This window comes from Peromyscus eremicus, chromosome 12, assembly GCF_949786415.1.
Source record: "Peromyscus eremicus chromosome 12, PerEre_H2_v1, whole genome shotgun sequence".
NCBI lineage: Eukaryota > Metazoa > Chordata > Mammalia > Rodentia > Cricetidae > Peromyscus > Peromyscus eremicus.
Window position 1 is genome coordinate 77,401,567 of NC_081428.1, and position 71,245 is coordinate 77,472,811.

The 71,245-nt window shown below is 43.4% G+C and overlaps 4 protein-coding genes across 10 annotated transcripts in view; 1 reads left to right on the forward strand and 3 right to left on the reverse strand.

The window, feature by feature from the left end:
- The window catches only part of LOC131922917 (sperm-associated antigen 6), a 142,348-nt gene extending 141,147 nt beyond the window's left edge, over nucleotides 1-1,201 (reverse strand). For 2 of the 4 annotated variants that reach the window (XM_059277759.1, XM_059277758.1), the window contains exons 1-2: nucleotides 1,044-1,191; nucleotides 869-964 (exon numbers count right to left, since the gene is read on the reverse strand). In XM_059277759.1, coding sequence (XP_059133742.1) covers nucleotides 869-964; nucleotides 1,044-1,068 — 121 coding nt within the window. In that variant the 5' untranslated portion in view covers nucleotides 1,069-1,191. Of the gene's footprint in view, nucleotides 1-868; nucleotides 965-1,043 lie in introns of all 4 variants that reach the window. The other 2 variants (XM_059277757.1, XM_059277756.1) reach the window with 2 other exon arrangements.
- A 26,950-nt stretch (nucleotides 1,202-28,151) lies between these two features.
- On the reverse strand, nucleotides 28,152-41,430 carry Igll5 (immunoglobulin lambda like polypeptide 5). Its single transcript, XM_059277760.1, has 3 exons — nucleotides 41,237-41,430; nucleotides 32,663-32,778; nucleotides 28,152-28,471 (listed from the first exon to the last, which is right to left on the reverse strand). Exons 1-3 carry the CDS (start codon nucleotides 41,428-41,430, stop codon nucleotides 28,152-28,154), a joined length of 630 nt encoding a protein of 209 aa, XP_059133743.1.
- A 21,746-nt stretch (nucleotides 41,431-63,176) lies between these two features.
- On the reverse strand, nucleotides 63,177-64,229 carry Vpreb1 (V-set pre-B cell surrogate light chain 1). 2 transcript variants are annotated; one of them, XM_059277720.1, is made up of 3 exons: nucleotides 64,046-64,229; nucleotides 63,842-63,964; nucleotides 63,177-63,755 (listed from the first exon to the last, which is right to left on the reverse strand). In XM_059277720.1, the coding sequence occupies exons 2-3, from the start codon at nucleotides 63,885-63,887 to the stop codon at nucleotides 63,391-63,393; spliced, it is 411 nt and encodes a 136-aa protein (XP_059133703.1). In that variant the 5' UTR covers nucleotides 63,888-63,964; nucleotides 64,046-64,229; the 3' UTR covers nucleotides 63,177-63,390. The 2 variants fall into 2 exon arrangements, with proteins under 2 accessions (XP_059133703.1, XP_059133704.1); XM_059277721.1 differs by having other exon boundaries at nucleotides 63,842-63,967.
- A 200-nt stretch (nucleotides 64,230-64,429) lies between these two features.
- The window catches only part of Top3b (DNA topoisomerase III beta), a 24,081-nt gene continuing 17,265 nt past the window's right edge, over nucleotides 64,430-71,245 (forward strand). The window contains exons 1-2 of one of the 3 annotated variants that reach the window (XM_059277722.1): nucleotides 64,430-64,572; nucleotides 66,287-66,517. The gene's annotated coding sequence lies outside the window, so the exon portion shown is untranslated. The other 2 variants (XM_059277723.1, XM_059277724.1) reach the window with 2 other exon arrangements.

The window sequence follows — 71,245 nt, forward strand, 5'->3', positions numbered from 1 at the left end:
GAACTAGAACTTCATAAGGATTTTATAAAACCAGGTCTTTACCTACTTCAGATCTAGGAACATAACATTCCTTTTTCCCTAAATAAGACCAAAAGCACTACTGAATCTGTTTGGAATTTCTCTATTTTAAGGAAGCCTAAGAAGGTCAAAAGATGGCAAGAGGGAGCGAGGAAATGGCTTACTGAGTTACTTACTGAGCTAACTTAAAGACCTGGTTTGGGTCCCCAGCACCCACAAAAAGACAGCGTGGTGGCAGGTGCCTGTGATCCCCATGCTATGGGGTTGCTAACAGCCAGTCTTGCAGAAATGACAGGGTTCACATTCCTGTGTGAGGAAGACGTACCTCTATCAACCACAGGAGTGCCTGGCAGGGACTAGGACAGGGCTCATGGGTAAAGTGGGTCTGATTAGGGTAGATTAACATCTATGCAAAATGACTTCCAGGCAGTTTATACTGCTTTGAAACATCCTAACAACCTGCCTGATTTCAGTGAAAATGGAAATAAAAACACCAAGCCCTTTCACCCTCTTGGCCTCAATCACTAAGACCCCCTAAGGGGACTGAGATTGTACAGGAGGAACTTGGAGATGTCTCCTCTGGTTCCCCAGGCACAAAATAAAACAAAAAACACCTCATCAAGCAAGGGACCCAGCTGAGGGGCAGAGGTATAGCAGATAGGAGTCAGGGACTGACTGGGAGGGCCAGGGCTCAAGGGATAAGAGATCAAGGATGAATTAAGGGTGAGGTGGCAGGTCGGAGGGCGTGAGAAATTAAGGACAGCTCAAGTTAGGCCAGGCCAATGTGGCCGTAAGAGCCAACAGGGCATGAGCTGAGGAGGGCGGGCAACACTCGGGGGTGCAGGCTCACCTGCATTCTGCAGCGTCTCGATGTTTTGGGGTCTGGTCGCCAGCTCCGCCACCATCTGCACGAATTGCGTCCGGGCTTTCTGGTACTGTTCGAACACTGAGGAGAGAGACCCGGTGGAGCCGTCCGGTGGCCCGCGGCGCCAACCCTCCCGAGTGCCCGCCCGCCCTGACCATACCTTGCAGCACCTGCCGCTGGCTCATGGTGTAGCTGGTCCGCCAGGCGCAGCTGGTCTGCAGATAACAGGACCTCCGCCACCTCCCGGCCTGCACTAGGATCCGTTCCTCTGTGTATCGGTCTCCAGGGCAACCGACCCAAACCGGATGCAACCGCCATCGAAGGTCGTGACGTCACGGCCAGTGTGACGGAGGCAGGCACCCAGTAGGGTTACCTCGCTTACAACGTAGCACCTATGAGCTTGGTTTTTGGGTTTGGTTTGGTTTGGTTTTTGTTTGTTTTTCCATGCCGGCGACTGTCAGGACGACATGGTCCTCTACACACCGACCCAGAGTGGTTGCTGTGGCACCTATAGGTACGAGCGCTGGAGTGTTGGGAGCAAACTGTAGCCGGGCTGTCAAGAACAACCAAGCACGTAAACCACGTATAATATGATCGATACGGTATTGTCAAAGCACCCTTAACCCAATGTTTTATTTTTAGTGTATCCCTAGTACATATGACATTTTTTTATTTCCTCTGAAGGTTCACAACAACCGAATACTTAATTACACTCCAGATAGCAAGCAAGCAAGCAGTCCGAGAGAGTCATTGGGGAACGCAGAAAAGCAAATGATGTAATTAATATCCTACGGTCCAGGATTACTCTTAATTAATAACAATTTTGTTATCTGCATTTCTTTGGACATTTTATTTTAAAGTCGAGCTTCATTTTGTGGCTGAGTGGCGTGGTGGGGGGTATATCTTGAGTTCAAAGAAACCCAGTTTCTTTTTCTTACTTATTAAAAAAAAAAAGTATTCTTTGAAAGGTTTACACAGATATAAAATGTAATGATTTTTAAACCATACACAGTAATGCCTCACACAGTGTCTTAAACTAGCCCTGTAGGAATGAAATCAATTTTAGACATATTTCAGGTTAAATGTCCTTTTAAGCAAAAGGCGTGTTTGCATTCTCACACAGAACAACTTTGTGTGTGTGTGTGTGTGTGTGTGTGTGTGTGTGTGTGCGCGCGCGCGTGCATTCATTTGTTCCTTCGTTCGTTTGTTTGTTTGTTTGTTTGAGACAGGGTCTCTCTCTCTCTACATAGCCCTAATTGCTCTGGAATTCACTATGTAGGCCAGGCTGGCCTTGAACTCACAGAGATCTGCCTGCCTCTGCCTCCTGAGTGCCACTATGCCCAGCTAAGCAGAACAACTCTTAACTGAGAAAGTCTCCAGTTTCTTTTAACAGTGTGTATGTACTACACTTAGTCTATCTACCACTGGTTTCTAGCTTCTCTTTGAAAACTGTGTATCAGATATTCAGTAATGTGTGTCTGAATATCTCTCCACCTGAAACCCCAGCCTCACCAGACGTCGGAAAGGCAGAACCAGTGCTGTGGAAGGGTGGCCGGACAGGAAGCCCGCCATCCTGTCCAGTGCGGGAGCATGCCTGTTTGTCTGGTTCTCGTCTTTGGAGTCCTCTACAATAACTGTTGAGATCTCACCCTTATATGAGCTTTCTTGATGAAGTGTTAGTATTTGACGGTGCTCTCCAGGTAGTTGAGGACTAGTGTAAGCTCTGAGGGGAAAGGCTTTACCAAAGGGAGTGTTACAGCTCCGTGGGGGGCGGGGCAAGTGTTACAAGACTGAAGGGAAAGGTATCCTGGCAGGTGGGAGCCAAGGAACGCCACAAAGTCACACAGCACAACAGACTCAAACAAACAATTTATTGGGAGGGAAAAACCCAGGAGGGTGGCTGCCTCTGCTCAGGTGAGAAACAGCAGAGAACTGAGGAGAACACAGGGTTTCATGTAGAATTTCTTGGAGGTGGAGCTTTTCAGGGTGGGGATTGGTGGGATTTCAAATCCTGAGCTTGGGGCAAGGCCAGGGATTGGTGGGTTTTCACGTCTTTTTTTTTTTTTTTTTTTTTTTTTTTTTTACTCTGTAGGATGTAGCTTGGTCACCTGCTTCTGAAGGGGCTGGGTCCAGCCCTTATGACGGTTAGAATGTTCTGTGGGTGGAACCTGGCAGTTGGAGGTCCTCAGGAGCAGAGCCTGGCCAATCACAAGCCTCCAGGGGCTTACATTCACCCCTTTTTTGTTTGCTATTGATAAATAATCAGGGATTGGGAAAGGAGGCGATGTTATCTCTAGATTACTCCCTGTTGATTGGTGGTATCGAAGTCCTTGAGGTGAACTTGACCTTCACCATCAGGATATAATCTGGCCTCTGGCTCCATAGCTGGGGGCCAGTAACCCTGTAATGGCAACTGATTAAAAGTCTGGTTAGACATCTTTTGGATCTGTTGTTGAAGAAATCTAGACAAATTTATAAGGCAGTGTAAGCCTTGCAGCTCAGATGGAAAGATATCCTGGCAGTCGGGAGCCAAGGAGTACCACAAAGTCACTGTAAGCATGGCAGCTTACAGCCCTGCTCCAGGGAAAGGTTTCCCCAATGTAACAACTCTGCCCTGGCAGGGAGGGGTTTCCCCAGTGAAGTTGTTACAGCTCTGTTCAGGTCCCCTAGAGTGTAACAACTCTGCTCGCTAAGGGAAGGTTTCCCCAGCAAGAAAGTATTTCAGTTCCGCTGTACTCTGCTGTGGCTCCAGCAAAAGTTGTTATATAGAGCTGGGCTTCACTCTGGTGAAAATGTCACACCACACAATAAACCTCACGCAAGAGATTTATTGGGAAGGAAGAACCCAGAAGGGTGGCTGCCTCCAGTGAGAAACAGCAGCAAACTGAACAGGGTACAGACCTTATATAGGTTTCTTGGGGGAAATGGAGGAGAGTTTTCCAGGGTGGCCTGGGATTAGTTGATTTTGGTGGTCTGATTCTGGGGCAAGCTCAGATATTGGTGACATTTCATGCTCAGGGATTGGTGGGATTCTGTGCTCAGAGACATCAGGGATTGGTGGGATTCTGTGCTCAGGGACATCAGGGATTGGTGGGATTCTGTGCTCAGGGACCTCAGGGATTGGTGGGATTCTGTGCTCAGAGACATCAGGGATTGGTGGGATTCTATGCTCAGGGACCTCAGGGATTGATGGGATTCTGTGCTCAGGGACCTCAGGGATTGGTGGGATTCTGTGCTCAGTGACCTCAGGGATTGGTGGGATTCTGTGCTCAGAGACATCAGGGATTGGTGGGATTCTGTGCTCAGGGACCTCAGGGATTGGTGGGATTCTGTGCTCAGGGACATCAGGGTTTCTAAGTCAGGGTCAGGTTGTTTTTCCTTGACCCTTTCCACCCTGCAGGCAGGGTATGACTAGTAGGATTAAGAGAAGGATGCAAAGGTGGAGGGAAGGGGTAGCTGAAAAAGCAGACTCTAGAATTTGGAACCAAGTAAGATTGATGGCAGAAGCCAGCAGAAACAAAAATGAACCATACATGCCTTAAGAGAGTCAATCAGCAACTTTAGTCAGTTTGAAATATTGAGACCTGAGCATGGCTGAAACATAAGTGTGGCATCCTCTGCCAATTCTACCTGAAGAGAGAGAACTCAGGAAGGGAGGGGTGTCTGGAGAGCCTTGTATGTTAGAAGGTGGGACAGGTGGTGAGGAGAGAAGACAGTAATAGGTGACCCAAAAGTTAACTTCTTTGATTTGTATGTAAGACATTTGGCTGCAGCCAGAGGTACATTCTTATATACAAAAGCATGGAGGTATAGCTTTAATACCTTATTAAACAAGCATTATTTTTATTTATTTTTTAATACTTTTTTTTATTTTGCAATACAATTCAGTTCTACATATCAGCCACGGATTCCCTTGTTCTCCCCCCTTCCGCCCCCCTTACCTTCCCCCAGCCCAACCCCCATTCCCACCTCCTCCAGGGCAAAGCCTCCCCCGAGGACTGAGATCAACCTGGTAGATTCAGTCCAGGCAGGTCCAGTCCCCTCCTCCCAGGCCGAGCCAAGCGACCCTGTATAGGCCCCAGGTTTCAAACAGCCAACTCAACAAGCATTATTTTTAAATCCTTTCTTTCATAAACTGAATCCAGTGACCAGAAAGCACAGAGATGAATTTTGAGCTCTGGCCATCAAAGCAGCCTTAGCAAGCAGCCTTTGTAAGGATTCTGTCCTTAATTACATCACCAGCCTGTGATGGCGTCCCAGCCTAAAAAGCGAGCAGGCCCTCTGTGCGTCCCTTTTCCCCTTCTCTTTCCGCTCTCTCTCCTTCCATCTGTTCTCTCTCTCTCTCTCTCTCTCTCTCTCTCTCCCTCTCTCTCCCTCTCTCTCCCTCTCTCCCCCCCCAATAAAGCTCTAAAAAGGTAACCATGGCTTGCAGTTCTTCGGATCAGCACTCTCCTCTGCCAGCATGGCCGCCACGGGCGGCGGCCAGCCACAAGTAGTGCTGTTTAACCAACAGCCTTAGCAGTGGTGACTGGCGGTTGGCAGCAGCAAAGAAAGCAAAAACAAAACCAATAAACACAGAACACAGAAAGCTCACACACTCAAAGAAGACCAGTCAGAAATAAAACATGAGGTGGCCACCATCATTCATACATCCACCTGAGCCTGACCGATTTCTGTCTTGGTTCCATGCTTACAACAAAACTTATGGATACACCAGAAAACAGACCCATCTGCACACAGAAAACAGACAGACAAAACTTCCCAAATGTCCAGAATCAGGCCGGTGGGCTATGTCTTGTGTTTTCCCTGGATGAGAGTGAAAGGGTTTTATAATTGAACAAGAGGGGGGTGATGTTTGTCTGTCGGGGTGTTGGGTGTCCCATACCCATGGATACACCTGGGAAGCTGGTAAGGGAAAAGGTGTGTGGTTCAGAAGACAAGGAGAAGGGGGATGGCTGACAACCCTAGGGTCAAGCAGATAGGGGGAGCAAAAGAAATAGGGGGTCCTACTTTATCAAGAGATCCCTTCCACGAAAGGGAATGGGACAAGTTGGTACTGTGAGACCAAAATGAGCCATCTTAGAAATAAGACCAAAATGCTTTCACCCTAAAATTAAGGCCTAAGATTTTTCCTTTTGGGAATAGGCCAATAGTAACTGAAACAAGTCAGTTCAGATTCCAGAAACCTGGACGTGTAAAAGTACAGAGTCACAAGATAGTCACAAGGTAATGCCTGCTAGACTATGGAATGTCCTATCCCTGGTTTCCAGGGTAACTGACCATAAAAATGCCCCCACCTGAGGGCAGCCAATGAGAAATGGTGGCGGGCAACCACTCTCTTAGAAGTAATTTCTAGAAGCCCCTAGAAGCGAGCCAATCAGAATTGTACCCGTACTAGCACCCCTAAATGATGTAACCTTGTGACTTTTCCCTTTAAAAGCTGAGCTTGCAGATAGGTGGGCGCTTCCTCCAGCCTCCACTGCGTTGGATGTATTGGACGAAGTCCCTGCCTAGGCTTGTATTGCTTTTGGATATCCAGAATTCCAGCACTCGGGAGGCAGAGCCAGGCGGATCTCTGTGAGTTCGAGGCCAGCCTGGGCTACCAAGTGAGTCCCAGGAAAGGCGCAAAGCTACACAGAGAAACCCTGTCTCAAAAAAACCAAAAAAAAAAAACAGAATTAAACCTTGTTTTTGCATTCCGGCATGCTCGTCTTTGGTGGTCTCTCTGGGGGTCATAATCTGGGCAAAACAGGTACCACTAGGATGGGATGGATGAGGAGAATATTCCTAAAAATACAGCTAAGTGATGGGGTTTGGTGAGGCTGGGAAAGCTGTCTCCCTTCTCCAACAATAGTGGAATGAGAAGGAGAGGTAGGTACCCAAAAATCTCTCAGGTCCAAAAAGGTGGCCCCAGAGTCGAGAAGAAGAGAAACGGATCATCGTGGTACTGTGATGATTGCACTACAGGGTCCCTGTCTGAGACGGTGATGGTTGGGCCAAGGCAGCCCGGGCCCCTCAGTCATCCACAGCCAGACCTAGGAGGTTGACTGGAAGGTGATCTGGGCTTGATGTCCTCATGCCACAAAGGACATGAGGACAGTCAGAGCTCCAATGTCCCTCTTGATGGCACTGTGGGCATGATCAGAATGGTTCTCAAGGTTTTGGACAGACCCAGGCCCAGTGATCCCCCGACCACATCTGAAACAGGGACCTTGCAGGTTCTTGGGCTTTGGGAGCCTGGGCAGATGCTATCTTATTCCTATATTCCTATCTTATTCCTGTATTTCTGGACCCTACAACTCTTACACAGATCTATAATGAAAAGGAGCAAGCTGGACAAAGAGAAATAGAAAATGTATTGTTTAAGGCTAAAAAGAACCAGGAAGTGTAATGGAGCTAAATCCACTGCTTAAAGGAGATTTAAAAGTTTTTTAAAATGCCTGAAGCTAAATGGAATAAAGAGAATGACCTTGGGGCAAGACCCAACCCAGATAAACTTCCAACTTGTAAAAAGGAATTAAAAGGAAAGCTTAAACAATGAAGGAAACCATCAACAGAAAGCTGATGTAAATGTAACTGAAAAAGGAGGGAAGGGCAAGTTTCAGCCCCACCAAACAACAGAACTTGGCAGCTTCATCTACAGGGTTCTGGCTTTAGAGTCAAAGATACAAGAAAAGGGTTGTGGAATCTCTTTTCATGGCTAAGGAAAGCTGCTGAGGCCAAGCATGTGTCAGAGGTGTCTCTGCACGGAGCCCCAGGGAGGCCATTGTGTGAAGCTGTGAAGATGAAGCCTGGATTTCATTGGAGACTCCAAGATGTTGGAGAAGCCGGATCAGTGGTATACCTGCCAAGGAGGGCTGAAGACCAAGTGTGGAACCAGCCCAAGAGAGAGAAAGTATGTTGCAGTAAACAAATCTCAAAAGATTGGAGATCTGAAGAGCATTCTGATGTCAGACATAGAGATCCAGAATTTCAAGTTTGCTCTGCTGGTTTTCAGTCCTGCTTTGGTCCAGTATTTCCTCACTATGCTCCCTTTCCTCCTATTTGGAATGATTATGTACTGTGCCATTATATGTTGGAAGTATATGATCTGTTTTTATTTTGATTTTATAGGGAGTTACAGTTAAGAGATTTTAAACTTTGAACTTATAAACACTGTTGAGACCGAAAGACTATGGGCACTTTTGAAGTTGGACTAAATGCATTTTGCGTTATTATGTGACTATAAGCCAGGAATGTGGTGGTTTGAATAAAATGGGCCCCTAGACTCATATTTGAATGCTTAGTCACCAGGGAGTAAAACTGTTTGAAAGGATTACAAGGATTAGGGGGATGTCACTTTACTAGAGTAGAAGTGGCCTTGTTAGAGGAAGTATGTCACTGAGAGTGAGCTCTGAGGTTTTCAAAAAAACTGTGCAAGGCCCAGTCCCCCCACCCTCTCTCTCCTCTGTTGGCCTGTGGATCAGGATGTAGTTCTCAGCTACTGCTCCAGCACCATGCATACTACCATCATGATAAGGAACTAAACCTCTGAAACTATAAGCAAGGCCTGAATTAACTGCTTTCTTTTGTAAGAGTTACCTTGGTCATGGTGTCTCTTCACAGCAATAGAACATCAACTAACACACCAGGTTTTTTGTTAGATAGTCTATGGCTCTTGGGAAAAACATTGTCAGCTCAAGTGGCATAACTTCATTTAAACTATATATTCACATATACACATACAGTTTTAAGTATTATATGTAAATTTAGATATATATAAAATTCCCTATGTCTTTTTCAAGCATCCTTCATATTATTTACCCTTCCTCTCCTGTACTGATCTCTCTTCTTTCCCTTTTCTCCCTTTTCCCCTGCCCAATTAAAGCCTTCCCTATTTTTCCTATTTCCCCCTTCATATAGCCTGTATTCTGCTATTTGCTTCTCTAGAGCTCCCCCTAACCATGGTCCCTTTTTACTCCAGGGTATAGACTCACATCTGAAGATATGAAGCTAGATACCACAGATGAAAAAGAGCATAGACAATGTCTTTATGAGTCTGGCCTATCTCACTGTCTCAATATAATATTTTCTAGTTCAATACATTTGCCAGAATTTTTCATGATTTTATTTTTCTTTCCTGCTGAGTAATATTCCATTGTGTATGTGTACCACAACCTAATGTCTATTTATCAATTTAAGGACATTCAGGTGATTTCCATTTTCTAGCTATTGTGACTAGTGTGGCAATGAAATGTCTAGGCAGATAGCCACAAACTATGGTGTCAGGTACTTTGGGCATATACCAAAGAGTGGCAGAGTTGGGTCATATGGTAGATAAATTTTTTACTTTTCAAGAACTCTCCATGCTGATTTTCACAGTGGCTGTACCAGTTTATAATTCCATTAACAGTGAATTAGGATTCCCCATTTCATCTATCTACGCCAGCATTTGTTGTCAGTTGTCTTTTTGATCTTGGCCACTTTGACTGGGGTAAGATGAAATCTCACAATTGTTTTAATTTGCATTTTCCTGATTGCTAAGGACGTGAAAAGATTTTTTTAATGTTTATTCAAGATTTTTTATTTCTTCTTTCATGAACTCTCTCTTCGGATCTGTAACCCATTTTAATTGATTGCTTGTTTTCCTGAGTCTTTGTTTCTTGAGTTCTTGGTATATCCTTAATATAAATCCTTTATCAGACGTACAGTTGTCAAAGGTTCTGCCCCATACTGTAAAACCATTCTATACTCAAGTGAGTCTTTACTATATAGAAGCTTTCAAGTTTTACAAGATCTCATTTGTCATTATTGACCTTAATTTCTGAACAAATGGAGTCTGATTCAGAATATACTTAATTATATCTATAGCTTATAGGATACTGCCTGTTTTCTTTCAGCAATTTTAGCATTTCAGGTTTCACATTGAAGTATTTCATCCTTTTGGAGTTGATCTTCGTGCAGGGTGATAGATATGGGTCTATTTTATTCTTCTACATTTGGCACTCACTTTTCCCAGCACACTTTGTTAAAGATTCTATCTTTTCTCCATTGTGCATTTTTTTGTATCTTTGTTCAATATGCATATTTCTGTAGTCATTTGCACTCGTGTTTGGTTCTTCTAACTTGTTCCATAGGTCTACATGTCTGCTTTTATGCCAGTACTATGCTATTTTTATTACTGTAGCTCTGTACTGTAGCATGACATCTGATATGGTAATTCTTCCACATTATTCTTTTTGCTAAGGATTGCCTGGCCATCCCAGGTCCTTTTGTGGTTCCCTATGAATTTCAGGATAGTTTTTCTATTCTTACGAGAATGTTGTGAGTATTTTGGTTGGAGTTATATTGAATGTGTAAATTGCTTTGGGTAGAATGATCATTTTTATATTAATTTTACCAATCCATGAGCATAGAGATCTTTCCATCTTCTGGTGTCTTCCTCAATTTTTTCTTCAGAGATTTAAAGTCATCATTGTAGAGATCTTTGATTTCCCTATTCAAGTTAATTCTTAGATATTTTGTTGTTGCTATTGCAAATGCAAGTGTTCCCATGATGGATTTCCCAGAGTTTGTTGTTGGTATAACAAATCAGTAGAAAAGCTACTGATTTCTGTAAATTGATCTTGTGTCAAGCCATTTTGCTGAACTTTTTGGCCATTTCTAAAAGTTTTCTGGTGGAATTTTTTGCATCTGTTTACATATCCTCTGTAAATAGAGATGCTCTGATAGGTTCATTTCCTATTTGTAGCCCTTTAGTTTCCTTCTCTTGCATTATTGCTCTAGATAGTAGTACTTCAAGCACCATATTGAAAAGGAGTTCAGATAGTGGACGGCCATGTCTTGGTCTTGATTTCAATGGAATTTCATCAGGTTTTTCTCTATTTAGGATGATGTTAGCTGTGGTTTTGTCATATATAATATTTATTGTGTTGAGGCATTGTACTGGCTGGTTTTTATGTTAACTTGACACACATCTGAGAGGAGGAAACCTCAATCAAGGAAATTCTTCCATAAAATTTTCCTGTAGGCAAGCCTGCAGGGCATTTTCTTAATTAGCAATTGATGGGGGAGGTCCCAGGCCCTTGTGGGTGGTGCCATACCTAGGCAGGTGGTCATGGGTTCTATAAGAAAGCAGGCTGGCCGGGCACTCGGGAGGCAGAGCCAGGTGGATCTCTGTGAGTTTGAGGCCAGCCTGGGCTACCAAGTGAGTTCCAGGAAAAGGCGCAAAGCTACACAGAGAAACCCTGTCTCGGAAAAAAAAAAAAAGAAAGAAAGAAAGCAGGCTGACCAAACCATGAGGAGCAAGCCAGGAGGCAGTTAGACCTCTTTGGCCTCTGCATCAGCTGCTGCCTCCAAGTTCTTGCCCTGTATGAGCTCCTGTCCTAACTTCCTTTGATGATGAACAGAGTAACATGGAAGTACAATCCAAATGAACCCTTTCCTCCCCAACTTGCATTTGGTCATGGTGTTTCATCACAGCAATAGAAACCCTAAGACAGACATTTTCCTTCCACTCCTACTCTCTTGGGGATTTTTATCATGAAAATATGTTGGATTTTGTCAAAGGCCTTTTCTGCATCTACTAAAATAGTCATGAGAGTTTTGTCCTTAAGTGCATTTATATAATGTATTATATTTATTGATTTGCATATATTGAACAATCCATGTATCTTCCAGATAAAGTCAGCTGGTCATGGTGGATGACCTTTTTTATATGTGCTGGTATTTAGTTTGTGAGTATTTTGTTGAGAACTTTCACATCTATGTTCATTGTGGATACTGACCTATAATTTTCAATTTCTGGTGTTTTTAACCTTGTTTTGCTATTAGAATAATACTGACTTTATAAAAGGCATTTTTTACAGTGCCTTGTTTCTACTTTTTTTGAACAATTTAAAAAGTGTTGGTGAAGATGTTTATGGTGGTTTGAATAAGAATGACTCCCATAGGCTCATATGTTTGATTGCTTAGAATTATTTGAGAAGGATTAGGAGGTCTGGTCTTGTTGGAGGAAGTGTGTTACTGGGGATGGGCTTTGGGGTTTCAATGACTCATGCCATTCCCCCTATCTTTCTCCCCACCCCTTCTCTGCCTCCAACTTGAAGATCAAGATGTGAGCTCTCAGCTATTCCTACCACCATGTCTTTATTCCACCATCCTGGACTCTTTCCATGAGCACCAAATTAAATAATTTGTTTTATAAGTTGCTTTGATCATGGGATCTCAGCACACCAGTAGAAAATTAAATAAGATAGAAGTTGGTACCAGGAGTGGGGCAATTGCTGTGACAAGCTTCATGGGATGGAGCCTGGCCACTTTGAATCACATTTGCAGAAGTTTTACTTTGTTACTCATTTTTAGGAATAGACAATTCCCTGGGCTTTTCTTTTTTACAGGTTATAAGCTTAGCTGGATAGTGTCTTGTCCTGAGGGCACCACTCTTTTTACTCAATTTTTGAATCAGGTCTTTTTTCAATTTTTTTCATCTCTTTCAGCACAATCCTTGGCCTTAACACTAAATTTTCTTACATCTGTTAGAACTTGATTTGTGTTCAAGTATGTGGTCAAGTTTGGAGAAAGTTCCATGGGCTGCAAAGAAAAAAGGTGTGTTCTTCAGTATATGGGAGAAATGATATATAAATATCTACTAGGTCCACATGATTTATGATGTTTTTTAACTCCAGCATTTCTCTGTTTAGTTTTTGTCTGCAGATCTGTCTATTGGAGAAAGTGGAGTGTTAAAGTCACCCATTATCACTATATGAGAATCCATATGCAATTTCAACTATAGTAGTATTTCTTTTATACACTTGCGTGTCCTAGTGTTTGGTGAATAAATGTTTATAATTGCAATATCCTCTTGGTGGATTTTTCCTATGATGAGTATGTAGTGTCCTTCCCTATCTCTTTTGATTAGTTTAGAATTGAAGTCTACTTTTTTAGATATTAAAATGGGTACACTGCCCTGCTTCTTACATCCATTTACTCGGAATACCTTTTTACATCCTTTTACCCTACGTGGATATATAGAAGAATGCAAATAGATACATATTTATCACTGTGCACAAAACTCAGCTCCAAATAGATCAATGACCACAACAAAAGAACCTGATAGCCTAAATCTGATAGAAAAGAAAGTAGGAAATAAGCCTGAAGTGATTAGCACAGGAAAGGACTTGCTGAACAGAACACTAATAGCATAGGCACTAAGACAAACAATAAATGGGACCCCATAAAGCTGAAAAGCTTCTGTACAGCTGAAGATACCATCATTGAGTAAAGCCACAGCCTACAGAATGGGGAAAAATCTTTACCAATTGTACATCTGATAGAGGGTTAGTGACTAGAATATACAAAGTACTCAATAAAAGTGAAAATCAGGAAAACAAATAACCCAATTTTAAAATGGGGTATAAAACTAACCAGAGAGTTCTCAAAAGATGAAACACAAATGGCTGGAAAACACTTTTAAAATGTTCTACATCTTTAGTCATCAGGGAAATGCAAATCAAAACTCCTTTGAGATTTCATATTATACAAGTCAGAATGGCCATGATAAATAAATGAATGATAGCTCATGCTGGTGTAAATGTGTGTGAAGGAAAACATTTATTCATTGTTGGTGGGAGTGCAAACTGATACAGGCCCTGTGGAAATCAGCATGGCAAATCAATAGTTCTCAAAAATCTGAAAATAGATCTACCACAAATCCAATTATACCACTCTTGGGCAAATACTCACAGAACTCCACATCTTATTCCAGAGATACTTGCTCATCTCTGTTCATTGCTAATCTATTCACAATAGCCAGAAATTGTAAAATGCCAAGATGTCCATCAACTGATGAACGGGTAATAAAAATGGCATACATTTGCATAATAAAATACTATTCAGCTGTTTAAAAAATGAAATTTTCGCCGGGCGGTGGTGGCACATGCCTTTAATCCCAGCACTCGGGAGGCAGAGCCAGGTGGATCTCTGTGAGTTCGAGGCCAGCCTGGGCTACCAAGTGAGTCCCAGGAAAGGCGCAAAGCTACACAGAGAAACCCTGTCTCAAAAAACCAAAAAAAAAAAAAAAAAAAAAAGAAAAGAAATTTTCAGGTAAACAGGTGGAGCTATAAACAATCATCCTGAGTGAGATTTTAAAAAAGACAAATACTGCATATTTTTCTTACATGTGGATGTAAGCTTTTAAACTTTAGATGTGTGTGTTTCATCTAAAATATACACAAAGGTCATGCAGCTAGTAAGGACTCAAAGAGGAGGAAGGGATCTTCCCAGGAATGGGAAATAGAGTATGGCATTATAAAGAGAGAAAGGTGAAACTAGACCAGGAGAATTCAATGGGGAAAGTGATGGGAGGGCAGAGTGAAGGACGGAATGTGGGGGGAGACGACTAACACTAATGCCTTTTGAAATGTCATAGTACTGTAGAAGTTTTTAAGATTTATACATATTTGAAATGAATTTAAAGGGAGTCACCATATACTGGGAGAGACAATGCCCTAACTAGACATCTTATGCCACTAAGTAAAACCTTTAGTACCAGGCTGGAGAGATGGCTCAGCAGTTAAATTCAATTCCCAGCAACCACATGGTGGCTCACAACCATCTGTAATGAGATCTGGTGCCCTCTTCTGGCACGCAGGCAGAACACTGTATACAAAATAAATAAATAAATAAATAAATCTTTTTTAAAAAATTAAAATTAAAATTAAAAAAAAACTCCAGTACCAAGTGTGGGTTACATCTTTTTGAGTCATTGGCTAAAGATGTCCCATAGAGTCTCTCAAACATCACAGGCTATTACCAAGACTATTGGTTACCCTCCATAACATGATAGCCAGGCCCTATTGCTGAAAATACATCTTATACCCTTGAACATGGAGAAATTGAGCTTGTGTCCAACTAGAAGCTTCACCCTCCCCTGACCAGTTTATCGGGCTGGAAGGTACTTTGCACACTACCAGTGGAGAAAAGTAATTATTGGTTTCACCCAGCTATAATCCATGGCATACAACAGAGACTTACATACAAGATATACTGGTGAAATAGTGGCACAAATGTTATTGGTGTAACCAAACACTTTCTGGTTGAATTTAAGGCCCACTCCATGAGACAGAAACCATATAGGACACTTCTATAGTGGCCAAGAACCTGAAATTAGATAGGTCATGGGCCTAGAGCAAAATCTACTACTACTATTCTGCTAAAAGAACATAGCAATAAAATGACTCCTAATAACATACCATTATACCCATAGAGCAGAGCATCACTCAGCTCTCAGAGAAGCTTCTTCTTGCAGTAGATAGTAATTAACAAAAGATCCACAACTGAACAATGTGTAGAGAGTGAGACACCTTGGAGCACTCACCCCGAATGGGATGCCTTTATTAATTAAACTTCTCAAGGCTCAGGGATCTATGTAGAAAAGGAGGCAGATGACTCCAAAGAAATGGTATCTTCCAGACACAACAGGACTCATAGTAACTCACAGAGATTGCAACAGCATGCACAAGGCCCTAAACTGGTTCTATCCAGACAAAATCCCAGCACTGAGAAGAGGAAGTGGGCACAAAGCCCCATCCTTAACCAAGAAGGCTATTTTCAATTGATACCTGCTATGGAGAGAAAAAAAAAATCAACTTTCTCCATGAAATGACAATGAGCATATCAACCACAGGCCAGGGAAGGGTTTATGTTCAGGAGTAGTTAGTTGATTCACACAAAATGTGTTTTTTTTTGTGTGTGTACATTTTGGTCTTTTTTGCTTTTTTTGTTCATTTTTGTTGGTGATTTTTTTTTTTTTGAGGCATCCCATTTAGTGGTGAGTGCTCCAATGAGATGTTCTGTGGAAGCTTGGAAGATAAGAATCTTGACAGCATGCAGAAAATGGAAGCTTGTGAACTTGAAGAGGGAAATTTTGAAAGTCCCTTAAGGAGTCTCTCAGGGCCATTTATGTGATATTTTGAATTAATAACCAGTAAAGTGAAGCCATTGCTTTACTGGGACAATCAATACTGGTCAGTTAGTGCTGAAAAATCAGAGATCAGCAACATGTGGGGCAGTAGTGGCATGAGGCCAGTCTGATCTACAAATTGAGTTCTAGGATAGCCAGGGCTACACAATGAGAGCCTGTCTCAAAAAACAAAAAAAGAAGAGAAGGAGGAGAAGGAGGAGAAGGAGGAGAAAGAGGAAGAGACCAGCAACTCTCTCAGTTCCTTTGGGCAGATACTTCCTGCCCAGCCACAGGTCATGCCTTTCAGAAGACCAGGTAGGCTACCACTACAGATACTTCCCACTCTCTAGCTTCCAGAAGACTCAATCCTCAATTCTCCCTCCACCTCATCACAGTGTATAAGCCCCCAATTCCAGCAGATACCCCTGCCCAAACACAGGCCACTTCTGCCAGAAGACCAGGTAGGCAGCCCACTCATGGACCTCCTCTACTTTATTGGTGCCCCTACTCTAACACTATCCTCAATCTCCCTACCCTCCTCATCACCATATCCCAGTCCCCAACTCAGGCAGACTCCCTACTAGACCAGAGGCCATACCAGCCACCAGAACTCCAGGTAGACCACCCACCTGCAGTCATTCTCCACTCTCTCAGTTCCCCCTACACTATCCCCAATCCCCTCTCCCCTCTTCATCAACATGTTCTGGCCCCTTACTTGGATGGAGACAACCCTGCTCTACAAGAGGCCATGCCAGACCCCAACTCAGGTAGAGACCCTGTGGTCAACCACAGGCCACATAGACCAAAATACCAGAAAGGAAACAGAAACCAAGGAAGAAAAATCCATTCAACAAAGACAAACCCAGACATTGGCACCTAGACCTGTGATTATCCCAATCCCAGATGCCTAGACACAAATATAAGAACACAAACAATAGCCAGGGCAATACATCACTACCATAATCCAGCTATCCCACTACAGCAAGTCCTGACTATTCCAACACAGCTGAAGCATAAGAAAAAGACCTTAAAACCAACTTCATGAAGATGATAGAGGTCCATAAAGAAGTTAATAAACCCCTTAAAGAAATTGAGAAAAAGTCAAACAAGAAATTGGAGGAAATGAGTAAATCCCATAAAGAAGGCCAAGAAAAAACAAACAGTTGAAGTATTTGAATAAAGATATTCAAGACCTGAAAATGGAAATAGAAGCAATAAAGAAAACACAAATTGAGGTAATTCTGGAAATGGAAAATCTAGGTAAGTGAATAAGAATATGCAAGCATCACCAACAGAACACAAGACATGGAAGATAGAATCTCAGACATTAAAAGTACAAGAGAAGAAATAGATCATCAAAGAAAATGTTAAATCTAAAAAATTTCTGACACATCCAGGAGATCCAAAACACTACAAAAAGACCAAACCTAAGAATAATAGGAATAGAAGAAGGAGAAGAATCCCAGGTCAAACGCCCAGAAAATGTTTTCAACAAAATTATAAAAGAAAATTTTTCTAACCTAAAGAAGGAGATGCCTATAAAGATACAAGAAGCTTGCCAAACACCAAATAGACTGGACTAGAAAAGAAAGTCCACTCACCACCTAAAAATTAAAACACTAAAGACAAGTACAGAGAATATTAAAAGCTGCAAAGGAAAACAGTTAAGTAACACATAAAGGCAGACGTATTAGAATTACACCCAACTTCTCAGTGGAGACCCTAAAAGCCAGAAGACCTGGACTGATGTCCTGAAGACTCAGAGACTACAGATGTCAGCCCAGAATACTATACCCAGCAAAACTTTCAATTACCAAAGATGGAGAAAATATCTTATATGTTTCTATGATATTCTATGATAAAGTCAAATTTAAACAATATCTATCTGCAAATCCAGCCCTACAGAAGATATGAGAAGGAAAACTCCAACCCAAGGAAATATATAATCTCATACCAGCAAAACCAAATGAAACCACACATACACACACACACCACCACCACCACCACCACCACCACCATCACCACCATCACCACCACCACCACCATCACCATCAACAACAATAACAGGAATTAGCAATCGTTAGTCTTTATTGTCTCTCAATAACAAAAAAGATATGAAAAAAAGATCTATCCTTCTGCTGCATACAAGAAACACACCTCACAATCAAAGACAGACATTACCTCAGAGTAAAGGGTTGGAAAAAGATTTTCTAAGCAAATGGACCTAAGAATCAAGCTGGTGTAGCTATTCTAATCTCTAACAAAATAGACTTCAAACCAAAATTAAACAAAAGAGATGGGGAAGGATACTTCATAATCATCAAAGGAAAAAATCCACAAAGATGACATTTCAATTCTGAAAATCCATGCCTCAAATGCAAGGTCACCTACATTTGTAAAAGAAACATTATGAAAGCTTAAAACTCACATTGACCCTCACACATTGATAGTGGGAGACTTCCACACCCCACTCTCACCAATGGACAGGCCATCCAGACAAAAACTAAACAGAGAAACACTGGAGCTAACAGACATTATAAACCAAATGGACCTAACAGATAGCTACAAAACATTTCACCCAAACACAAAAGAATATACCTTCTTCTCGGCATCTCACAGAACTTTCTTCAAAACTGACCACATACTTGGTGACAAAGTGAGTTTCAACAGATATAAGAAAACTGAAATAACTCCCTTCATCCTATCAAAGCACCAAGATTAAGGCTGGATTTCAGCAACAACAGAAAGCCTGAAAACTCATGGAAACTGCACAACTCTACACTGAATAAAAAAAAATTGGTCAAGACAGAAATAAAGAAATTAGAGACTTCCTAGAATTCAATGAAAATGAATCCACAACATACCCAAACTTACGAGACACAATGAAAGTGGTGCTAAGAGGAAAGTTCATAAGTGCCTATATATATATATAAAAAGAGAGAGAAATCTTAAACTACCAACTTAACAGCACACCTGAAAGCTCTAGAATATAGGAAGCAAGCACACTCAAGTGTAGACAGCAGAAAACAATCAAACTGAGGGCTGAAATCAATAAAATAGAAACAGAATAATACAAAGAATCAATGAAACAAAGAGCTGGTTCTTTGAGAAAAATCAAGATAAACAAACCCTTATCCAAACTAACTAAAAGATGAAGAGATAAAATTCAAATTAACAAAATCAGAAAAGAAGGACATAACAAGAGACACCAAGTGTCTTTGTTAGGATTTCTATTGCTGTGAAAAGACACCATGACTATGGCAACTCTATAAAGAAAGCACTTTATTGGGGCTGAATTACAGTTCATTATCATCATGACAGGAAGCGTGGCAGCACGCAGGCAGATGTGGTGCTGGAGAGGTGGCTGAGAATTCTACATCTGGATCAGCAGGCAGCAGGAAAAGAGTGAGACACTGAACCTGGCTTGAGCATCTAAGACCCCAAAATCCACCCCCAGTGACACTCTTCCTCCAACAAAGCCACACCTACTCCAACAAGGCAACACTTCTTAATAGTGTTACTTCCTATGGGTCTATGAGGGCCATTTTCATTCAAACCACTAAACCAAGGAAATCCAAAGAATCATTAGGTCATCTTTAAAAACCTGTACTCCACAAAATTTTCTCAACAGATACCACTTACCAGTTAAATCAAGATAGATAAACAACTTAAATAGACCTATAACCACTAAAGATATAGAAGTGCTGTGGAATAATCTTTTTGTAAGAAGCAATCATTAAAATCTCCCAACCAATAAAAGCCCAGAGACAGATGGTTTTAGCTTAGAATTCTACCAGACTTACAAAGAAGAGTTAACACCAACATTCCTCAAATTAGTCCACAAAATAGAAGGAGCAGGAACATTTCCAAATTGCTTTTATGAAGCCACAGCCACCTTGATACCCAAACCATACAAAGATTCAACAAAGAGAATTATAGACCAATTTCCCTCATGAACATTGATACAAAAATGCTCAACAAAATACAGATTGTTTTGATCACACCAAAAAGGTCATCCACCATGATCAAGTAGGCTTTATCCCAGAGGTGCAGGGATAGTTCAACATATGAAAATCTGTCAATGTAATCCACCATATAAACAAACTGAAAGATAAGACCCACATGATCATCTCATTTGATGCCCAAAAAAAAGCCTTTGACAAAAATCAAACAACCTTTTATGATAAAAATCTTAGAGAGACCAGGGATACAAAAGATATATATGAACATAATAAAGGTAATATATACTAACCCACTACTAACATCAACCTAAATTGAGAGAAATTAAAAGCATTTCTACTAAAATCAGGAACAAGACAAGGCTGTCCACTCTCTCCATACCTATTCAATATAGTTCTTATTTGAAGTTCTAACTAGAGCAATAAAACAACTACAGGACATCAAAAGGATACAAACTGGAAAAGAAGAAGTCAAAGTATCATGAATTGCAGATGATATAATAGTACATATAAGTGACTCAAAAATTCAACCAGGAAACTCCTACAGCTGATAAACACCTTCAATGAAGTCACTGGATACCAGATTAACTCAAAAAATCATTAGCTCTCCTATATACAAATGACCACAGACCAAGAAAGAAATCAGGGAAATAACACCCTTCACAGTTGCCACAAATAATATAAAATAGCCGGGCGGTGGTGGCGCACGCCTTTAATCCCAGCACTCGGGAGGCAGAGCCGGGTGGATCTCTGTGAGTTCGAGGCCAGCCTGGTCTCCAAAGCGAGTTCCAGGAAAGGCGCAAAGCTACACAGAGAAACCCTGTCTCGAAAAACAAAACAAAACAAAACAAATAATATAAAATATCTTGGTGTAACTCTAACCAAGCAAGTGAAGACTTGTGTGACAAAAACTTTAAATCTTTGAAGAAAGAAATTGAAGAAGACATCAGAAGATGGAAAGGTCTCCCATGCTCATGGATCACTAGATTAACATAGTGAAAATGGACACTCTACCAAAAGCAGTCTACAGTTTCAATGCAGTCTCCATCAAAATTCCAATACAATTCTTACAGACCTTGAAAGGACAATTCTCAACTTCATATGGAGAAACAAAAAAACCCAGGATAGCTAAAACAATCCTGATCAATAAAAGGATTTTCAGAGATATCACCATCTCTCATTTTAAGCTGTAACAGAGCTGTAGCAATAAAAACAACATGATATTGACATAAAAACAGACACATTGATCAATGGAATCAAATCAAAGAGCCAGACATAAATCCACATACCTAAGGATAAAGAAACCAAAAATATACAGTGGAAAAAAGAAAGCATCTTCAATAAATGATGCTGGTAAAGCTGGATGTCTGCATGTAGAAGAATGCAAATAGATCCATATTTATCACCTTGTACAAAACTCAAGTCCAGATGGGCAGTGGTAGTGCACACCTTTAATCCCAGCCCTGAAAGGCAGAGGCAGGCAGATCTCTGTGAGTTTGAGGCCATCCTGGTCTACAAAGAGAGTTCCAAAATAGCCAGGACTATTACACAGAGAAATCCTGTCTAAAAAATTAGCCACAAAAAAAACCAAAAAAACAAAAACAAAAAAACTCAAAGTGGATCAAAGATCTTAACATAAAACTAGACACACTGAACCTGATAGAAGAGAAAGTAGGGAATAGCCTTGGACACATTGACACAGGAGAAAACTTTCTGAACAGAACACCTATAGTGCAGACATTGAGACCAACAATTAATAAATGGGACCTCATGAAACTGAAAAGCTTCTGTAAGGCAAATGGTATACCACTAGGTCAAAATGGCAGCCTACAGAATGGGAAAAGATTTTCATCAACTTCACATCTGATAGAGGGTTAATTTCTAAAATATATAAATAACTCAAAAAACTAAACATCAACAAACCAAATAATTCAATTAAAAGTGAGGTACAGATCTAAATAGAGAATTATCAACAGAGGATAGCAAATGGCTGAGAAACTCTTAAAGAAATGTTCAACATCCTTAGCCACTGGGGAAATGTAAATCAAAATGACTCTGAGATACCATTTTACACCTGTCAGAATGGCTAAAATCAAAAACACAAGTAACGGCTCATGCTGGAGAGGATGTGGAGCAAGGAGAACCCTCCTCCATTGCTGGTAGGAGTGCAAACTTGTACAGTCACTTTGGAAATCAGTGTGGTGGTTCCTCTGAAAACTGGAAATCAATCTACCTCAAGACCCCAAAAGAAGCTCTATCCTACCACAAGAGCATTTGCTCAACTATGTTCAAAATGCCTTTATTCATAATAGCCAGAAACTGAAAACAACTAGATATCCCTTAGCTAAAAAATGGGTAAAGAAAATGTGGTACATTTACACAATGGAGTATTACTAAGCTGTTAAATAAAATTACCACATGAAATTTGCAAGGAAATGGATGGAGCTAGAAAAAATAATTCTGAGTGAGGTAACTCAGACTCAGAAAGACAAACATGATGTGTACTCACTTAAAAGTGCATATGTGCTACTAAGTAAAGGATAATCACACTACAATCCACAGACCTAGATAGGCTCAGTAACAAGGAGTTCTGGGGTGGGGGTGTGCATAAATCTCCCTGAGAAGGGGAGATAGAATAGATTTTGCAGGTGGACTGGGAGAGGGTAGGGATGGGAACAAGAGGGAGAAAGTGGGGGAGGGAGGGAGGGAGGGAGGGAGGGAGGGAGGGAGGGAGGGAGGGAGGAAGGGAGGGAGAGGGAAAGGGAGGGAGGGAGAGAGTACAGGGAGAGATGATTAGAATTAGAGGGCATTTTGGGGCCAGTGTGGAAACATAGTGCAATAGAAACTCCCAGGATTCTATGAGGGTGACCCTAGAAAGAACTCCTGGTAATGGAGGATATAGGGCCTGAACTGCCCATCTTCTGTAACCAGGCAACTTTCAGTGGTGGGGCTGGGATACCAACCTAGCCACAAAAACTTCAATCTATAATCTGTCCTGCTTGCAAGATGTGCTGGGCACATGGTGGCTCAGAGCTTGTGGGAGTGGCCAACCAATGACTGATCCAACTTGCAGCCCATGCCATGAGAGGGAGCCCATGCCCAACACTGCCTGGGCAGAACCAGAAGCTGGATGGCTCAGAGACCCAGGGTAGAACCAAAAAAAGGGCAATGAAATGATTCCTTGTGATATTCTGCTATAATTATAGGTCCATGCCTAGCCTAGTTGTAATCAGAAAGGCTTCTTCTGGCATCTGAGGGGGCCAGATGCAAAAACCCACAGCCAAACATAAGGCAGAGCTTGGGGAACCTTGCAAAAGAGGGATAGGAAGAATTGTAGGAGCCAGAGGGGACAAGGACACCAGAACAGACCACAGAATCAACTAAGCATGGCTCAAAGGGGCTCAGAGAGACTAAAGCAGCAATCACAGGGCCTGCATGGATCTCTGCTAGATCCTCTACATATATATTGTAGTTATTTAGCTTGGGGTTTTAGTGGGACTCCTAACAATGGGAGTGGGGTGTCTATGACTCTTTGGTCTGTTCTTGGGACCCTTTTTTTCCTACTGAGTTGCCTTGTCCAGTCTTGATATAAGGGCTTGCGCCTTGTCTTATTGCATCTTGTTATGCCATGTTTGGTTGATATCCCTGGGGAGCCTGCTCTTTTCTGAGGGGAAACAGAAAAGAAGTGGACCTGGGAGTGAGAGGAAGGAAGGGAGGCTGCAGATTAGATGTATTTTATGACAGAAGAGTAAATAAAAAGAAAAGACCAGCAGTGATGAGGCAGACTCTTCTGGGAAGTGTTTCCTCGGGGTCAGCACACGGAAGCTGTGATCTAGATGGGCCAATGCTGATTCTTGTGCTAGCAGCCAGACTTGGTAACATGTAAGAGTTTTCCAGGTAGTACTGGTTGTTGAGGCATGAAGGAGTCATGGAGAATTGCTGAGTCTTGGCACCAGGAGAAATGGGAAGGGCCCTTGGTAAATGTGTAGCCTAAAGGAGAAGCACCAGAATTGAAGGGTGCTGGGGAGAAGTTTACACATGACATCATGTAGCAGGATCAGAGTCCCTGAAGAAGGCCCAGAAGAGACTATTGGTGAAAGTGCAACCCAATCACAGCAGGAGAATGCAGCATTTTGGAGGTGCCAATACCTTGAGATAACCACTGAGAAGAGCAGGAGCTGGCCAGAGCCTCTAAGATGTGCTGTATGTGCTTTTCAATCCCTTTGGAACTTAATAGTCCCAAAGGCCTGCCGTTGAGTTTCACTTGGCTTGACTTTGGTTTTGCTTTAATCTGATTGTGACAGTGCCTGGTTCTTTCCTCTTAGAGTAAGAAAATATTTAACTTTTTTTTTATTATTTTACAGGAGCCCACAGTAAGAGGCTTTGGAATTTTACAGATATTTGGAATTTCAGAGAGACTTTGAATATTTTAAGGAAACTGAACTTTTAAATTGTTGAATTTTTTTTTTTGGGGGGGAGGGTTTCAAGACAAGGTTTCTCTGTGTAGCTTTGTGCCTTTCCTGGAACTCACTTGGTAGCCCAGGCTGGCCTCGAACTCACAGAGATCCACCTGGCTTGGCCTCCCAAGTGCTGGGATTAAAGGCGTGCGCCACCACCGCCCGGCAATTGTTGAAATTTTTAAGGGCTGTGGGACCTTTAAAAGTTGGAATATTTTATATTGTGATGTTGATATTTATCATAAGCCTTTAAGGTCCAGCCTCAAAGACTTTCTCCCATAGTTCAGAGGAGACTCTACAAACAGTGAAGGAACTAATCTGAGGAAAGAGGAATAAATCCACTCACACCATATTCTTTCTATCAATGTCTCTTTACTGTTCTGCCTCAGCTCTCTCTGTTCTCTTTGTTCTACCCTGAGTCTCTGAAGTTTCTAGGGTTTTTTGTTGTTTTTTTTAATTAATTTATTTATTTATTATGTATACAGTGTTCTGCCTGCAGGCCCGAAGAGGGCATCAGATCTCATTACAGATGGTTGTGAGCCACCATGTGGTTGCTGGGAATTGAACTCAGGACCTCTGGAAGAACAGCCAGTACTCTTAACCACTGAGCCATCTCTCCAGCCCATTTCTAGTTTTTATACACATACAATTAGCAATTCTGTGGCCAAAGCAAGGTCATAAGGCTTGAATTCTTTCAGGGTCATAAAAAGCCAATAAGAGTCTACACCAGGCAGTGACTGTCAGGCTTTGTTTATGACTTGAGGAGGAGGTGACTAGGAAAAGCCTCAGTGAACTCTTGAAGGGAACAGGATCAAATGAGAGGAAGAGAGACCTTAAATCAAGTAGGGAAATCTAAGAAGGGAAAAGGGGGAAATCTGTGTGTAATACACATTCCTAAGTGTGGTAGATAATAAACTAAACAATAAACCAAAGTGAAAGTAAGTACAAGGAGTTAAGAATTTGTTAGTGTGAGGTTAGCTTGGAGCAGTACTTTCCTATCTGCTGGCAGGGTGAGTCCAGGGCATGCTTGTTTCCTGTCTCTCTAAGGCTGTGAATCAACAATTTTAGACATGTCATAATTCTATGTCGTTGGGTGTCTGAGAATGTCTCAAATGAGATACTTTTGCCTGTACACTTAACACTGACCAAATGCCTGCCAATGAAGATAATTGCAAGAAGGCAGATCTCTGCATTTACATTGGAGAAAGAAACAAAAGACCTGTTTGTGGGAAACAGGTTTTGACTGTGTGACTGTTTTCACACATAGCTAGGGGATATGATCATTACATCCTAAATGCATAGGGAGATTGTGCCCAAAGATGATCAAACATTTCTAAACTGTGGAAAATAAATCCCAAATTTGTAACAGATGGGAAAAGGCTACAGCAAGAATCTACAGCAAGAAAACAGCCAATTCATTCAAAAGGCAATAATTGCAAAATGCCTTGTGTGATGGTTTCTTCCAGTAGAATTATTAATTCTAATGGGTTGACCTTATCAAATGATGGCTGTATAATTACTGTATAATCCTGCGGCCTGTAATAGCTCATGATAATGGCTCCTGACAGATATTAATATGAAATCTTGGGGACAACAAAAAAGGAAGGGTTATGATTTGACAGTGGTGTGTTTGTGTGTCAAGTTGACAAAGGGTCTATCATACTTACTAGTTTCATGTCAACTTGACACAAGCTAGAGTCATTTGGAAATGAGGAACCTTAACTGAAAAAATGGCCTCACCAGACTGACCTGTGGAAAAGCCTATGTTGCATTTTCTTCATTGATAATTGAAGTAGAATGGATGGTGCCACCACTGGGCAAGTGGTCCTGGGTGCTATAAGAGAGAGTAGGCTGACAAGACCTGCATTCAAGGAGATAAACAGATTAAGAAATGGAATAAAGGGAGTAGGGACCTCAGGGAAAGATCCTACCCAGCTAAGTTTCCAACTTGTGAAAAAGAATTAAAGAAAGGCTTAGAGTCAGGTGTGGTGGCACACACCTTTAATCCCAGCACTCCAGAGGCAGAGGCAGGCAGATCTCTGAGTTTGAGGCCAGCCTGGTCTACAGAGAAATTTCCAGGCTATCCAAACTTAATCAGTGAAGGTAACCATGGAAAACAGAAAGCTGGTGAAAATGTAATTATATAAAGGGGTCATGTTCCAGCCCCAGCAAGCAGCAGCACTTGGCAGCTTCAGCCATGTGGTTCTGGCTTTAGAGTTAAGGATAGAAGAAAGGGGCTATGGAATTTGCCTCCACAACTAAGGCCACTGAGGCCAGGCATGTATCAGAGGTGTCACCAAATAGAGGCCTAGATAGGCCATTGTGTAAAGCTGTGAAGTTGAAGCCTGGGTTGCCTTGGACACCCCAAAATATTGGAGATGCCAGAGCTATGGGATACCTGTTGAGTAGAGCTGCTAACAGGATATAGAACCAGTCTAAGAGAAAAAAGTGTATTACAGTCAACAAAGCTGAAAGGAGTTGGAGATCTGAGGAACACTTTGACATTAGACATGGAGATGCAGAATTTGGAGTCTGCCCAGCTGGTTTTAAGCTTTGCTTTGCTTTAGCCATTTGATACAATGTCCATTTAACAGAATAATAGTACTAAATCCTCTTCCAAGGTATATGACCTACCTAGTCATGGGTTCCTGGCCCAGTCCATAGTACCAGAGATAAGTTCAGTCTTTTGGCATAAGCCTTAAATCCATCCAGAAATGTTTGGTTACTCCCATAACATTTGCGGCACTATCACCAGTAAGTAGCACTTCTCTATGGCTTTTGCATCAGCTCCTGCCTCCTGGTTCTGGCCCTGTTTGAGTTCCTGTACTAACTTCCGTCAATGATGAGCTACAATGTTGAAGTGTAAGTCAAATAAATCCTTTCCTTCACAAAAAAAAAAAAAAAAAAAAAAAAAGGAAAGAAAGTAGGCTGAGCAAGACATGAGGGGCAAGGCAGTAAGCAGCCTTATCCTCTGCATTAATTCCTAACTGGAGTCACTGCCCTGACTTCTTCTCTGAATGATGGACTAGACACTGTAAGCTTAAATAAACCCTGTCCTCCAAAAGTTTTATTTGGTCATAATTTTTTTATCACAGCAATAGAAGCCCTAACTAAGACAGAATCCAACAACATGCATGCATGGATCAGCTAATTCACCACCTGGGAAAGCAAATTGTGGAAGGCAGATGGCAGGAAACACCAGCTAAAAGAGCCAAAGGAGGATTTGGTGAGGGACCTCAAAGATTGGCCATCTGAGAGAGCATAAAGTTCCTGGATGCAGGAGCTAGCCATCAAAGCCAAGATGGGCAATGTGCCTTGAGATGCTACAGAGTGTGAATTAGGCCAGTAAAAAAAGGAGGGGAGTTGGAACCTGTCACTTCCCCCAGTGCCAATGGTCTTGCCTATAACTAATGTGTAGAAATTTCCCTTCTGAGAAAGGTTTTTCAGGTGCAGCCTGTTAAGAGGGTAGGGCACCCACACCTCTGTAAACCCCTCACCTATGCTCTGTAAGGGAGCAAAGAAACTTGTTGGTTTCCCAGAATAAACTTTGGTGGAATCGTGCCTTGGTTTATCATTAGGACCTTTGGAGGAGGGGTAGATGCTGCTTATATCTCCCGTAGGAAGGGATTTTAGCAATAACATTATGTCCCAGAAAATTCACAGATTATGAGCTCTCCCCTGGGTTAGTTTCCCACTGGGTTCCAGAACTCCCAAACTCTGAAGTTCCTGGGCATGCAAGTGAAATATGGCATGGAAACCAATGAGATAGAGAAGACTTTTTGTGGGTAACAAGATATTTATTGAGAATTGGGCACAGCAGAGGAGGTGGGATGGTTAGTAGTTTAAAAAAAAAAAAGACCTTTTCTGGCACTTCAGATCCAGGACCTTGAGGCTTCAGGGAGGATCAAGGTCTAAGAACACTCAACAGGTGACACGCTCTTCTCCACAGTGCTCCCTTCATGAGTGACCTGGCAGCTGTATCTGCTGTGAGGTGTCCACTGGTGAGATGTCAGTGTCAAGTAGCTGCTGACCATATACTTGTTGTTAGTCTGTTTGGAAGGTTGAGTTGTCTCTACACCCTGTGTGACAGGGATTCCATCTACTTTCCAGTTCACCACCAAAGTGCCTGGGTAGAATTCACTCACCAGACACACTAGTGTGGCCTTGTTGGGCTGGAGATCCTTCAGGGAAGGCAGGAACAGAGTGACCAAGGGGTCAGACTTGGGCTGACCTGTGCAGATAGAGAAGGGGATGAGAGTTGTCACGGGAGAGCCCAAGTGACAGAGAAGCACCCTCTCTCATCAGGAGCTTTGTGACCATTCGTGTTTCATCCTGTGATCCTGCTTCCTTCTTCTTCTCTATCCCTCAAGTCCCCTAGAGAACAGACATCCTTGTGGGGGGGCCATCCCTCAACCCTACATTACCCCAGAGTGCTCTTGAGTAGGATCAGCAGGAAATATTAGATAGAAGGATAGAGGGGAGAGAAACAGATAGAAAACACAGGAGAGACTTGGGAGGGCCTGGATCCTAATTCACCGGGCCTTGACTGTCTCTGCCCTAGGGTATTTATAGGAATGCCAAGGGGTGGAGCAAAGACCTCCCCCAGCATAGCCAAGTGCAGACCATCTCAGATACCTGCACTCAGGTCCATGGTCTAATCATCCTCTCCATGTAGACATGCTGGGTAAAGTCACTAGGAAACCTGAAAATGGGCTCCCACAGGTCCCCCTTTCTTAATGTATTAAAAATAACTCCCCATCAAGAGCTTACAGCAATCTTCATAGCTGTCACGCCTTCCAGTATAGGAGTACAGGATGATAAAGACGGCATTTCTTTTTTGGACTGGGTCTAAGGTGACTACATCAGTCTTAGCTGCATCCAGCCCTTTCTAAACCAGAAAACTATTGATGCAACTGCAAACTTAAAAACTCCCTTAGCTTCATCATTAACATTAACAGGTTAACATAATTCTAACATAAATATTGCTATATATAGTTACAATTCTCTCAATCTTACAACTTGAACTCTTAATAGAACCATTTGAATTTCTTGCTAATAGAACATAGGATAAACTTCTGATGTTTTCACATCAAACTTAAATACTTCCTTGACTTCACCAAACCATGGTGTGTCAATATCAATAGGTTAACATAATACATGACCATTACTATACACCATTACAATGCCTACAAACATATATTCAACCTTAATTCACTCATAACTCCCCCTTTTCTTTATAATTTTTTAAACAAAATCTTGATTCTAGTTAGAAAAAAAAACAAATTTCTCCATTTAGATAACATGATGACATAAATATTATTATACACAATTATAATTCCTACAAATCTATATTTGAAAGTAATATTCTCAATCTAACCATTAACACTTTAAAACCTTTAGCAAAACATCCAAAAGCAGTTTCTTAATAAAACTCTTTATACTTTAAAGCAATCTCTTAGTATATCCATTTGCATTTCTTACTAACAAAACATAACATTAATCCACTTAAATAACAATGAAATATTTTTTAAATTAAATAGACTAAGGAATATTAACTCTCCCTTTTCTTTATAAATTTTTTTAAACAAAATCTCAAACCTAGTTAGAAGAAAACCCAAACTTCTCCATTTAAACAGTTCCATTTGTAACATAAAACCAATTCTATAAGCAGTTCCATTTATATATAAACAGTTTCATAAAACAGTTTCAGATCAATTTATAGTCTGCCTCCTGGAAGATCTTCCAAAAAGCTGTCCTTAAGCCAGCAAACATCAAGGGAAAAAAATTCAAGACACAGAGTAAAATCCATCTCTTGTTCCCCAGACCTCCCTGACTAAAACTTAAGCATCTGGAGAGCAAGGCTCCTGACCCCACAGGCAAAAGTGTCATCTGTGGCATTCAAGGTGTGCCAGGGGAGAGATTAAAAAAAAAAGTCCAAAAACACAATTGCCAAGTGCTGGCACTTGCTGACTCCAGAATGCTGTTGGGTCCCTGTTCTAAGTGTGGAAAAAGGCCACAGGCTAGCAAGTGCCCTGCCAGGCCATCGGTAGCCTTGTTGAAAGTGCCACCTAGAAAGACAACTGGTCAGCTCACTGCCCCCCCCAGGCGCCAAGACATATGCAAACATCAAGCTAAGACCTCCAGCAGACCTAGGCTTGGCTACAGACATGGCAGGGAACCTAGAACACAGCAGGGAAGCAATTCATTTCTTTCCTTCTGGACACCAGAGCCACTGACTTGGTCCTGGGAGTTTTGGGATGTCACCTCTCCTCATTTCCCTATTGTCGGGGTAGGGAGGACAGCCTTACCCACCTCATCAGATTTAATTGCACTTTCAGGGTTACTTAATGGGAAAAGACTTCCAGCTAAGATAGGAGTTTCCATGTGCCTCACTCCAGACCTACCCGCCTGTGTTTCTCACGTGAACACAGACAGGGCCCTGATCTTTGCCTTGTCCCTAATTCCAAAGAAATAAGTTTTCATGCACCACAAGCTTTTCTCTTCCCCGATCCCTGTTCTAACTCATTGTTCAGCTAATGGTACAGGACCACTACAGAACTGGAGTCCAGAGATCACCAAGTAAGAAACTGTAACAGCTAAAGGTATTTACACCCCCAGACCCAAAAGTGTCTGGGGCTACAAAAACAGACTTTAATCTGGGCCCTACAAAAACAGACTTTAATATAAACATCTGTTACTGTGAAATGCTTTTAACAGTTGATCACCTGTCTCCTGGATGCCAAACTAGTAAAGAAAACAGGTGCCTTAAAATAATCTGTCTCGGATAAAGCTTAATATGTTCCAATCTCTCTGTCTCTCCCATTAACACTAACCAATATAAGCAGAGTACTAAACACCACATATGGTCACTAATCTTCTCATGGCTGCTTCTTAACATGTTCAAAACTTTTCTCAAGCTCCAGAAACCAGCTTAAATCCATCTGGACAGGTCGGACCTACTTCAGGCTTTTTCTGTCTCACCAGCATCCTGTCAGATACAAAAACAGCCAGAGTGTCGTGCCAAGCCAAGAAAGATGCACGGCTCCAGGATGGAAAGCCCATCATCCAACAACACCTGTCTACCTCGGAAGACTCCCCTTCCCTATTCTCCCCAAGAGCAAACTGATGCCCTCCAAGTCAGCTGGAAGCAGTTTTTCTGGAAGAAATGATGCCCCTCTTCCTATCTACTTGCTTTTTTTTTTATAATAAACAAAAGTCTGGAATGTAAGGATTCTGTATATGTGCAGCTCGGGGTCTTATCTGGTGCCTTATTATGTCATCAGCAGGCGACTGCGTCCCAGCCTAAAAGCCAGACATGCATCCCCATGCTCTCTCTCTGCATCTGCATCTCTCTGGCTCTCTCTCTCTCTCTCTCTCTCTCTCTCTCTCTCTCTCTCTCTCTCCTTCTCCTAATATAAAGCTCTAAAGGCACCACCGGGTTCAGTCGTGACTGTGACCTTTCCACACAGTAACCAGTGCCAGCCACTATCACAGCACCAGCCACAATCCCTTTCACTAATCACAGGTGATTTTCCTATAGAGGTCCAGATTGATCTAATTTTATCCTTACAGAAAGAGAAACTGAAAAAAGTATGTTCTGAAAGGCTTTTTAGTTTCTTAGAGAGAGAACTCTCCAAGGAGCTGACACTTTGTCCACAGTGGTTACCTGACCACAGAACCCTGCACTGGCTGTGTTCCTGGGGCTCCATCCCCCAGACTATGATGATAGTGACCCCATGACCACTTCAGAAGCTCTGGTGACTCCTGATTTCACTTAGCATCATTTGCTCCCTCATTCCTCTCTAAGCCTAAGGACATATGAGGAAGATGGACAAGTGAAACAGCTAGCCAAGTTAGCCAGCAGGCCTCAAGCCTGAGAGAGCCCAGGAACAATAGTCTATATTTTTTCCCCAGTAATTATCCTGGTAACTAGAATCAACCAGGTTCTAGTTACCTTGTCACTCTGAGCCTTTTGTGTGCCCCCATGACCTTGTGGGCCAGCAGAAGATCGGAGTGCTACAGCCTAGACTGAGCCAGATCCCTCTCCTGGCCTTGGTAGTTTTCCACATGGAGTATCTAAGCTCTGATGGTTGGGTTCATGGCACCAGCCACATATGTGGCCATATTATGTGGCCATCTCAGTTTAGATGGACATCTGGGCCTCAGTTCAGATGCTGGGGTCTAGTGGTCTTTAAGGCCTGAAAATCTCAGTCTTTGAGCCCCATTGGGCATCTGCCTCAGAAGAGTAGATGACACTATTGGGGTCCTTCCTGCAGTTTACCCTAAGACTACTGCCTCTCCCTCACCCACAGAAAACAGCACATGTCAGACTGTAAGGCTAGGGAAGGCAGATGGGAAGAACTCTCTAGAGGGAAAACAGACTTTTCTGAAACGGTTGAATGAGATCCTGAGAGCCACTTACCCAGGACTGTGAGCTGGGTCCCTCGACCAAAGACATGCCATGACTGGTGCTCAGACGGAAACCCACGGGGCCAGCACCTGGGGCCTGTTGCCCGTGGGATGGTCTGGAACAGGAACCTGTTGGGTGAGACAGGCACAGGACTACAGTAAATGAACTATGTCCTTGGCAGAAATTAGATGGACGACCAGTATCCCACAAGTCCCGCTATCCATCTGCCTCTTCCATCTCTGAATTTTTCAGTGTTGATAGCAACACCAGGCCCAGAAGATTCTCAAAAAATTCCTGTATGGTGTATCTTCTCTGGTGGGTGTGGTGGAACCAGGAAGTTCTGTGTGTGTGTGTGTGTGTGTGTGTGTGTGTGTGTGTGTGTGTGTGTACATGCACACATGTGTCTTTTTACAGTGTCTGAGTCTCTTCCATATCAGCTCCTCATGATCTATCCAAACCAGCTTCCTCCCAGGACCCAAACACACTATATTGTGGGGATTCCAATGCTTTCATTTCCATCATGAGGCCTTCTCTGATCTTTCAGGCTACTTTTTTATTGATTCATGTATGCATCCATCTGTGCTAGCAAGTCTAATGTCAATTTGACACACAAACTAGAATTATCTGAAAGGAGGAAACCTCAGTTAAGAAAATGCCTCCGTAAGATCCAGCTGTAAGGCATTTTCTTAAGTAGTGATTGATGTGGGAGGACCCGACCCATTGTGGGCATTGCCATCCCTTGGTTGGTGATCCTAGGTTCTATAAGAAAGCAGGCTGAGAAAGCCATGGGGATCAAGCCAGTTAACCCTTCCACAGCTTCTGCATCAGCTCCTGCCTCCAGAATCCTGCCCTGTTTGAGTTCCTGTCCTGACTTCCTTCAATTATGAACAGCAGTGTAGAAATGTAAGCCAAATAAACCCCTTCTTCCTGTGCTAGCTTGAAAGAAAATGGCCCCCAAAGGGAATGGCACTAATGGGAGGTGTGGCCTTGTTGAAGTAGGTGTGGTATTATTGGAGGAGGTGTGTCACTATGGAGGTAGACTTTAAGGTCTCACATATTCTCGAGCCTTGCCAACATAGGAACTTGACTACTTCTCCAGTACCATGGCTGCCACCATGTTGCACCATGATAATAATATACTAAACCTCTAAAAATATAAGCCACCCCAATTAAATGTTTTTCCTTTATAAGAGATGCTGTGGTCATGGTGTCTCTTCACAGAAATAGAAACCCTAAAACAGAAGTTGGTACCAGGGACTGGGGTATTGTTGTGATAGGCCTGACCATGCTTTTATTTGAAGAAATATGGACCTTGGGACTGTGGATTAGAAAAGCAGTTGAATGTTTTCAATGCTGCTTAATGGGCCATCCTAGTAGAAACATGGAAGACCGTGGTGCTGAGCATGATTTGAACTGTAGGCACCTGGATCAAGAGGTTTCAGAGGAGAAGAATGTTAGTTTGTGGCCTAGAGATCATTCTTGTGATATTTTGGTGAAGAAAGTCGCTGCTTTTTGCCCTTGTCTGAAAAGTCTGTTTAAAGCTAAAGTGAAGAGTTTTGGATTAATTCCTTTGGCAGAGGAAATCTCAAAACAGCCTACTATAGACTCTAGAATATGGTTATTAGTGTTAACTCTGATGAAGATTTATAATGAAAAGGAGCAAACTGAGCAAACAAAAATACAAAATGTACAGATTGAGAAAAGGGGCACCAGGAAATGGAATGGAGCTAAGTCCTGTGTTCAAGGAGATAAACAGATTAAGAAATGGAATAAAGGGAGTGGTGATCTCAGGGCAAGATCCCACTCAGCTAAGTTTCCAAGTTGTAAAAGAAATTAAAGAAAAAAAGCTTAGAGCCAGGTGTGGTGGTGCATGCCTTTAATCCCAGCACTCAGAAGGTGGTGGCTGACAGATCTCTGAGTTTGAGGCCAGCCTGGTCTACAGATCCAGTTTCAGGACAGCCAAGCTTAGGCAGTGAAGGAAACCATGGAAAACAGAAAGCTGGTGAAGATGTAATTGAAGGAGGGGCCATGTTCCAGCCCCAGCAAGCAGCAGAATTTGGCAGCTTCAGCCATGTGGTTCTGGCTTTAGAGTCAAGGATAGAAGAAAGGCATGATGGAATATTCCTCCACAACTAAGGAAAGCCACTGAAGTCAGGCATGTGTCAGGGGTGTCCCTGCATGGAGGCCTAAAGAGGCCATTGTGTGAAGCTGTGAAGGTAAAGCATGGATTGCCTTGGAGAACCTAAAATGTTGGAGATGCCAGCCATGGGATACCTGCTGAGGAAAGCTGCTAACAGGAGTGAACCAGCCCTGAGAGAAGTATGCTGCAGTCAACAAAGCTAAAAGGAGTTGGAGATCTGAAGAGTGTTTTGACATCAGACATGGAGATGCAGAGTTTGGAGTTTTGCCCAGCTGGTTTTCATTCTTGCTTTGGTCCAATATTTCCTCACTATGCTCCCTTCCCTATGTTTTGGAATGATAATGTATAGCCTGGGCCATTATATGTTGGAAATATGTGATCTGCTTTTTGGGTTTAATTTCACAGGGGATTACAGTTAAGGGATTGCATGAATTTCAGGAGAGACTTTTAACTTTAGACTTTCAAATAAATTTGAGACTATTACAGACTATGGGGACTTTTGAAGTTGAACTGAATGCTTTTTTGCATTATGATATGGCTACAAGCCTTTGGGGGCCAGGAAGTGGAATGTGGTGGTTTGAAAGAAAATGGCCCCCAAAGGGAGTGGCACTATAGGAGGTGTGGCCTTGTTGGAGTAGGTGTGGTCTTGTTGGAGTAGGTGTGGTCTTGTTGGAGTAGGTGTGGTCTTGTTGGAGTAGGTGTGGTCTTGTTGGAGGAAGTGTGTTACTATGCTCAGCCACTCCCAGTGAAACAAACCACTTCCTGTTGCCTGCAAGCCAAGTTGTAGGACACTTAGCTACTTCTCCAGCACCATGTCTGCCTGCACATTGCTATTTCCCACCATGATGATAATGTACTAAACCTCTGAAAAATGTAAGCCATCCCAATTAAATGTTTTTCCTTTATAAGAGTTACTGTGTGGTGATATATTGTGTACCAAATAAAGCTTGCCTGAGGATCAGAGGACAGAGCCAGCCACTAGATTAAACATAGAGGCCAGGCAGAGGTGGCACACACTTTTAATCCTAGTACTTGGGAGGCAAAGATCCATCTGGATCTCTGTGAGTTCAAAGCCACCCTGGACTACATGAGATTGATTCAGTCTAGGAGAAAAACAGAGCCAGGCACTGGTGGCACACACCTTTAATCCCAGCACTTGGGAGTCACATGCCTTTAATTCCAGCACTTAAGATCTCATGCCTGTTATGATATATGCACTGGGGACCCTGGCTGGCCAGGGTATCCCACATGTGCAGGGAAACATGCTGGCATGCTGGGCAGATGCAGTGGTGGGCAGTGGGCGAGACACACCATGTAGCAGCAGTGGCTGGTGGTGGACATTCATTCACAACCCAGGTGCTGCATCCTCACCGATAGAGTTCATTATAATATAGAGATAAAGAGACGGAAAGACAGAAAGGAGAGGGAGGAAGAGAAGAGAAGAAAGGAAAAGCGGAGGTGTGCGCACCTCATGGCAGGGAAGAAAGAGAGCAGAAGAGAGAGAGGAAGGGGAGGGGTTTTTCCTTAAAATGAAGCTTTTATGTCAGGATGCATTCAAGGGGTGGGTCAGAATATTAACAATGCCTTTGCTGCCAGTATTTGGGAAGCACACACGCCATTAATCCCAGCACTAGGAAAGAAGTGAAATGACTGAGTGGAGAAAGGCATATAAAATGTGAGGAGACAGGAACTAGTGGCCTTTTAGGCTGAGGATTTAGAGGCTTTCAGTCAGAGGATTCGTGGAGACAGGATCACCTTCCATTAGGTCTGAGGATTCAGCAGTGGTGAAAAGTCTCTCTAGTGGCTTGTCCCTTTGTCTCTCTGATCTTTCAGCATCCACCCCAATATCTGGCTCCGGGTTTTTATTATAAGACCATTTCGATTCGTGCAACATTACCATGCAGTGTGGGTGAGGGAAAGATGCCCTCCTTGCCCCTCGACACCTACAGCAGATGAGGGAGCTGACCCTCCCCCTTACCAGCTGCAACATTCAAGAAAGCAGGCCCTGCTCCTCACCTAGGCAGCACAGTAGAGATGACCCTGTTGGTGGGGATACAAGTGAGTCAGCCCTGAGGATGTGAGTGGGAATGCTGGCCATGCCTCCCTCATCTGCCATGAGGTAATGAGGGTGAGGGAAAGATGACCTCCCCTCCTTGCCCCTGCCACCTGCCACAGGTGAGGGAGCTGACCTTCCCTCTTACCAGCTGCAGCACTGGGAAAGGCAGACCCTTTACCTTGCCTGGGCAGCACAGTAGAGCTGACCCTGTTGACAGGGGTGTGTGTGAGCTTGGGATATCTGGCCTCACCCCTCATTTCCCTTATGGTGGAGGAGGGGGGAACACCCTCACCACCTGTGGCAGTTGGAAGGGCTGGCCCTAAGGTCATAAGAGCAGGAGAGATGTCCCTGTCCTTCACCAAATGCAGCACTCAGGAGAATGGCCACTGCACGCTGATCAACCCTGAAACTACCCAGGCCCAGAACCAGCGTTATGAGTTGGCCCACCATAACATCCTCCCCATATATGATCTGCTGGAGCACAAGAAGAGGCACGTCCTGCAGATCCAAAGCTGTAGGATCTCCATGACACAGAGCAGCAACAACAGGATATCCAAGTGAGGACCCAGTATGGATGGTGTAGCAGAATCAGAGGCCTCAAACCAGACCAATGACTCTTTGCAATGAACACTTGCAAGTAAAGATATATAGACAAAAAGTTTTACTATGTGACTCACTGTGTCACACTATAGCTTCCATGACAAGATTTTTCCATTTACACCATCTCTACCTGTTCTATCCAATGGCATTAATACATACTCATACTGTTGTGGGCCCTTCCCCACCATACAGCTTTTCTGTACTCACTGGGCAATAACTTCTCATTCCCCCACACCTGCCCCTTGTCACATTGACTCTGCCCTGTCTATGAATCTGCACATGAGAGGCACTCTATGACAGTGTTGGTCCTCTGGGGTCAGGCCTACTTCACTGAACATAATGTCTTCAAGTTTCTTCCACATTGTAGAAGATTCTTGAATTTTATTCTTTGTTAACTAATACAAAATAGATTTCAAAATAAGTAACAATTGCAACCTACTATCACCTACTAAAAGTCATTCAAAATTTGTTTCTCAGAAACAAAGTAATTTTTTTTTTTTTTGGTTTTTCGAGACAGGGTTTCTCTGTGTAGCTTTGCGCCTTTCCTGGAACTCACTTGGTAGTCCAGGCTGGCCTCGAACTCACAGAGATCCACCTGGCTCTGCCTCCCGAGTGATGGGATTAAAGGTGTGCACCACCACTGCCCGGCATAAACAAAGTAATTTTTACAGCGTGGCTAGGAGATACTTACATGACCAGCAGTTGTGCTGGTTAGTATCACATCAACTTGGCTCAAGCTACAGTCATTGGAGAGGAGGGAGCCTCAACTGAGAAAATGTCTCCATAAGATCTGGCTGTTGAGCATTTTCTTAATAAGTGATTGATGTAGGAAGGCCCAGCCCATTGTGGGTGGGGTCAGCCCTGAGGAAGTGGTCCTGGGTTCTATAAGAAAGAAGGCTGAGCAAGCCATGGAGAGCATGTCAGTAAACAGCGTTCCTCTGTGGCCTCTGCATCAGCTCCTGGCTCCAGTTTCCTACCGTGTTGGAGTTCCTGTCCTGATTTCTTTTGATGATGAATTGTGATGTGAAAGCATAAGCTGAATAAACACTTTCCTCCCCAAGTTGCTTTGGTCATTGTATTTATCACAGAGATGTTTACCAGATTCTTAAGAAATGGTCATTTTTGTGCTATTGTGCCATATATGAATTTCAAGATGTTTTTCTGTTTGTTGGTTGGTTGGTTGGGTGGTTGGTTGGTTGGTTGGTTGGTTGGTTGGTTGAAACCGGATCTCACAATGTACCCCTATTTAGTGATGTGGGAATCACTAAATAGACCAGGCTGGCCTCAAACTCAGAGACTGCCTGCCTCTGCCTCCCAAGTGCTGGGATAAAAGGTGTGCACCACCACACCTAGTCCTATAATTTTCTATTTATGTGAGAAAAAAAAGTGATTGAATCTTGATAGGGGTTACATTGAGCCTAGTCACTCTGGGTAGTATGAACATTCACGACTGACTTTCTGGCAACGGTGCCATAAAAATTCAAGGTGAAAATTAGCACCAACAAATGGCCCAGACAAAGGGACGGACACTTCCCTACCTCATACCACACACACTTCCCTACCTCATACCACACACACTTCCCTACCTCATACCGCACACACTTCCCTACCTCATACTGCACACACTTCCCTACCTCATACCGCACACACGAACCTCATACCGCACACACGACCCTACCTCATACCGCACACACGACCCTACCTCATACTGCACACACGACCCTACCTCATACCGCACACACTTCCCTACCTCATACTGCACACACGAACTGATCAGAGGTCTCAGAATAAGAGCTACAACTTAAATGGTGGTGGTTAAATGAAAATGATTATGAAACCTAGTTTACAAAAGAAAGTCTTAGGACTCTTCCCCAGAGCTGCATGTCATCTACCTTGAACATAACCTGGAAAGGAAAATGCCAATAAATCTGGAGTAGGGGGATGCCATGTCCAATTGAGGTCAGTTATCACCCTGAAACCGAAAGTTAAGTGAATGCTTGCACCTTGGAAGCTGAGATCCCTAAGGCCTCTTTTCTCTTTTAGTGCCCCAAATGCTAGAAGCTGGTTTTCATCTTCCAGGAAAGAGGCAGTAAGAACCAGGTCAAGGAGAAATTCAATGATGTTGATGCATCTTGCCAAATTACCCAGCCAAGATCACACTGTAGTGAAGACCACAGTCCACCATCACCAGTATTCTTACCGTGTCCTCTGCACAATGTCCCATTCTCAAATAAAAGCAGACAGCTAAACACCGTCACACGCCAGAGGAGGCTTCTAATAGGAAAGAGTAGTTTTTCATATCAGCATTCAGTTTTTAAACACAAGGACTATAGATTCGTGTGCCTTCTTGTGTCATTTGGTAGCTTGTGTTTTTAATTAGTTGTGACAAAGTATTTCTGATACACACCTTAGACTATAGCACCTATTATGATGCCCTCCACCCTGTCACAAGTAATGATTTCCTTACCTAAAATTCTTAAATACTTCAGGCTTGGGGGGGGGGGGGGTTGCACATGTCTGATCTGATCAAAAATGTATTTATATTTGACATACACATATAATAGTCTGGTAGTATTTTCATACAACATTCCCAATGTGCCCACATTTTGACTATAAGGCCCAAATGTGCAGTTCTCCATATGCAGGGTCATGTTTGCATGTAAAGCTTAGGAGTTTGGAACATTTCAGATTAGATATGCTTAACCTATATGAACAATAATTTATAATTTTGCTTTTCTTTTTTCCATTTTCTTGATCATTTCTAATGTTTGTTCGTTATGATTTAATGGAAATTTTTAATTTTTCATTAATTTTTTTCTTTAGCTATAGTTATAAAAAGTGGGATCCTGCTCAGTAATAAAAGAACAAAATATTCATAAAACAAGTTGGATAAATTGCAAAAGTGTGATATTGAACTATAGAGATCAAAGGTTATATACACTCAGATTCCTAATCTTTAAAAAGAGAAAATGACTAGTGGTCCCTCCACCCACCTGATGAGCATCCAGTGACTCAGGCTGAATGAAGAACACACAGTGCTTCCCTGTGCAGAGGAGCACAGCTGTGGTGCAGCTCAGACCAGACCATCTTATTTTCTGAGACAGGGTCTTGTCCTGAACCTGAAGCCCACTGATTCAGCTAGACTAGCTGGCCAGTGAGCCCCAGGGGTCCCCCAAACTTCCCTAAGCTAGAATTAGCAGCACGACCTACCACCTCCCATTGTTTGCATGCACACTGGGAGTCTGAACTCAGGTCCTCATGTCTGAGTCATCTCCATGCCCCCAGTTTCCACTCCCTCCACCCCAAGACACTTCCATAACATTTAATGGATGTTTTGATAATTATCTAAGAATAAATTTCTAGAACTGCAACTACTTGACCAAGACAAACACACAGTTAATTCTAAATGAATTAAGACAGTGGTACACTAAAATGACCTGGGGTCATGGTCTTAATTCCAGCTACTCCAGAGGTTTAGGAAGGAGGATGGCAAGTTCAAATCCTGCCTAGGCTACAGACAGTATGCCTGGGAAACCTAGCAAGACTTTTTCTCAAAATTAAAAAAAAGTGGGGGCAAGAGGGAGATGGCTAAGGATGTGGCTCACTGGTAGAAAACTGGCCTAGCACAGCAAGGTTTAAACTGAGTTTAGACTATCATTGGCACAAAGCCCTCCTCTCAGGCAGACCCTTCCTTCTCATACCTCTGGCCTTAACTGCCACCTTGCTAGTCACTCACTCCAGCCTCCAGTCCATGGGCACACTCATACATCCCCACAAACAAGTCCCTTACCTGCCTGGCAGGGTCCACAGTCTAGGCCTGCTGCTTCCCGCTGAAGCTCCAGGGCCCATGGCTCTGCTCCTTCCTGCTGATCCTGGGGGAAGTACATGCTGGACACCATCTACTAGGCCCAACAGCAGCAACAGAAGGAGAACTTTGCACTGCCTGGGGATGGTGCCCAGTGCCTGTCCTGTTCTGACCTTCATTGTCCCTCAAGTTCAAAGTCAACTCCAGCCCCTCTTGCAGTGTAGATTTCCTGGCAAAAGGCTTGTTCCTCCTCTGATGGCCAGAAGCTATTCCCGTGCAAATGGATCTGTGTAGCCAAGCCCCAGGTTGGCTCTGGTTCCCACCAGCAGCAGGCACCCTCTAATGCCCACGGTCCTCATCTGTCTCTCCCAGAGGGACATCTGCAAACTACCCTGTTGTGGTTGGGATGTATGCTCACACCTGCTAACCCGTCCCTGGAGCTCTGGGTGGCTCTGCCTGACTGATATCCAGGTCCCCAAGGGCACCCTGGGTCTGTGGAGCAGGTCCCCAGGGCTTAGAGGGGCCACAGAGAGCAGCTGAACACCTGCCCAATGGAACAAGACTCTCTAAAGCCTTAATGCCAGGGATGTGGGGTGAGGTTGTAGCTAATGCAGGGATGTGAGGTGGAGTTGTAGCTAATGCAGGGATGTGGGGTGCAGTTGTAGCTAATGCCAGGGATGTGAGGTACAGTTGTAGCTAATGCAGGGATGTGGGGTGGAGTTGTAGCTAATGCAGGGATGTGAGATGGAGTTGTAGCTAATGCAGGGATGTGGGGTGGAGTTATAGCTAATGCAGGGATGTGGGGTGAGGTTGTAGCTAATGCAGGGGTGTGGGGTGAGGTTGTAGCTAATGCAGGGGTGTGGGGTGAGGTTGTAGCTAATGCAGGGTCAGGGGGCTCCTTAAAGCAGAGGTTTAAGTTCAGTGAAAAGCCACTGGTCTGACCCAGGAATCATGATACAGTAATTAGAATGGTGTTTAATGCACCATGTTCAGCACCTGTAGATCTCATATCCCAAACCCAGACACCCCAAATCTTTACAGATAACACCCCGTATCTGTAAAAGTATAACTGATACACACTAGCCACTCATGGTGGCACCATTGCAGCACTGGGGAGGCTGAAAACAGGAGGAAGGTGAGTTCAAGGCCGTCCTGGGACATCCTGGGACATAACAAGATCCTGATGCAAAAGAAAGCAACACAAAACAGAGAAAGCAAATCAAAATTGTACAGGAGTACATTACATGCTCATCGGACACGCCCTATGTATGCATTGTGAAATAACTTGAACTCTTATTTGTCTTTATGTATGATCAGATCGTGTACATTTTCAGTGACCTATTGTCTTCCTGTGGCATGGCAGAACTTCATAACTCGTCTGTACAATTTTCACCCAAAGCCCATGAGCTTCTTCTCCAGCTGTGGGAGCATTCGCTTGGCCATGCCAAGACTCCCCCCATCTATCCAGCCACATTGTGGGATTGTGTAACAAGCAGATGTCTTGCTTGTCTCACAGAGATCATGAGGGCCACAGTGAGTCAGACTCCATGGATTCATGAGATTCTGCTTGGATCCCTCTGTCCTCAAACACTGCAGACCCTGAGGGACAAGCACTACATCTTAGAGTGCCCATGGTCCATCAAGACAAGGACATGTTACCAGAGAATAGAGTGTGAGTTCCCTAACAGATGTGTGAAGTACAGGGGGACTTCTGGTACAGTCTAGCTTTCCTTCACTTGAGGCACATGGCCTTTCTGCCTACTTTGGGCTCCTTATATCTTGGAGATTGAAGGAAGGATCCAAGGGACATTAACTAAGTTGCTCCACCCCCAGAAACCCTACATCCTAGGACTCAGAACCCATTATTCCTCCTTGGAGCAATGATAGATCTCCAGACCTTCCCAACTGTTCTCTAAGCCCTGATCCTATCATGGCCTCTGGTCAAGAAGCAGCTACAAACCACAGCTGCCTGCAGTTATCCAGATGTAGCCATCAGACCACCCCTCACTCAACACTCAAGATGCCTGATTCTTCTCTCTTCAGGTAAAGGATTGTCTCCTATCCAGGTACCTCAGCCCTGCTTTCTCCTTTGGCTCCTGCCCACCTCTCTACTCAGGGCCATTGAATACTCATCTACACAGACTGATTTTAGAACAGCTACGGAACTGCTTTTTCCAAGTCACACTTGTTGATGCTCTAGAAGTTTCCTGGCTTTCAGAAACCCTGACCTGTTCCACAGCTCCCAAAACCCTCTCTGAGGTGGCTTCTGTGGTTTTTGGAGGGCATAAATCATCCTCCAAAGCCTGGAGATCTTGAGGCTTCACTGGACATGAGAACAATAGTGTAGCAACCACTGGCAAGTATGGAGGCCAGTGTGATGATGAAGTCTAAGTATCCACTTGGCTGGGCCACAAGAGCCCAAGAACTTGGACAAACGTTAATCTTGATGTTTTGGATAATTTTGGTGAAATTAATATTTAAATCATGGACTTCAAATAATATAGATTCCTTTTATGATATGGATTGCTTCATCTAGCTTACTGGAGTACAGAGATTGAATTCTCCTGAACAAGAAATTTTGCTGGCTGATGACTTTGAACATGAACAGCAATTCCTCCCTGGGCTTCCAGCCTGACAGCCTCCTTCAGATTCTGAACTTGCCATCTTCAAGCTGTGGGCATCAATTCCTGAAAAATCTTAATCTCTCTGTATTTGCACACACACACACACACACACACACACACACACACACACACACACACTATTTTGTTTCTCTAGAGAATGCTATTGATAAATCAGCTATGTCATCTAATATCCGTGGAGTGCTCACTACAATCTCTCATAGATGGGCTCATTGAAATGCAGGGGCTTGTACTGGTACACTTCCTTCCCAAGCTAGGAAGAAATAGAGGGTCCTAAGTCCAAAAACACTAAGCCTTTTATGAGTCACAAATATCTTTGAAAATGTGAGGAAAGCCACAGAAAATCTTCCAGAAAACAATATATGCCTCAATACAATGCTGCTTCTGACCCCTGGGGCTCCACAGTTAACTACACATGTGTTGGACTTGAAACTTGGGGAGAACAGGAAGCGTTAACATTCACTACAGCTTCCCTGGTGCACTGAACCCTGAACATAATGGCACTCAGTGGCTTCAGGATTCACAGAGTTTAGTCCAGACAGATGTTTCTGATCAGGTGTAGTCAAGGCTCTCTCAACAGAGAACCACAGAAAGATCAAGTTCAAGTTTCAGACAGAAGATAAATCTGGTCACTGATACCTATCCCCCTGCTCCTAGCAGAGGCTGGCTAGAACCATGGGTACACATCCGCAGGACTCACAGTGGCCTGGGCAGAGGGTCAGTGGGATGAACACCCACAGATGACCAACTCTGCCCACCTCCCCTGCCCTGCCAATACTACCTGAAAGAGATAAACCAAAACCCACAGCATCTGAAAATGCCAAACCTGGGCTTGGCCTGAGCAGAGCCAACAGCACAATACTGAAAAGAACCCACAGAGGAGATGTCTGGTTGCATGTGCTAAACAAGATTGCCACCAGAGGCCAATCAGCTCTTCAAAACTCCTATGTCAGAAACCACTAGGACACACACAAGTGCCATGTGTGAGCATAGAGAAGAAAGCAAATACTTCTCCCTGACACCACACTCTATGGTGTGGATGTAGTTTGCCTTCTAAAAGTTCATGTGCTCAAAGCTTTGTCCCTAGTGTGGCAATCCTGAAGATGGTGGTAGCTTTGAAAATGTGGTGTCTAAGGACTGTGGAGATGGCTCAGAGGCTAAAATACTTGTCACATAAGGGAGAGGTCCACAGTCTGAACCCCCAGAACCACATAAATGCCCATCTATACTCCCAGCACTCTGAAGGTAGAAAGTGAGGATTCCTGGAGCAAGCTGGCTAGCTAAACCAGTTGAGTTGCTGAGGTCTAGGTTTAAGTGAAAGACCCTGCTTCAGCCGTCAACTTCTGACCTCTGTACACCACACACACACATATATATATACCCACACACATATTAACATGTACACACAAATACACATGTACAACAGAGGTAGAGTCTACTGGAAGGTGATTGGGTAATTGGGGAATTCTCCTATGGAATGGTTTAGTGGAACAATACCAGAGGACTGCATGGAGATCGTAATACTTGTGAGGCTAAGAGTCCTATAACACTTAAAGGGGCAAGGTCCCAATATCTGCACAAGGATGTTAAGCTTGTAGGGCCAATGGTTCTAGTGTCTGAGATCTGCACAGGGATGTAAAACTGCTAGGTTCAAGGGTTCTGATGCCTGGGTTTTCCTGGGATGATAACATTTGTAAGGTCTACCTATTTTCCCATTCTGTGATACTACTCACTAAGGGAAATGAAAGCATTTAAAAAGATTTCCTTGCCCAACCACAAGTCCTATCCACATAGAACAAGAGTCCTCAACCAGCTGATTATCTTGCTCCCAATAATAATCTTTGATTTGTAACGTAACTGCTTAGAACTCCTAAATGCAGGAGGCACACCTCACCCACTGGCTTTTCCTAATGAGTCTACCCAAATCAGGTATGCTGTGCTATCTCCACTCCCAAGCCTAGCTCTGCCCCCACAGCAGCTTCTGCACTGGCCCAGCCTGAAGCTATAATCTATATCAGACCAAGAAAAGAAGTCCACATGCCCAGGTCTATTGAGAGCCGCTGGTAGCAAAAGTCCATGGAGTATACAGCAGTGACAACTAGAGTTCAGAAGGTCAACCTATCAGAACTAAGGGTTCTTTTAGAGGAAACCATCACACAAGGTATTAAGGAATTACTGCCTTTTGAATGAACTGACTGTCTGTTGTTGTAAACTTCTTGTGCAATAATAGCTATGATTTTCCACATTTACCATGTATTTCCATGTGATGTGTACATGTAATCTCACGATTACATCTCAATCTTGGGCACAATTTTCCCTATACATTTGGGGTAATTGAATAACTGTCCCCAGCTGTGTTTATTTTTTATTAACATACATCTGTCCAAGGCTATTCTCTGAATAAAAGTATTTCAGCAAAGATACCTTTTTCCAAGGACAAAACTGCACATAAGTAAACATTAGCTCATCTCACTTACAGATAAGGGAAAATAACCACTAGCAATTAAATCCTCAACTCCTTACCTTCACCCCAGGTTATTTATACAAGACCCTAATTTAAGAGATTGACTGCTCACATTCCTGAGATGATGTTTTAGGTGATTTAAGGTGATTACTTCCCACAGACCCAAGGAGATTGCCATCAAGGCCAGGCAGGTGATAGGTGCCAAGCTTCTTTCTTGTGCAAATTAAGTTTTAATTCCTCCTCAGTCAAGTGCTATTCCTAGATTCCTTAATTGATCTTAGCCTTTAGTTGACCTTACCAGAGAACTCCCCTTTAGTCACTCCCCTTTTGGATTGTAAGTGGAAGCTGACATTTATTGCTTTATGTGTGGATCCTTATCACCCATCTCTGTGACCCTGAAAACTTCAAGCCTCGCATTGCTTTGCCAAAGAATTACTGCATGTGTATATATACTGGTTCTCTGAGAGCACGAGGGAGAATTAGATTGAGAAGAACAAAGATGAGGACGGAGATGGAAAGAACTAGACAGAGATGAGAGAACAGCAGAAAGGACTGAGAGCAGGAGGGACTGAGAGGAGCTAAGAATGAAAACAGAAAAGTAACTGTGTAGGTAGAATTGACTTAGAAGAATAACTTGAATGGACTAAAGAACTCAATGTGCTTAGATTCATTTGATATCCCTCAGATTAGAATCCTGGCTGGTTGTTAGACTCTTCCATGGACCCTGGGAGAAAACAATAAAGGCTGGACCTTTTATTGGTTTTGGTACAGGTCATGTCACAAAAAAAACAAACAATATGAAATACCAAGATAATATGTTCCCCCCTCTCCAAACTCATCCACTAGTCCTATAGAAATGTTCTCCAGTGAGAATTACTTAGATAAACCTCAGTACATAGACATTAAGAGAATAATCATAAACTTGAACAAAGAATCCAAGGAGATTAAAGAAGACATAAAAAAAACTCAATGAACTTAAAAGGGGTATAGCAAAAAACACCTAAAGTATGTCCAAGAAAAGACAAATATATAGATAAATAAAACGATAAAGATAACACAAGCTTCAAAAGCTTATTTAAATAAAGAGCTAGAAATATTGAGAGCTCAATCTGAAATGAAAATGGAATTGAAAACTCAATGACCCCATCGGAAAACTCAGGGGGAAAGCCTTATAAGTAGGATAAAGAAGACAAAATCTCTGAATTTTAAGATAAAGAAGAGGAATTAGACCACACAAGCAAAGAATATGAAAAAAATATTTTAAACACATGAAAGAAACATGCAAGAATTAACTGGGGAGAAGGCAGGGGGGCCACGGGAGGGGGAGGACAGGGGAATCCATGGCTGATATGTAAGATTAAATTAAATTATAAAATAAAAAATAAAAAAAGAATTATAAGATACCAAGAAAAGATCAAATAAGCATAGATGAAGGAGGAGAATACAAAATCAATGGCATAGATCAGATCTTCAACGGGATTACAGAAGAAAAACTCCCCAAATTAAGGGGAAACATACACATACAGATACAAGAAGCACTTAGAACACCAAAAAGATGGGACCAGAAAAGAAACTCCCCGTATAGGTCAGGGTTCTCTAAAGGAGCAGAACTGATGAGATGAATATCTATATAAAGGAGCCTTATTAGAAGAACGTTACGTGCTGTGATCCTCCTAGTCTACCCATTGCTGTCTCCCAAGAATCCAACAGTTGTTCATTCCATGAGTCTGGATGTCTCAGTTGTCGGAATCCTGAAGAAGTAGGCTCTAACACCAGTGAAGGAATGCTTCTGTAGCAGGTTAGAAAGACTTGTCAGGGAGAGTGAAGGCAAACAGGCAAAAAGCAAAAGCCCCCTTCTGTTGCTGCAGAATTTCTCTCCAGCTCCCGCCGCCAAGTCCCACCAGTCCCAGAGCCCATTTATAAAATAAACACACAGACTCTTACATTATTTAAACTGTTTGGCCATTAGCTCAGGCCTATCATTGTCTAGCTCTTACTCTTATATTTAGCCCATTTCTATTAATCTTTACTTTGCCACATGGCTCGTGGCTTACTGGTACTTTACATCTTCCTTGTCCTGGCAGTGGCTCCAGGCAGTCTCCCCTATCCTTCCTCTTTCCTCAATTCTCCTCTCTGTTAGTCCCGCCTATACTTCCTGTCTGGCCACTGGCCAATCAGTGTTTTATTTATATAGAGTGATATCCACAGCACTTCCCCTTTTCTTCTTTTTTAAAAAGGAAGGTTTTAACTTTAACATAGTAAAATTACATATAACAAAACAATTATCGAGCTAGAATTACAGTTACAATATTAAAGAAGATATCCTATCTATCTTATATTTGTGAGTTTAAGGTTTTATATCTAACTTATCTTTTATCATAACTAAGGAAAATTGTAAGTATCTAGTCTTCAACCACATCAAAGACCTCAGAAGGATATAACACTACCTGAGAAATGGGAGAAGGATGCAAGCAACTTTTGGGAGTCTTGCAGGGTAGACAGAGACAGCTGACAGCCTGGACAATCATCCAAAGTTCTCTTGTAAAGTTGGGGCATCTGTCTTCAGCCCACAGGCCTAGAGTCTCTCAGTCACTTTTCTCTGTGTCCTGTAGAATGTCTGGCAGTTTCCTCTGCAAAGCAGGAACCTGAAGGACCATCTTGTCAAGCAAAGTTCAGTGGTCACCTTCCTATGGGTTCTGCATGTCCAGTTGATCAAGCAGTCCAGGCAAGAACAGTTTCTTGTCCAAATGGCTATTTTTGTCAAGGTGAAGATAAAATCCATATGGAGTGTCTTTGATGCCCATATTCCTCTCTGAAGTAAATTGGGGCTGTCAGGAGCAGACATGTCTCACTGTCCAGAAAGTCTAAATTTTTAAAACATTTTAAATGCCATATTCTGTAGGTCTTTGAAGTGTTTGAAGACTACCTATCTATCTGAAATATATCTATGTATACCTAGAAAACTTAACTAACATGGCTACAAATATGATTATCATAGATGACTGTGGTATTGTATTCCCCCAAATATTGTGCATGCTAATAAACTTATCTGGGGTCAGAGACAGAGCAGCCACAATATTAAACATAAAGGATAGGCAGTGGTAGCACACGCCTTTAATCCTAGCATTCCAGAGGCAGAAATCCAAGTGTTCAAGGATACAGCTAAGCATGGTGACTCACGCCTTTAATCCCAGAAAGCAAGCCTTTAATCCCAGGGAGTGGTGGTAGAAAGCAGAAAGGTATATAAGGCATGAGGACCAGAAACTAAAGGCAGCAATTCAGCTGAGACCCAATCTGGATGAGGACTCAGAGGCCTCGAGTCTGAGGAAACAAGACCAGCAGAGGATCTGGCGAGATGAGCTAGCTGTGGCTTGTTCTGTCTCTCTGATCTACCAGCATAAGTTTATTAGCATGCACAATATTTGGGGGAATACAATATCACATTTAATTTAAAAAAGCTTATAACTAATACAAGAAAAATTATATCCAGTAAGTACATACAATATACAGTCAAGATTACATTAACGATGTCTAGTCCATTAACATTTGACAGATTCAGATAAAAACTCCATTATATATATTAACAATGTCCAGTCCAGTAACATCTGATAAACTCAGACCAAAAAATTTTCATTACTTATCTTATTTAAAACAAGTAGTTCCTTTTTAAAAGTAGATCCCATAATCTCCCTTTTTATCTTATCATATCCATATTCTCTCTTTTTTCTTTTCATAATACATTCAGTAGTCTACCTTTTGTCATTTTTATATCTTCCCCTTTTTCTTCAGTGTAGATTCAGTGATCTACCTATTTATCCTATTATTTCTTTATCTTTTTTCTCAGAGTAGATTCAATGATCTATCTTAGATGACTAATTATTAATCTATTTTTTAATTATCCATTATGATTTTAAATGAGTTACATAAACATAATACCTCAAACAAGAATAGAAATATATATACAGGCCAGGCGGTGGTGGCGCACACCTTTAATCCCAGCACTCGGGAGGCAGAGCCAGGTGGATTTCTGTGAGTTCGAGGCCAGCCTGGGCTACCAAGTGAGTTCCAGGAAAGGTGCAAAGCTACGCAGAGAAATCCTGTCTCAAAAAAAAAAAAAAAGAAAGAAAGAAATATGTATACAGTATAACAAAATTAAGTTTAAACTTGTATCAATAAACTAAAATCCATAGCAATATAAAACATTTTAAACAAGTTGTTACTCTTTAAAAGTAGGTTCATAATCTAACCTTTCATCCTATCATATCTATATGACCCTTCTTCCATGTCCTTTATATGGGCCCAGGTGTGGCCTAGGTTTAGGGCGGGTCTTTTGACCTCATATGATCCAGATTTAAGGTAAATCTTCTCACTTCAAATGATCCAATCAAGAAAAGTCCATGACAGGTGTGCACAGCTGCTTGGGTTTGTCGTTAATTCCAAATGTAGTCAAGTTGACAACCAAGAACAGCCGTCATATCCCCACAGTATACTACAGTTAAAACACCGGATAGATGTACAGAATAAAGAGAGGGTACATGCAAGAGAAAAAGCACAAACTACATATGAAGGAACACCTGTTAGGATTACAGGCGACTTCTCAGTGGAAACTTTAAAAGACAGAAGGGCCTGGAACAATACACTTCAAGAAGACCATGGATGCCAATCCAGATGACTATACCCAGCAAAACTTCCTACCATGGTTGAAGGAGAAGGAAAAACCTTACATAATATAAACAGGCTAAAAGAATTCATATCCAGGCCCATCGGTGGTGCACGCCTTTAATCCCAGCATTCAAGAGGCAAAGCCAGGCAGATCTCTGTGAGTTTGAGGCCAGCCTGGTCTACAGAGTGGGATCCAGGACAGGCACCAAAAACTACACAGAGAAACCTTGCCTCAAAAAAAAAAAAAAAAAAGAATTCATAGCCATCAAATCAGACTTATAGAAAGTACTAGAAGCAATACTTCAGTGTTTCAATGTGAAGAGAGAAATAAGCACAGCTCATAGATCAGTGCCTTGTTCAACTATCATCAGAGAAGCCTCCTCCTGCACCAGACGGGAATAAATAGAGATCCACAGCCAGAAACATGCAGAGAGAAAGACCTTGAAATACTCAGCCCTAAAAGGGATGCCTCCATCAAATCTCTCCCCTCAGGGCTTAGGGAACCCTAAAGAAGATGAGGCAAAAAAAAAAAAAAGTGAAAGAGCCAGAGGGGATGGAGGATGCCAGGCAATCAAGGCCTTCTAGACACAGCAGAGCTGGTGCACGTATGAACTCCCAGAGACTATGACAGCATACACACAGCCTGCATGGGTCTGCACCACATAGGGTCCTAGAGCTGAAAGGAGTGTACACATACCCGTCCCTAACCCAGAAGCTATCTCCACTTGGTAGCTATTTGCAAATGAAATATTAGTTTTCTCCAAGGAAGTCTCACTGGGGAAACAAACCACTCTTAAAGAGAGGCCCCATGCCCAGCAGCAGATGTCAGCACAAAACAAACCCAATAGTATCTTTGGGAGGGCAGGTGTTGTCTTGTAAAGTCAGAGCGTGTGGTGTGTGTGTGGGGGGGGGGTATCCTTCAGGTCCTTTGTGTACATATTTTGGCTTCCAGTTTCGGATTTTTATGGGATTCCTGAGTGTTCCAACATGTGTGTCTCTGTGTCTATATGTGTTTCTTGTGCTTTTTCTTTGGCTTTTTTTCTTGTTTGGTTATTTTTTTTCTATTCCAATTTGTTTGCTTTTTATTTATCTTATTGTATTTTATTTTATTAAACTATCTTAGAATAAACCTATTATTATTCCTTAGATGCCTGTTTATTTTCTAACAATAGACAGAAAAGGTATAGGTCCAGATGGGAGAGGAAGAGGGGAGGAACTGGTAGGAGGAGGAGGAGAAACCATAATCAGAATATATCATATTTAAAAACCTTTTTTCAATAAAGGAAAAAATAAGGGAATGATGATTACAGGAACCAAAAATGCTCATTCTTCAAGACTTTTATCAATTAAAATAAACACAATATTCAAACTTCATAATTCCACAATGACTTTAAAAATAAGCAACTCTTTGGAAAAACACACCTATGTAATAGAAATACAAGAAAAATGGGAAACTTTTTATAGAATACCAAAAGATGATATCAAAAGTTTAATGGCAATTGTAGCTATATCAACTACTCTGTCTTGTCCCCATATAGACACTTCTTTTGAAGACCTAAAGGACTACATTTCTATCTCTGACAGAGGTCCTATTAGACCATTGTGGGTAACTGGCCAGAAAAATCTCATGTGGGCTCAGAGGTGCCTGCCTATGCGTGTTGGCATGAGAAGGGGTAATAACACACTCTTCAAAACCCTATTTTACAGAAACTGGTAACAAAAAGGAGACTGTCCATAACTTTATGGTGATGTGATAATTTGATGGGAGCAATTGCTATAGACATGATCATAACATACTTATTCAGCATGAAGTTGAATTCATATTCTTATGAAAACATGAAGAAAATATTGACTTTAATAATGATATTCAAGGGACAGCTGTAGTTGCTCTAATAGGTCTTCTTACAGTCCTGACCTCAGAATGTAAAAATCTTATTTCTTGAAGCAGGATGCTGCTCTTAGAACTGCAAATCTAAAAAATAAAAATAAAAAAACAAGCAAAACAAAACAAAAAAAGAACTGTGAATCTTATAGTTACATCTATGGTAGAAAATGAATCTGAGTGGAAGAGGCAGGAAAAAGACCCAGATGTTCAATAAAAATGGCTTACTAGTTAACTGGGACAAAGTACTTAAATATATCATTATCAGACACACTTGCCCACTCAGCTCTAGAAAGTGTATTGGCCGGGCGGTGGTGGCACACCTTTAATCCCAGCACTGGGGAGGCAGAGGCAGGCGGATCTCTGAGTTCGAGGCCAGCCTGGGCTACCAAATGAGTTCCAGGAAAGGCACAAAGCTGCACAGAGAAACCCTGTCTTGAAAAACAAAAAAACAAAAAAAAAAAGTGTATTTACTCCATTTGAAAAATAAATGTGAAAAAGTCTTCGATTGTTATGAAGAGTTGTGGGTGCTGACCGGCTTTTTACTCCTGATGTAAACAAAAGCAGGGATAATTTCAAAGAGAGATCTATGATATTTCCATTCAATACCCACACAGCAAAGTCAGAGGGAAGCCTGAAGAACCATTACCACTTGCAAAAGGAAGGTATTGCCAACAGCAGTCTTTGGGTGCCAAGATGGGTGACCTTGGCACCAGGTCAAGGAAATGGCACGCATGCAGTTCTAGTTATGGCATTGACTGCATCATTCTCTATTGAACACCACACTTCCCAGATATCCAAAAAGGCACCGGAAAGACAACTGATGCTGAATGGTCAGTGCCCGCGATCCCAGCACTGGAAGGCAGAGACAAGAGGATCCCAGGGGTGGCTCGACAACCGTTTAGGTGAATCAGCAGCACCTGGTTCAGCGGGAGAAGGTAGAGACAGAAGCAGACACACAATGTCAATCTCCGACACCCATGTGCACATACACTTGTATGGATTTGATAACCAGTGCCACAAAAACAAATGATGGTCAAACATTGTGGCACAGGATTGCGATACCTGTACTTGGAAGGCAAAGGTTGGCGGATGAGGATTTCAAGGTTATCTTTGCCTACATAGTTTCAGTTTGAGCCAGCCTTGCACCAGATGAGATGTTAACACAATAAACAAAACAAAAATATCAAAACAGGAGGGATACAGCAAAAATAGTACTAAGGGGAAAATTTACACCAAAAATGCTTATGGAAGAAAATATATCAAATTAATAATGTAGCACTAAGCCTCAAAGAACCAGGAAGGAAAGGCCAGGTAGTGGTGGCTCACGCTTTTAATCCCAGCACTCAGGAGGCAGAGGCAGGTAAATCTCTGAGTTTGAAGCCAGCCTGTTCTACAGAGTGAGTTCTAGGACAGCCAGGGCCATACAGAGAAACCCTGTCCAAAAAAAAAAAAAAAAAAAGACAGAAAGTTGCAGGTGAATGGATGGAACATTATATTGACTCTAGGAGGGTGACCCTAGCAAAGACTCATAGCAATGTGGGATATAGAGCCTGAACTAGCCATCTCCTGTAACCAGGTAAGTCTTTCAGTGGAGGGATTGGGACCCAACCCAGCCACACAATCGCTGACCTACAATTTGCCCTGCCAACAAGATGTGCTGGGGGAAAGGTGGTGCAGAAATAATGGGAGTGGCCAACCAAAGACTGGTTCAGCTTGAGCCCCACACCATGAGAGAGAGCCCACCTGACACTGCCTGGAGGGCCAGGACCCAGGCAGGATAGCCCAGAGAACTAGGATAGAACCAAACATGACTGGCAATAAAAGAAAAGAAAAAGTCAATGAAATGATTCCCAATGATTCTGCTATCCTCATAGACTGGTGCCTAGCCCAGTTGTCATAGAGAGGCTTTACCCAGCAACTGATGGAAACAGATGCAGAGACTCATAGCCAAACATTGGGTGGACCTTGGAGAATCCTATGGAAGAGGGGGAGGAAGAATTGTAGGAGCCAGGGGGGTCAAGGACATCACAAGAAAACCACAGAATCAACTAACCTGGGCTAGTAGGAGCTCACAGAGTCTGAGCTGCCAACCAGAGAGCTTGAACGGGACTAACTCAGGCCCTCTGCGCATATGTTACAGTTGTGTAGCTTGGTCTTCCTGTGGGGCTCCTAACAGTGGAGGAAGGGGCTGTCTCGGATTCAGTTGCCTGCTTTTGGGACCCTTCCCTCCTACTGGGTTACCTCATCCAGCCTTGATAGGAGAGGAGGTGCCTAGTCTTCCTGCAACTTGATATGCCATGGATATCCATGGGAGGCCTGCCCTTTTGTAAAGAGAAACAGAGGAGGAGTGCAGCGTGGAGGGAGAGACTGGGAGGAGAGGAGGGAGGAAGGGGAAACTGTGACAGGGCTGGGGGAAGTAATTAATTAATTAATTAATTTAAAAAAGAATCACAAAGGACAAATGAAGCTTAAAGTGGACAGAAGGGAAGGAATAACAGAGATTCAGCGAAGTTAGAGAACTTAAAACCACTTTTCAAAATCAGCCAAACTATAAGTGGGTCTTTGAGAGGTGAGTGACAAGCTCCGCACCTGACTACCTAAGGAAAGGGTAAAAGTAAGTAAAACCGGGAAGTGTACGAAAGTGCAGTACAGTTAATGCCACAGAAATAAAAACACACCAGAGTGGACTAAAACAATTATACCTTAACAAACTAGCCTAGAAAAATCCATCGATAGTATACAACCGATAAGACTAAATCAATAAGAGATTTAAATAGTAACTAAAAGTAAAGAAAAGCCCGGGACTAAACAGATCGGCAAGTGAATCTACCAAAAATTTAAAAGAGCTAACATCAATTCTTCTCACACTCTTCCAAAACATAGAACAGAAACACTTCCAAATTATTTTTTATTTATTTTATGTATGTGGGTGTTTTACCTACATGTATGTCTGTGCACCATGTGTGTGCCTGGTGCCTGTGGAAGCTAGAGAGTGTTGGGCACCCTGGAACTGAAGTTACAGTTGTGAGCTGCCACATGGGTGCTGGTAATCAAACCTGGATCCTCTGGAAGAGCAGCTTTTGCTCTTAACCACTGAGCTGTTCCTCCACACCCTGTCCTCTCCCCATCCACCACTTTTAAGGCAGGATCTTGCTATGTAGCACTAGCTGACCTGGAACTTACAGAGATAAACTTGTCTCTGCCTCCCACATATTGGGAGTAAAAGTGTGCATCACAAGGCCTGGCTAAATTCTTTTTATGCTGCCAGCGTTTTCCTGACATAAAATCCAAACAAAGATACCACAAGAAAAAAATTATAGACCAACATGCTTAACAACATGAACGCAAAAATGTTTAACAAAATACTACCACACAAAAATTCAACATTACCTTAAAAAGATCATACACCAGGATGGATTACAAGGAGGCATGGATGATTCCACATACACAAATCAATGTGGTATTTTAACAAAATGAAGGAATACTATCAAATTCATTCTATGAAGCCAACATTAATCTCATACAAAAACTATATAAAGACACCACATAAAAGGAAAGCTATCAATCAAATTCCCTGGTGAAAATATATGCAAAAAGTTACAACATGATTCTTGCAAACCAAATTCAAAAATACATTAAGAAGGTCATACTCCATAACCAAGTTAGTTTCACCACAGAGATATAATAATGGTTCATCACATATAATTCAGTAAGTATAATAAGGCACATCAGCAGACTTAAGGATGAGAAATCACATGATTACCCCAATCAATGCAGAAAATTCATTTGACAAAGAAACTAGGAATCAAAGAAATATACCTTAACATAATAAATGCTATATACCACAAACCCAATAGTCAACATTATATTACATAAAAACTAAGAGCATTTCCCCTAAAGCTTGGCACAAGACAAGAATGTCTACTCTCTTTTCTCCACATTTATATGTTAGAGTGCTGGCTTAACTAGATCAAGAAGACAAGAAAAATAAAATGGATACAAAAAGAGAAGACGGACAATTATCCCTAGGTACAGACAACATGATCCTATACTTAAAAGACCCTAAAGATGCCACCAGAAATCTTAGTAAACCTTGAGCAAAGTATCAAGATATAAAACATCCAAAAATCAGCAGCTTCTCTATATACCAATAACAAACTTGCTGGGGAAAAAAATCAGGGAGTGGGAGAAATTCCATTCTTCTAAATAGCTTTGAAACAAATAAAACACCTAGCAGTAAACCTAACCAAGAGATAAAAGGTCCCACTTTCATATAAAAGAATAAAAACTTTTAATACATTCAAAAAAAGTGGGGACATTAGAAAATGGAAATAACCCCCATGTTCATGGATTATCAGAATTAATATTGTAAGGGTGACTATATTATTAAAAACAATTTACATATTCAATGCAATCTTTATCAAAATCCCAAGGACAATGCCAGATGTGGTAGCACAACCCTTTAACACCAGCACTCAGGAGGCAAAGCCAAGAGGATCTGCACACACGTGCATACACAAAGAAGAAAAAGAAACAAAAACTGCTTAGTGTTTCCACCTCACCCTAATTAGAACGACTATCGTCAAGAAAACAAATGACAGCAAATGCTAGCAAGAACGATGGGGAAAGGGAACACTTATTCGAGCTGGTGAGAATGGAAACTTATGCTATCATTATGGAAATTAGTATGCACATTCCTCAAAACACTCAAAATAGAATACCATACAAGCCAACTGTAGCACTCCTGGGGATGTACCTGAGAGACTCGAAGTCAACATACCACAGATATTTGCACAACCACATTTTTTGATGTACTATTCACAATAACCAGGAAATTAACTAGCATAGATGCCATCAATAGATGAATGGATAAAGAAAATACGGCATGGATACACAATGGAATTTTAGGCAGCTGTAAAGAAAAATGAAATCATGACATTTGCAGGAAAATTGATGAAACTAAAAATCATTATGCTAGCAATAAAATCCAGACTCAGAAGGACAAATACCACAATTTCTCTCACACACAGAACCTGGGTTTAAATGATATATGTGTGTGCACATATGTGTATGTGACTATAAGGTGTGTTTGTGCTTCTGGGTCATGAAACTAGAAAGGGGATCATGAGAAGAGAAGGATCTGACAGGGGACAGACAAGATAACAGAACACACGTGACATGGAAGCAGAAAAGGGAAGACAGGAAACCAGCCAGAGAGGAGACAGGAAGCACCGGGCAAGGACGTGGTAGTCGGGGGAGGGGGAGGGGCTGGGAGGTGTATGAGTAATAATAAAGTATAATGGTACAAATGTATGAAAATGCCAAAATGAAACTGTATGCTACCCTAAAAAATAATTCTTTATTGTTTGTTTGTTGGTTGGTTGGTTTTTTGAGAGAGGGTTTCTCTGTGTAGCTCTGGCTGTCATGAAACTCACTCTGTAGACCAGGATGGCCTCGAATTCACAGAGATCTGCCTGCCACCACCTCCCGGCTTCTAAAAAATAATTTTTTAAAGATGGAAAAGAGTGAGGTTAGAGAAATGGCTCAGTGATCATGAGCACTTGCTACCAGGAGATCCAAGTTTGGTTCTTAGGACACATCAGGTCCCCTTCCGGCCTCTGCGAGCACCAGCATTCATGTGGCATACACAGGTGAATAAGAAATAACAAAAAATAAGTCATTGTTTAATTAAACAATGTTTAATGAAAAATAAATCACAAAGTGGGAAAAAGTAGAGCTGTCCTTTGGCATCCATGGTATATGGCTCCACGGATATTTCATGTCCCTTGTGTAGAATGGCATATTCTAACCTTTACTAATTACTGGCTTATAATGAAAAGTCTGCAGTTCTTACCATCCCACTCTAGGAGTGCTAACTGGGGCTTTTTGAAGTCAGGCTCCTGTTCTCCAGTAGAAACTTGTAACAGGAGCCTCACAGGCATATATTCATTCTGCAGTTTTCAGGAGACACTTCAAGCGGTGTTTGAGTCCTCCTAGACAAGGGGTCTTCTGACGTTAGGAACTAGGTCAGTGTTTGGGCGGTCTTTATGAGCCAGGGTTGAAGCCTGGCTGAGAAGAGGCTCAGACAAACTTAGCTGAAGTTTGTTTGGTCAAGGATCTTTGTTAGTATGCACAAGCCATGACCTGTTTCTAAGTAACAGCAGAGAAACAAATGTGGAGCTCACACCGCAGCCTAATCACAGACCAAGTAAGAAAAATAGGAGCTGCAGGAAAAAAATAAAGAATAAAGCAAAAATAAACGTAATGGCTTGTCCATGGAATTGGATGGTAAAAATCTAAGTGCCACCCTGTAAGAGCCCCAGGAGCTCCTCAGAACCCTTCCCCCAGAGTCTCATGTTTGAGTCATTGGCAACATGTCCGTTCATTTGGTTCTGTTTCCTGTTGAATTTGGAAGGTGTATGCATAGCTCACATTTCAGAATCCCACAGCCAGGAGTCAGGAGTCCTCTTGATCCTGAAGCAGAGATCCTGAAGTCTTTGCAGTACTGGGTAGTGTGTCCTGACACTCTGGGAACCTGCCCTCCCCACCCGCTCTCTGGCTCAGGCTCAGAAGGTTCCCTGCATTCCTTCTGCACACTCACCTCCTTTAGGCTTCCTTTTCCAGGCCCCTCTTGGTTACAGCATTCAGTCACTTGTTTCATTTGTCAGATATCAGAGGATAGTAATGTGACAGACGGAAACAACAACAGAGAGACAGACGTACAGACAGTGAGAGTGTGAATGTGAATCTGGGCTGCTTCTCCCCAGTCTAAGGGAATCACAGTGACCCCAGCCACTGTGGGGTCCCAATGAGATCCTAATGAGAGTAGCCAAGAATTCCCTCACTCGTGCATTCATTACTCATTCCCGCCTGTCTTCCCACCTAGAGTGTTTATCACACACAGAGAGACTCCAGCCAGCTGGGAATTTGCAGTCTAGTGTAAGAGTCTTGCTAAATAAAGCCAGAGCTGTGAGGCAGGTGCTAACTGTAACTAGGAAAACAGGCTGTCTGCCCACTGGAGGGAGGTAACAACTGCAGAGCGGCCAGGAAACGGTTGCCCAAGGAGGGGGAGGTGAGATCGTTGGGGAGCCTTGCATCCCGGCAGAGGGAGGACACAGTCCAGCCACAGGAAATCCTCCCAGTGCGAACAGCTTGAGCGAAGGTTTGGAGGCGCCCAAGCGTACCAGGCACCTGATCAGTGGCAGTTAGCTGAACAGGGCAGAAATAGACCGCGCAGCTGGAAGGGACTTTCAGCACAGGCTCTGACCAGCCTCCAAGGGCTGGATGATGAGGAACCTGAATTCTGTCCCTCCAATCTGCTCTTTTCATACACCATATGCAGTTGCTGGGGGTCTGAGCTGAGATAAACCACAACTGTAAAATACATATTGGATTTCAAAGATGAAGTACCAAAGAAAAAACAATGCTCATACGTGCCTGTGATATTGGCTGCTCATTAAAATGATTATATTTGGGACATGTTGTGTTAAATAAAATATATCATTAGAAATGATTTCACCTTTTTTTAACTTTTTTTTATGCTTAAGGACAATTTTATTAACATGTAAAAGAAAAACAACAGGGTAGGCAGGCTGAAAGTATCAGCAGCTACCCAAAAGGGGAAGGGAGGTGAAGAGAGAGAGAAAACCCTTTCCAGTTAGGTATGGAGGGTCAGCAAACAGGCACCCAGCAAACAAGTGCCCGAGAAAGCATATTTGCATTCTGGCCCACATTCCAAAGAAAGAGACAGAAAAGAATAAAAAAAGGAAAAGCTCCACCTTTCTGAGTCAGGACTCAGATGAGAGAATCTCACTGTGCTGTCCAGGCTAACCTCAAACTAAATCCTCCTGCCTCGACTATATACTCATGCCAGTACGCATGGTCACTTTATTTGAATGTAGCCACTAGAAGTTGGGGACTGCGGATGTGGCTTGCCCCGCGCCTTAGAATACAGGAAGCAGTCAGTAGGTGAAGTGAAGGCAGGTCTGGACAAAGGGACGGTAAGGACAGAGGACAAGGCAAGGCTAAGACAGAGTGAGCGGTAGGAAGCCCAGTGGAGGTTGGGAGAGACACAACTCAGATAAAAGGTAGATAGATAATTACAGGACATGAAGGAAAAACAGGCCACACCCATGACAGGCAAAGCTAGTTAAGCATTTCACATAAATTAGTCAGTGTTAGGCTGTCAAGAGGGTTCAGCTCAGCAGGTGAAGGTGCTCGCTGCCAAGTCTTAGGACCTGGGTTTGATCATCAGCCACACATGATGGAAAAGAGAAATGACTCCTACAAACAGATGTTCCCTGTTGATGCAAGGAACACCTACACTACTCACTGAATGCAGAGAAAGTGAGCTGGTGCCTACCTGGAGCCCTCACCCCTACTGGGTAGTGTTCATAGTACTGGAAGATACTCTGCACACTACCAAAGGAGAGAAGTAAACCCCAACCCAGCTACCAACCCTTCAATCTACAAAAGTGATCTGCCCGTGAGATATGCTGGTGCAGTGGCCACACAAAGCTTGTGGGAGTCACCAACCGGTATCTGATTTGAGCTGAGACCCACTCTGGGGTAGAACCCATATCCAACACTGCCTCGGTGGTCAAGAACATGAGACTAGGCAGGCCATACACCTAGGGAAAACCAAATACTATTGTTCAGCCAAAGGAATGCAGCAAAAAAAAAAAAAAATGATTCCTAATAACATTCTGCTATATTCACAAATCCCTGCCTTGCTCAGCCATCATCAGAGAAGCCTCCTCCTGCAGCAGATGGGAACGAATAGAGACCCACAGCCAGATAATATGCAGAGTAAGGAGATCTTGGAACACTCAGCCCTAATGGGATATCTCCATCAAATCCTTCCCCTCAGGGCTCAGGGATCCCTAAAGAAGAGGAGGGGGAAAAAAAGTGAAAGAGCCAGAGGGGATGGAGGATGCCAGGCAATCAAGGCCTTCTAGACACAGCAGAGCTGGTGCACGTATGAATTCCCAGAGACTATGACAGCATGCACACAGCCTGCATGGGTCTGCACCACATAGGGTCCTAGAGCTGAAAGGTGTGTACACATACCCATCCCTAACCCAGAAGCTATCCAGTTGGTAGCTATTTGCAAATGAAATATTAGTTTTCTCCAAGGAAGTCTCACTGGGGAAACTCTCTCATTCTTAGAGAGAGGCCCCATGCCCAGCAGCAGATGCCAGCACAAAACAAACCCAATAGCATCTTTAGGGGAGGGGTGTTGTCTCGTAAAGTCAGAGCATGGTGTGTGTGTGTGTGTGTGTGTGAGTGTGTGTGTGTGTGTGTGTGTGTGTGTAACTTCTATACCAACAGACTCACACAAGATAACTCAAGAGTTTCAGCAGTCTATATTAAGCTGATAAACATTTGTAAGAATGCTCGACCTTCTACCTCTCCTCCACTCACACTGTACTCACTGAAGTCACAATTTACAACTATTCCTGTAAAGTGTTCATTAATATTATTTAACCATAGTTATTTTTAATACTTTTGTCCATTGACTTTCACAGAATGATGTTTGACTTACTAACCTGCTGCAGTAATAAAGAATTATTTCACAGGGTGTTAGTGGCACACACCTTTGATCCCAGCACTTGGGACACAGAGGCAGGAGGATTTGAATTCCAGGACAGCCAGGGATATACAGAGAAACCCTGTCTCAAAAACACCAATAAATAAATTAATTAATTAATTAATTAATAGTAATAATAACAATAATTACTTCTTGTGTATATGTTTTTTTAAAATGCTGGCTTGTCTATCACTCCCCTGCACAGAAGGTAGATGTAGCTCACCCTGGGGACCTTTACTGATATCTGGATCCGTCTGGGGTTGTCATCACTGACAGTGGGGGGCATGTGCTGTGTACTGCATCTGGTAGCAAAGGCCAGAGAAGTTGCTCAACACCCACAACACAAAGGCAGCTCCATGACAAGGCAGCCCCATCCCAAAACATCACTAGCACCAAGGAGCGGAACATGCTCTAAGCCTGTCACTTGACATCTGCTCTCCCCCAAAGTAGAGGGCCAATGATGGTGTTTCCTAAACTTTCCTCTGTGACTGTGAGGGTGACAATAGAAGACGCTGTCCCTGGCAAGGAGGTCCCCCTCCAAGATGTTTCTGTCATCCACTTACCCGTGATCAAAATGAGTTTGCTGTTCATGGTGCCTGGCCAATCTGAGAATGACTAGTCAGGTTCTGGGGACTAGCCAGTTATTACATTGGCTCTGATATCACAAACCAGTCAAGCCAAACTCAGAAAAACAGCTTTAATTCTATAATCCAGCCTCCAGTGGGGCTCACAGCAACATTGCAAGACATGGAAAAGCTGAATGGCTCCATCTTCTTGGCTCTGTGAAGCCCCAAGGCTCTACCCCTCCTCCCTATATCAGCCTAACTGAGCAAAGCAAACGGCACCTTCAGTTTAGGGTCTGAATGTCTCCAGAGCCTGGGATTCCGAATCTGTAAACTACTTTTCTCCTCCTCTCTCCCTCTCCATCCAGTTCTCCTTTTCCTGGCTCCGGAGCCCCATGGCACAGTAATACACAGCCTCGTCCTCGGGCTGCAGTTCAGAGATCCTCAGATACCCCAGGTTCCTGGCCACGTCTTTGGATCCGGAGAAGCGAGGAGGTATCTTGGGACCCTGGCGCTTGTCTGAGCGTGAGAAATATCTCAGCAGGAACCTGGGAGGGTGGCCTGGATGCTGCTGGTACCAGTAAATGCTGTAAATGTTGATGTTATGGTTGCTGCTCAGGGCACAGGAGAGGCGGATGGTGGTTCCCAGCGAGGAAGAGGCAGACGGTGGCTGATGCAGCGTGGGCTGAGGGCCACAACCTGAGAAGACAGAACCGTGGCCATCACCGGGGCACAGCAAGGCAAGAGGAGGGGCCAGGAGGCTCTGAGCCCCAAGAGATCCTTACCTGTCAGGTGGGCCACCAGCATGAGCAGGACGGAAGTCCAGGCCATGGCTTACGACCGGCAGCACTCTGCTTCCCACGGCCACTGCTCCTGGGGCCCGTGCCAGCTGGGAAACACTCTCCTCCCTGCTTTGAGAAGAGGGTCATCGTACCCCTGGTCCCTGCTCACCACCCTCCCAGGCTTTCTGGGCTCTGCAGGTCACTTACCACAATGGTCTGATGGCAGTCTTGGTGGCTCTGCCTTTGCCCCATAGAAGCATACTGCGAGGAAGCACCTGCTAGAAACTTGTGGACCAGAACCCAGGAGCTGGCTGGTGGACTCATCTCCCTGAGGGAGAGTGACCTCAACTCCCCTGAGAAGCTGAGCCTCTCGGAAAAAGATTTCTTGTTCACTTTTTTTTTTTTTTTCCGGTTTTTCGAGACAGGGTTTCTCTGTGTAGCTTTGCGCCTTTCCTGGAACTCACTTGGTAGCCCAGGCTGGCCTCGAACTCACAGAGATCCGCCTGGCTCTGCCTCCCGAGTGCTGGGATTAAAGGCGTGCGCCACCACCGCCCGGCTTCTTGTTCACTTTTAAATGCCTGGTGAACTGGGACGAGAGCATGCATCCTCAGGGCAGTAAAAGCACCTCTTCACACAGCAGGAAACTGGGGTCTCAGAAGGAGTGGGGTGCTCTGATCGCTTCTAAGTTCTGAAGACCCTTCAACCCAGGTTTTTCTGTCCTAGAACAAAGCCAGGTAATGAGACTTCAAAAAAGAAGCAACAGAGATCATAACCTGATCGACAAAGGGAGGGGCTGGTCTTTAGGATATCACTCCTGCCAGGATGTTACAATGATAATTTAACTACAGACACTTGTGCTATCAGACTATTGTCCCCAAAGAATTAAAATTTCCCCAGGAACCTCATTCTGGGAGAGGGAAAAGGCTGAAGCCTTGGGACCAGCCACTGAAGGGACTTGCCTCTGAGGAAGAGATTTCACTCAGTTCTGACAACTTATCAGATCACTATGAGACAATGACGGGTAGATTATGGGTGAGACCTCACCTTTGAATGAAAACAATAAATAAAAAGCAAAGGACATGACTGCTCCTAGGTATGGTGGATGAAAATTTTATTATAGATAAAAGGGAGAGCGTAGTCAGAGGCAGAGACACCTGGGAAAGTCCAGAGTGGACATGACCAGACTAAGCTGAGCCGTGTGAGGTAGGGAAAGGGAGAGGGGAGAGAGAAGAACCAGGTGCAGCAGCCAGGAGGCCAAAGGTACAAAGGGCAGGTAACCAATAATGTCTGGATTACATAGGGAAGAGCCTCTGGGGGAAGGGCAGCCCAACCCCTGGGCTGGAGAGTTCAGGGTAGAGGGCAGGGTCTGTCAGCAGGTGGGGACTGAGGGATGCTGGAAGAACCTGGAGGCCAGGTCCGCTCTGATATGTTAAACAGGCCCCTCTGCCATTTGTCCAGGTTTGAGACTTAACAACCTTGACCATGACTGTGTGGTTAAGCGTAGCTCTTGCTCTTTACTTAAACCTAAGCCTCATGTCAGGACCTCAAAAACGTGTGGGGAGATTCACTAGACCTCTTTGGTTGTTCCTCTGTCACATGTGGGCACACTGAATAAACCTCCTTTCTCTGCTTTTTAGCATTACTTATCTCTTTATTTTTATTTATCTCATGTGCACATGGCCAGCTTGACAGCCATTGTCTTTACAGGCTGGGCCATCTTACAGCCATTTTAGCTGTCTCTTTAATCGATGTATTGACAGCTTGTTGGAACTGTCTGGGCCCAGTCTTGATAACAGAGTGATGGTTTAAAACCAGAAGGATTGGACTGTTGTTGTTGTTGTTTGTTTGTTTTGGTTTTGGGGGGTTGTTTTTTTGTTTTGTTTTGGTCTTTGGTTTTTGCTTTTTTTGAGACAGGGTTTCTATGTGTAGCCTTGGCTGTCCTAGATCTTGCTCTGTAGATCAGGCTGTCCTTGAACTCACAGAAATCCACCTGCCTCTGCCTCCCATGTTCTGGGATTAAAGGTTATATGTTGCTACACCAGGCTATTAAAAACAATATGCTAATAAAGTCATGAAAACTATTCTAAAATTTCTGTGATCCTAACACTCTAGAAAAATTTTATACATTATCTTCCCAATATATTAACACAAATAGTACAGTCTACAAAATTATAGATGGTGTTTTGTTTTGTTTTGTATAGTCTGTAGTCCAGGCGGAATGAAACTCACTGTGTAGCCCTGACTGGCCTCTAACTCTCCGCCTCAGCCTCCTGATTGCTGGATTGCTGGTGTGAGCCACCATCCTTGACTCTCCAAATGTTTCTAACTCTGAAAGAAGCCTGCTGTCTATAATTTTAAATTTATTTTAATTGTTTTTGTTTTTATAATCATAATGATCATAATCATTATTGTTTTCTCTGGATGATTTTGGGGGGACCCCCCCTCCAGGATGCAGGGAGAAGGGACATAGTGGAGGCTTGGGGAACCCCCTCTGTACCAAACCGGACACAGACAGCTGGGCACCCGGAACTCACCAGCCTCGGAACTTGCAGACACCGAAGTGTCGACATCGGAGAGCAGACGAGAGGACACCACAAGCGGACAGAGCCGGAAGTGGATCCACGAGTGGCCACCGGGAGAGCCCGGCCGGAGCGAGCGAGAGCTGCAGCGGCACAGCGGGTGAGCAGTGGGCTGCTGGCTGCGCGAGGAAGCGGAAGACGCTGGCTTTCTCAGGCGTTTCCGGAATAATAGCGGCGCTCAGCCCCGGGCGGGGGCGGGGGGGGGGGGGCGAGGGTCCCTGCGGGGCGCCGCTTTCTCCCGCCCGCCCGGCCCTCGCGCTGGGGCCTCTGGGCAGAGGTGGGCCGGCGCTTGGGGAGCGACTGTTGCTGCTCCACCGAGCTCGCCGCGGCCCCGAGGTGAGGTGTTTCCCCCGACCCGCGGGTAGGGAAACGGGCTCCCGGAGGCCGTGCTGCCGGCCGAGGCCTGCGCTCCGCCTTCTGAGCCGAAGGTTCCACTCGCTTACCTCCCGGAGCCTGCTCGGCCCGGAGACTTGGAGAAAAACTTGGGTGAACCAGTCAGCTAGAGTGGAAGGCCAGCAACTTACGCGTAGGTGAAAGGGAAGACGGTGACCTCTCTTAACCGGTTTGTCACTCACGCCTTTGGGAACAGGACGCGAGAAGCCAGAACAGTTAGGGTTTGATAGTCGGGGAGGCAAAACAAACAAACAAAAGAAAACGTTTGCCAAGGTTCCTTGTCACTAGCTTGAATTGTTATGAACTGCAATTTACTCTAGCTTTAAAAACTTCAACTGGTGAGATGGCTCATCGCTTTTGCCACCAAGCTTGACAGCCCGATTTCAATCTCCGGAACCCACATGGTGAAAGAAAAAAGCCGAATCCCATACGTTGTCCTCTGATCTCCACTTGTGACAGGCAGCATGTGTGCACCCGTACATGTACACACACATAAAATACATGTTTTTTAAATTTTTAAGTAACTCCTATTTTATAGAGATACTGGTAGATAGAGCTGCAGCGTACTCGATACAAAGAAGGGGCTTAAGAGGTAGGCCTGTTTTCCTGGGTCTGTAAGTGTTTAAAAATCACTGGAGTATTACAATCTCAGACTTCGGTGCTTTGCTGACCCCTTTCAGGCCTTCTCATCGAGTTAAATCTACTACTAAATAAGACACTGACCCAAAAGGAAATGCCCACATTTCCAGTGTCTCCCAAAGGACACAGTGATGGTGGCATTGCTGGTGAGATTTGGCAAGGTATAAACAGGCTGTCTTGCTATTCTCTCTTTGCAGTCAACACCTAAATAGCACTTGCTTACCTAACTCCAGAATAGGACAAACTGTAGTCTCAGGGCCTTGACAAGATTAAACTTGGTGTATCTTGTAGGTTTATGTTACAGAGTATTTTATAGATTTAAGTGATTATATCTAAAAATCTTAGCTAGACATTTTGGTGTATGCCTATATTCCCAGCACTCGGGAGTTCAAGGCAGGAAGATCAAGAGTTCAAGGCCATCCTGGGCTACATAGTGAATTTGAGGTCAGCACCGGCTACATGAGGCCCTGCCTCAATGCCCAGTCTCTCCACACACACACAAAAAAGCAAAAACTTAAGTAAATAGAAGTGTTACTCTATCAAAAGTGTGAATGTGGTATGTAAGGGATGCTTGTAACAGGTTTTCTCATTCATTTTCATTTTGAAATGGAAGATGTGCCTTAACCGGAAATCAGGAGATCTTGTGATTAATCACAACTACATCTTGAGAAATCTTTTTAAAAGGTAGAATCTGATCTGGGAAAAGGAACGTGTTCTGGGCTAGAAGGAAGGAAACTTATATTCCTTTCCTGGATGGATGGATGTAATATATATATGTATGTAAATTCCAATTATATTCCTTTTCCTGGATAAGCAATGTAATCCTGCTAAGGCAGAATGTTTGTGTCTGAAGGGACTTGCCAGTCTATTCAGTAACCTAGGATCTTGGGTTGCAGAGGAGAGGTAGAGATACAAAGTTCCCAGAACTTTGAAACCATGGAAGAAGAGCTCCTAGGAATGAAAGTGTTTGCAGTACCCTGTAGTTAAAGTCAGGTGCTGCTGCCATTGTGTGATGAGGCCTCACTGTGTAGCCCTGGCTGTCCTGGAACTCACTGTATAGACCAGACTGGCCTCGAACTTACACTAAGAGATCTGTCTGCCTCTGCCTCCTACCACGCCCTCACTAACATAAGTTTTGGTTTTGGTTTCTTTTTGTTTTTAAAGTATCTGTAAGCATTTTGTTCACTTTACAGATAGAATTTTCTCATGTATTCAGACATTCACTGGTGTTTGCTCACCATCCACTGCTTCCCGTTAGAGTGAGTGAACAGAAGCCTCTGCTCTCCCATCACTTGCTTATGTTCTGGGGGCTATAGGACAAGAACCTGAGAGTCCACACCAGGCTTAGTAGTTAGGTACTACAGGGAGTACAGCAGAGATATTCTCAGAGGCAACAGGATAAAATCTTAGAGCACAGGTTCTAGAGCAAATGGGTCCCAGGGCACATCCACATGCTGCCCCTCCAGCTCTAGTGTGACCCACATTCCTTATAGAGCAATATAATGACAATGTGCATCCCAGCAATGCTGGCAGGACTGTCCAGTGTTTGGTCCTCTCTTCCCTCCTGCGTCCAGTTTTCCTTTCTCGTCTCTGTGTCCCCTTTAAATTTCAGTTCTGGTCCTCTGGCTCTGGTTAAACCAAAACTTGACCAGCATGGACATCAGAGGCATGGCTGTTCCACACATACATTCATTGCTCCAGCAAACAGGCATTGTGCACTCAGTGCCAAAGATAAGCAGTAACCTAGACTAGCAGTAACGCAGTCCATGTAGAGACAGACCTGTGATGCCCAGGTATGGTTTTCAGGGGGATATAGGTCAGGAAGTCAGAACAAGTACATTTTTTAATAGCTTGGCTTTTTTTCCCCTGAGATTGTATATTTAAGGAAAACGTTCAGGTTTTTATTTGGGGCAAATTTTATTTCTTTGTGGCCCTACAGCAACGACTGTGATAGCCCAGGCTAACTGTGACTTCGGCTGCTTCCATACGTCATAAGGAGTAACAAACCCCTTTATCGTAGGAGTTTGCATTGACATCTCCATTGTTGTGGACAGTGCTCTTTGCAGCCCATATTCTAAAATCCATTGTCTTTGTTCTCTTTAATCAGTCATAGACATCCATGGCACCAAATTTTTAAATAGTACAGAAAGGCTTGTGACCAGCTAGAGCCACCCCCGACCCCAGACCTGCATGCCCTCCCCAGGCACCTGCTTCTGAGTTATGTGCAGATTCACCTGCCTTTTGTAAACGAGCACCTGTACACAGAGGCATGTTTGGTCACTGGTAGCAATGCTTCGTTTTTGGGTTACTTGCACGGGGTTCCCTATGTAACTCATCCTGGCGACCTGTGGGTGTTCTGTTGTACTTACATGTCATTCCTTCATGTAACCAGTTCCCTCTTGACTGCTAGGTTGGTTCTGATCTTTTACTTTGAATGATAATGCTGCGGAGAATTCCCCCAGCAGTGGTTTCTCATAGATGTCTCATCTGGTCCTTCCACCACAGTCCTGTCCTGCCTCAAAGGGCTCACTGTCCACATGAACAGTCTTGCAAGCACTTACCACTTGTTTCTGTGGTCTCCCCTCGGGACGCTTTCCCTCCTCAGATAAGTGTTCATTGTCCTAGCCTATCCATATTCCTGATTCAGGATCTTGAAAGCCAAGAGTTGCTCCCTCTACCTTCATTCCCACCTTAGTACCAAGCTTTTTACCACTGGAGCCCACAGAACACAGTGTTGTAGCCCCTTCCAGCACCCTCTCCTTACCCTCCCTAGAGTCAGGTTGCCATCTTGTCCATGCCTCTCATCCTCTGCCCTCTCCTGATCTAGAGGTACCACCTCCTTTGCTTCCTGCCTGACCCCAGACTGCCTGGACACACTCCCTAGGCTGCTCTCCATGCCCTTGGCTGGCCAGCTGCCTCTCAACCCTTGGCCCACTCCGATGTCACTCCAGTAGCTTCCCACTCCCTCATCTTCCTTCTGTTCTAGGACAGTGTTCACAGGGGCATGCCATCCATCTAAAAGGAACTGTAAAAGCACACTTAGAGTTTTCTAGAATTCATCCCACTCAGCCTTTGCTTTTGTCACTGGACAGATGGTTCCCATCAAGGTCACTGGGCTTCACTTAGGTTGCTTAAACCTATGGTCAGGTCTTGGCTGCTCTATCACACATCCTACATCTGACACTGTAATGGTGTCAAAAAGACCACCGAAGGGCTCAGTTTCTTAGATTTCAGGCCTCACCTCTCCTGCCACGTCCTAATGGCTCCTCTTCATCTCCTTGGCCCCCAGCTGCATTCCTTCCATGTACCACTGCTGCTTCCTCTGCCATACCCAAACTGCTCCTGATTCTGACTTGACCTGCTTCTCTCTCAAGTTTTCATCAACCAGCAGGAATCTCTTCCTTCAGTCGCCTGAGCCAAAAATCTAGAGGTTATCTGTGTTATCCCATCCCAGTCTTGTCTAGCCCTGGCTCTTCAGGGTCCAGTCACCTGTGTGGCCTCTAGAGGCCCCTTTAATATTTGAGATCGGGTTGTTATACTCCAGGGCAATCCTTCGCTGCCACCGGCTTCCCCACCCTACCCCACCCACTTCATTGCCCCTCCAACTGTCCAGCCATGTCTCTCCAGGCCTCACCTTCCTGATCCCTCCTGCCTGCACACCTCTCCCAGATGCCATCTTGTCCAGCCCTACCCTGTCTCTTACCCTCCCCACCTATGGAGACCCAGCACTGTAGTGTGAGCTCTAAGAGGACATGAACCAGCGTTGCTTTGTACCATCTTACCTGAACCCAGAAAG

Bases quoted from the DNA above. Each gene is read 5' to 3' on its own strand.
- Igll5 (XM_059277760.1), bottom strand. From the start codon at position 41,430: ATGAAGGTCAGAACAGGACAGGCACTGGGCACCATCCCCAGGCAGTGC. The intron at 32,779-41,236 runs GTAAGGGACTTG...CTCACCCAACAG, and splicing joins CTGTGGACCCTGCCAGGCAG to GTTCCTGTTCCAGACCATCC. The intron at 28,472-32,662 runs GTAAGTGGCTCT...CTATCTGCACAG, and splicing joins GACCCAGCTCACAGTCCTGG to GTCAGCCCAAGTCTGACCCC.
- Vpreb1 (XM_059277720.1), bottom strand. From the start codon at position 63,887: ATGGCCTGGACTTCCGTCCTGCTCATGCTGGTGGCCCACCTGACAG. The intron at 63,756-63,841 runs GTAAGGATCTCT...CTGTCTTCTCAG, and splicing joins GCTGGTGGCCCACCTGACAG to GTTGTGGCCCTCAGCCCACG.